General features: G+C 34.7%; 7 protein-coding genes and 1 long non-coding RNA gene across 11 annotated transcripts; 4 read left to right on the top strand and 4 right to left on the bottom strand.

Moving 5' to 3' along the window:
• Positions 1-14,408: 14,408 nt before the first annotated feature.
• LOC125202675 (protein ROOT PRIMORDIUM DEFECTIVE 1-like) lies at positions 14,409-15,859 on the top strand. The gene has a single exon (XM_048101123.1). The coding sequence runs from the start codon at positions 14,975-14,977 to the stop codon at positions 15,500-15,502; it is 528 nt and encodes a 175-aa protein (XP_047957080.1). The 5' UTR covers positions 14,409-14,974; the 3' UTR covers positions 15,503-15,859.
• A 2,970-nt stretch (positions 15,860-18,829) lies between these two features.
• LOC125200883 (uncharacterized WD repeat-containing protein C2A9.03-like) lies at positions 18,830-23,386 on the top strand. The gene is made up of 10 exons (XM_048098697.1): positions 18,830-19,178; positions 19,560-19,722; positions 19,836-20,003; positions 20,131-20,217; positions 20,778-20,912; positions 21,021-21,131; positions 21,458-21,549; positions 21,673-21,778; positions 22,425-22,511; positions 22,665-23,386. Exons 2-10 carry the CDS (start codon positions 19,585-19,587, stop codon positions 23,076-23,078), a joined length of 1,338 nt encoding a protein of 445 aa, XP_047954654.1. The 5' UTR covers positions 18,830-19,178; positions 19,560-19,584; the 3' UTR covers positions 23,079-23,386.
• A 5,201-nt stretch (positions 23,387-28,587) lies between these two features.
• On the top strand, positions 28,588-32,779 carry LOC125222193 (uncharacterized WD repeat-containing protein C2A9.03-like). 3 transcript variants are annotated; one of them, XM_048124696.1, is made up of 11 exons: positions 28,595-28,913; positions 29,003-29,087; positions 29,294-29,456; positions 29,574-29,741; positions 29,881-29,967; positions 30,532-30,666; positions 30,768-30,878; positions 31,194-31,285; positions 31,408-31,513; positions 31,823-31,909; positions 32,053-32,779. In XM_048124696.1, exons 3-11 carry the CDS (start codon positions 29,319-29,321, stop codon positions 32,464-32,466), a joined length of 1,338 nt encoding a protein of 445 aa, XP_047980653.1. In that variant the 5' UTR covers positions 28,595-28,913; positions 29,003-29,087; positions 29,294-29,318; the 3' UTR covers positions 32,467-32,779. The 3 variants fall into 3 exon arrangements, with proteins under 3 accessions (XP_047980661.1, XP_047980653.1, XP_047980646.1); XM_048124704.1 differs by lacking the exon at positions 29,003-29,087 and having other exon boundaries at positions 28,588-28,913; positions 29,583-29,741; XM_048124689.1 differs by lacking the exon at positions 29,003-29,087 and having other exon boundaries at positions 28,597-28,913.
• Positions 32,780-33,071: 292 nt separating this feature from the next.
• On the bottom strand, positions 33,072-34,348 carry LOC125222214. 2 transcript variants are annotated; one of them, XM_048124716.1, is made up of 2 exons: positions 34,196-34,348; positions 33,072-33,926 (listed from the first exon to the last, which is right to left on the bottom strand). In XM_048124716.1, exon 2 carries the CDS (start codon positions 33,896-33,898, stop codon positions 33,137-33,139), a length of 762 nt encoding a protein of 253 aa, XP_047980673.1. In that variant the 5' UTR covers positions 33,899-33,926; positions 34,196-34,348; the 3' UTR covers positions 33,072-33,136. The 2 variants fall into 2 exon arrangements, with proteins under 2 accessions (XP_047980673.1, XP_047980678.1); XM_048124721.1 differs by having other exon boundaries at positions 33,072-33,920; positions 34,196-34,341.
• A 5,724-nt stretch (positions 34,349-40,072) lies between these two features.
• Positions 40,073-41,680, bottom strand: LOC125215449 (aspartyl protease family protein At5g10770-like). Its single transcript, XM_048116872.1, has 2 exons — positions 41,562-41,680; positions 40,073-41,480 (listed from the first exon to the last, which is right to left on the bottom strand). The coding sequence occupies exons 1-2, from the start codon at positions 41,632-41,634 to the stop codon at positions 40,234-40,236; spliced, it is 1,320 nt and encodes a 439-aa protein (XP_047972829.1). The 5' UTR covers positions 41,635-41,680; the 3' UTR covers positions 40,073-40,233.
• A 632-nt stretch (positions 41,681-42,312) lies between these two features.
• Positions 42,313-45,463, bottom strand: LOC125215439 (pre-mRNA-splicing factor CWC25 homolog). Its single transcript, XM_048116862.1, has 4 exons — positions 45,172-45,463; positions 44,921-45,053; positions 44,626-44,793; positions 42,313-43,596 (listed from the first exon to the last, which is right to left on the bottom strand). Exons 1-4 carry the CDS (start codon positions 45,357-45,359, stop codon positions 42,457-42,459), a joined length of 1,629 nt encoding a protein of 542 aa, XP_047972819.1. The 5' UTR covers positions 45,360-45,463; the 3' UTR covers positions 42,313-42,456.
• A 1,466-nt stretch (positions 45,464-46,929) lies between these two features.
• LOC125202118 lies at positions 46,930-48,068 on the bottom strand. The gene is made up of 2 exons (XR_007173043.1): positions 47,256-48,068; positions 46,930-47,161 (listed from the first exon to the last, which is right to left on the bottom strand). It is a non-coding gene; the product is annotated as an uncharacterized LOC125202118 (long non-coding RNA).
• Positions 48,069-66,796: 18,728 nt separating this feature from the next.
• On the top strand, positions 66,797-68,910 carry LOC125187776 (protein FAR1-RELATED SEQUENCE 5-like). The gene is made up of 3 exons (XM_048084413.1): positions 66,797-67,200; positions 67,383-68,410; positions 68,510-68,910. The coding sequence occupies exons 1-3, from the start codon at positions 66,797-66,799 to the stop codon at positions 68,908-68,910; spliced, it is 1,833 nt and encodes a 610-aa protein (XP_047940370.1).
• The last annotated feature ends 2,465 nt before the right edge of the window (positions 68,911-71,375 follow it).

Raw genomic sequence — 71,375 nt, 5'->3', positions numbered from 1 at the left:
GAGCAACCCTTGCTACAACACCACACCCTTTTTTTTCTGCAGTGAAGGGGACAGATGAGCAAGCTGGAGAGGTATTTCATCACTGCCACTGTACATAATAATTAAATTTCATTATTTCAATCTCATCACAATTGAGATTAAATTCCCTAAAACCAACCCAGAGATTTTCTCTGTTGCTAATTAAAAGGCTATATATCAATACACAATAATCAACGACTGGAAATTGATTAGCCTTACAACTACAATGCGATTCACGTCTGAGTGCAGAAGAAATTGTTTTAATCAGCGGAACTCATGCCGTTGCTGAGTGTTCCAAATTCTGCAAAATTAAATCTCAAGTGAAAGCAACACTGAGATAATTTGTTCATCCAATTGAATGATCGCATTCCAGATCCATTGATTGATAGGATAAGTAATTGCAATTATTTCAAAATCTCTCTTTTTCTTTGTGTATCCCCACATTGCTGCGAATCGAATAGTAGTCGTAACTCACTCACAACACTGATAAATAAACTGATACACACAACCGATCGACTAACAGAGAGAGATCCTTGAGAAGTAGACGGCAGATTCCGGCGATCATCGCCAGGCTCTAACCCTCCGCCGTATGTATTGCCAGAGAAGAAATTTCTCGTCTCTTCTGGCGGTAAAAATTAGTTTAAGCGTTCTTTGTGGCTTACATCGTTGACGGTTGACCCATTCTCGTTTATTTTTTCTTTTTTTTAAATTTCTCTCTTAAAAAATTTGAGAACTTTTGAATAACGATAAATTTTCAATATTCACATCAAATTGAAAATAATGAAAAAAAAAATGCATGATTGGAGATTTATATGTAAATTACAAAGAGATCACCTAACATAAGTTGTTGTTCAAACAAATGTCAAATCATGACTTGATTTATCGGTAATTAGCTCGATGATAAGTCCAAGCTCAGACTCATTTTGTCATTAACTTGGCCTAATTATATTTTATAGTTAAATGAAAAGAGTTAGAGAAATATTTAACGAGAAAATGTTTGTCTGAGACCACTATAAAAGAAAATATTTTTTCTTATACGATTAATTGTGGCTCATATAAACTAATACTAATATTTTTCATGAGTAGAATATTAATGATGTATTGGTTGACGTGAGTTATACAAACTGCCCCTACTATCAAGATTGGCGGACGACACAATTTGGCAATTTTCTACTTTTTATCATTTTACATTGTAAACAAATATATAACATACCAAATTATGAGAGAACCACACCATAGTCCAAAATGTTACAGAAGATTTAATAAATGCTATCTTTTCAAATGTTACAGAATATTTTATAAATGTTACCTTTTGTAACTATAGTAATTTGGTGATCTTTATTTATATGTGACACTTCACAGGTTGTACTCCTGTTTGATTACTAGAGGAGTTAGAGGCATGACAGTTTTAAGAGAAAATATTTCGTTTGAGACTATCATAAAGAAAATTCACTTTAAATCCTATTTAATTATTACTCCTATAAGGCATGATAGTTAAATAGTTGACAAATGTAACCAGGACTAAATTAGAATTACTATTAATTATTGAGATTTAATAATTTCGAAGAGAGAGAAAAAGTGGTATACAAGTGCTATACAGGTGCTAGGCTATTCTGGAAGAAAAATTGGATATATATTATCCAATTCAAAATTGACTATGTTGAAAATTGAATAAAATATTTTAAATCAATAGATATTGAGTGAGTACATACTAAATTTAATTTAGTTATACGTATTAAATTTAATTTGAAAATTTTGTTAAATTTATGTTTTAAGGTGGGTCAGCGGACAGAGCCGGTGGTCCAAAAATACAGGAAGACAGAGACGAAATTGCGCAAAATAAAAGTGAAAATTTGCCATGAAGAATTTGAGAAAAATGAGAAAGCTATACAGGAGGCAATTACCCTCGGTAAAAGATGAAAAGCACCTGACTCAGTAACAAATTCTGGGTCCCACCGCCAGCCATTTAATTGTAGTATTTAATTATAGTATTAAATATTGAAATTGATTTATAAATATTCCAACAAAGTAATTATATCTAATATTGAAACTAAATGCATTTAAAGCACTTTTCGAATTTTTATATTTTATTTTTTTCGACCAAATATTTTGATACATATTAAACTTATTTTTCAGTAAAATATAAAATTAATGTTTTCTGCAACGTTTAATATTTTTTATTAACTTTTTATATTAAAGTACATGCCAAAATTGGTCCTGAACATATGCTCATTTTACGATTTTGATCCGAGACATTATGTTTTGAATTTTTGCATCCCAAGCATATCAATCCGGATCACAATTAGTCCAAAATTGACAGTTCTGTCAAATTATAACAGTCAACGTCTATAAATCGATTTTGACCAAATTAAGCATTTTTATCGATTTTTTTTAATTCTTTTAAAAAATAACTAAATTTTTTTGGGAGCTAATTACTTCACCGGCTTCAAGCCTTCCTTGTTCTTCAACACCACCTGCACTGGCGGAGCTAGCATAGAACAAGGGGTACATTGTACCCCCAAATAATTGTTTACGTATAATATTATTGTGATTGATTTCGCAAGAAGCAGTAGTGGTGCAGCTCGGTTGGTGAGTCATTTTCTCTACATGAAGACCTGGGTTCGATTCCTCGATTCCTCTTTGTCTTAACAGTTAACACCTATGTTTACTTTACTCAAATTTTCCATTTTGTATTCTCATTCCGATAGTTACTAAGGGTGTACAAAAGTGACCGGAACTCCTAATGGCGGACGGAGAGAATATATTTTCCTATTTTGTGTATACTTATTTGATGATTCTAGGAAGTTTTTTTTTTATGTTCTTTCTTTTTTACACTATTTTGTGGTGGTTTATAATACAATATATTTTATCTTGTTTATATTTTAATATATGAAACATTATATTTTAATATGTTTATTTATCATAAAATTCGTACCCTAAATCTAAAAAGTCTGGATCCGCCACTGACCACCTGCTCCATAAATCTCAGCAGCGCAATCTCATGGAAACGACTCCTAATGGCTGACGGAGGGAATATATTTTCCTATTTTGTGTATACTTATTTGATGATTCTAGGAAGTTTCTTTTTTATGTTCTTCTTTTTTACACTATTTTGTGGTGGTTTATAATACTATATATTTTATCTTGTTTATATTTTAATATAGGAAGCATTATATTTTAATATGTTTATTTATCATAAAATTCGTATCCTAAATCTAAAAAGTCTGGATCCGCCACCGACCACCTGCTCCATAAATCTCAGCAGCGCAATCTCATGGAAACACCTGACAAACATCACCCACTTCGGCTTCTTAGATATCTCCCAAAATCGCCTTCCCAATGGCAAATTTATAGTAATGGAAGATTTTATATTTATGAAACGTGTGTGAAATGAAAAAGAACATTAAGCAATACTTAATTAAAGATGGAATCAATGGAACAAACTTTCAGGGACAAATGGAGTATTTTTTTATTGAGTTGTCTTTATTTCTTGTTATTATATACTATCATTTTATTTCACTAAGTTAAAAAGGGGAAATATAAAATAGTGATGACGTGAAAAAGAGATGGATTTGAAGGAAATGGAGAATCTTTAAATCTTGAGGAGTAATCTGTTTGAGCAGATGTGAAATTGAAACTTGATTTAATCAGTAATTAGCTTAATGATAAGCTCAAGCTTTTGTAATTCGTAATTAATCAAGAGGTCAAGTAAAGTGGTGCACGGTGTCGGTGGGCGTAACGCTTAATGCCTTATTCCTATTAATTACTATTCCCTCCGTTCCAGATTAAGAGTCACTTTTTGGAATAAAAGTTCGTCTCAATTTAAGAGTCACTTTTAGAATTTTTCATATTTGGTCATACAATTTTATCCCATTCTTCATCAAAATTACATAAAAATGTCATTATCTACATTAAAATAGATCAAAACAAAAATTAAAAGTCAAAAGGGATCCACCTTCAACCAACTCCACCATCTCACTTCGTTTATTACACACTCCACCATCTCACTTCATTTATTACACACTTCAACTCTTTCTTAAAATCCGAGCTATAACAATAAGTGACTCCAAATATGGGACGGAGGGAGTATATAATTTGTTTATGGTATGTCGGTTCATTTGCATATGCCTACTTTTTTCACATTAATTCAATTTCCCAGAATAGCAAGGAATAAATCGCTAAAACGATTCATTTGTTGCCCTTTTTTCATAATTTGTGTCATCCCTTACATGTCGCTTTCCTAAAAAAACTTACAACCTTTAGTAAATATCTTTAAATACTATTGGTAAAAAAATTAATATTAGTATAGTTGTATTAAATTAGAATTACTATTAATTATTGAGATTTAATAATTTAGAAGAGCAAATGGTCCAAGTACATAGGTGCTAGCTATTTTGAAAGAAAAACTAGTATATAAGTGCTATACAGGTGCTAGGCTATTTTGGAAGAAAAACTGAAATATATATTACCCAAATCAAAATTGACTATGTTGAAAATTAAATAAAACATTTTAAATCAAAAAATATTGAGTGAGTACATAATAGATCAATATTTTATATTTTCTAATACTATGATTGTTCAAAACTTCACCTTCAGTCACAATCTCACCCAAACTTATAATGATTGAAGGTGCAGGTTTTCGGTCGGATGTGTTAAATGCTAGTGTGTATCCAACCGATTAGGATAAAATTTCCAACCTAACTGAGTCGTTGGCACGACAACCGGAACCTGGCATCAAATAAATTTCCTCAACCCACTTCTACTGGTTAGTATAGTGGAGGTAAGGGTCGAATCCAACGAGGATGGACACGTTCGGATAACTGTGGTGATGTTCCTGGGTGGTTTGGTTAGCTACCACGCGCTGGGGTTGAGATTCTACCTAGACGGGAAATAAAGATGGTACTCTACTGACTAGTAAGCATGAAAATGACAGACATGTGGTTGTGTTCGAGGAAATAGGGGACAAGGTATCTCAGAGGCATGCGAAAAGTAGACAGTTACTAAATGCGGAAACTTAAACAACAGGGCATATCTGGTGGCTGGGTGGCTTTCTGACAGGTCTGGATGATACAACTGAAAAGTTAAAGACAAAAGCAAAAAGTATCCTAAAAGTAAAAGTGGCCCAAACAAAAGTAGATTGTGATGTTTTCTTTTTCAACAAGTATTAACAGAAAACAACATGAACACAAACGCCATGACTAAACTCAGATTCATAAATTCAAACTCAAGATCCATTAATTAAAATGCTCAACTTAAGATGAACAGCTGAAACTGCAGATTACTTCTACTGACTAACATGCAAGGTGGTAATAACAGCGCAGAACAGGAAACTCATGCACGAAAACTTAAACTGAAACATAACTACAAATTTTGATCAACAACTTCAGATCTAGCCTACTCGAATGAAAACACATTGGGACTACCGTAGCGGAAGACACGGAAACCAAACAGGTCCTAGAACGGATCTATTTAGTTGATTATGCATTCGACTCCAATTTCATGCAATTAACATAGATCTATAGATATAACATCAAATAAACACATAATCATGCATATTCGATGTAGATTCGATTGTTACCTCATAATCCATCATTGGATTGACGTTGCTAGCTGCACCACCCGGAGATCCTTGGTTTATCGACCACGAATCTTCCGTACTATTCCCTCGTCCTTGGTTCTCCATCCGTGTGGGCGGATCTTAGAAAACCAATTAAATAACTTTGAATGGATCTAGGGAAAACCAATACAAACACCAAATTGTCTAGATCTAATCCTATGAATTAGGATAGATCAAGAACAATAATCAAAACCCTAATTCTCCCACAACTATGGCTCGAAAATCGAGACCAAGAGAGAGAAGGAAGGAGGCGCCGATTTCAAGGCTAGGGTTAGGGTTTTGTGTTGTCTTGGATTGTGTGCTAGGGTTTCCCTTTCATTCAATATTTATAGTGGACCTTATTGGGCTAGTAAGGGGATCCATGGAATGACTTAAGTGTTGGGCTCACCCATTAGATAAATTGCTAATTAAATCAAATGACCCATGATTTAATATATTATCAATGGAATATTATTTTATTCCACTAAAGAATAATATTGCACTCCCACTTAAATCACCAAATTACAAATAACTTGGGTCCATTTTATTTTATAATATTTCCCGCGTTTAAGATTATCTTGATCCATCAATTTAATTCTTTTGTCTGCTATGTGACTAGAATTAAATTAATTCTCCAAAGAGTTTTTCTAGTTTGAAACTTTATTTATTATTCGTGGAATAAATTCCAACTGCGCAGATTTCTGAATAATAAATTCCTCTTTCAAACACCTCATTGGGGATCACCCTTTTAGGGATTTAATCATACCACACTGGGCACGCGAATTCTATGAAATAATATTCCAATACCTTCATGTTATTCAATTACTACCACCCAAGATATCATGAACTTGAGTTACGTACAAACTCTCACATATTGATAAGTCAAAGTGGCGTTTGATTGAATAAACAATATTGATATTAATATCATAGACTAGAAAATACTAAACTTTCTTGAAATATATTCTTTCAGTAGATAGCAATAAAGAATACATTTCGGATTAGATCCTTTCAGTGCTTTACCACACCGGTGTTACTAATCTCATCTTAGGTAAGAGAGAATTATCACAAACACCGCAACCGTTCCAATAGGTAGCCAAAGCCTATCTAGGTTGTGAATACGTTTTTCTTCTTACTAGATCTGGCCAAGTCCCCTACTGGAAAACTCATGAGGAGATTCATCGAATTTCCCTACTTGACCTTCTTAGTAAAAAGCCTTAGACTTGTTTATCATATTTCAATAATAAACCATTTATATTATATTATTTATTCTCATAAATAGGTAAACAAGTGGATGTGGCGTTTCTCGTATACATGCACAAGCTGACTGTACAAAGGCATGTACGCTCGAAGCATCTTTTAGTATACAAACCATGATCATCCCAGCTATCCTTCTTTCTCCATCTTGAGCCTTTTCTCTGGCATGCGTGATACGCTCGGATTTTGCACTATTTTAAGGCCATTATTTGGTCCATTTTTGATGTAAAAGTCACTCTACATGTCATTTATTTGCATATTTTGTCTATTTTGGTATTTTGACGTGTTTTGTGAGAAACGTGCATAATTGAGCCGAAAAAGGGAGCCAAAACGCAAAATCTGGAAATCTGGAGTCATACGGCGCCCGGTGGGCAGATCAATGCAGCGGTCTGCCTCGGAAAAATACGTTTGGAAGAGAAGAGCTTCTACTTGCGCCCAGATTTGGAAATCCGAGAAGCCCTAGATTTGCGCCCAGATTTACCATAGTTTGGAAATCTTTTCCTTCTACAACAAGGATTGGCTTTTCCCTATAAATAAGACCTCAAGCTTTATCAAAAGAGAGAGCTTCTACTTGCAAAATACTTAATAGAGATCAAGAGCTTGAGTACTTCACTTGTGCAAGGAGTTGGAGAAGGATTTCAAGAACATCAAGAACGACAAGGATTCAACCTACGGGTTTTATTTGCTTTAGTTTTATGTTCAAATTGTCTTCCCTTCAATCTATGTTTTTAGCTTATTCAATTATGTGTAACTAAACTCATAGGGTTCTAGGGATGTGTTAGTAACGACTTTGGTTATACAAATTTCTTTTTCTATTTAATATTCGTTTTATTTTTACCTTGTTTCTTCCCTAAGTAGTTCCGATGCTACATGATTGAGTGACACAATCTTGTATGATTTAATATACTTGCTTCATAACTGTGACAGAGTTCTAGCGAGTTAGATTCACTTAGTAGACACTACAGTTAGCTTCCCTTAAAACGACATTGTTAATTGAGAGTGAAAACTTTTCAAGGGTTTTAGGAGCTTTTTGGAGTTACGTGTTAGGATTGACAACCCTAATTTTGTAATCAACGTTTGTATCGCATGAGCATAAGCTAGGTGACTCGTCCTTTCAAAGTATAAACTGTGCTAGGGTATTGTAGTTGGAATTTGTATAACCATAACTTTAAATGCACATCCCTGGGATTCCCTTATCTCTATCGCTTATCTCCGTGTTTTATTTGCTTTTAGTTGTTATATGCTTTTTATTGTTTCTAGTTTTCAAAAGTTTTTCAAAAACCTACTGGTTTTTCCATATATTAATTGAGTCTTAGTAGAGGATAGACACTTTGTGTTTGCCTTCCCCGTGTTCGACATCTGGTACTAACCTTTGGCTATACTATATATACTCTGTATACTTGCAGGTTTATTTAGTGCTAATAAAAAGTCCATCAAGTTTTTGGCGCCGCTGCCGGGAAAGACAATTCACTTTTGAGTGATATCTTCAAACGGATAATTTTACTACTTTGGATTTTAATCGCTTTTATTTTATTTTTATTTTTATTTTATTTTTATTTTTATTTTTATTTTGTTATGGATTTTCCTGCAGGGATGGAGGAGGATCCATATGGCTATGAGCATCAGTGGGGATTTAGCGATGAGTACTATAACTCTGACCATGGGGATCATACTACGACCCAAACTGCTCTGAATTCTCATACGATGCACAAGATTACTGTTCTGATAATTCTTCTGAAATATGTGCAGGTATGGAGGATCAATCTCGCTCCAATTGGGAGAATATGCTGGAAATCTGCATCGCAGAAGTTTTCGAACATAGAAAGGTGACGAACTAGCGGTTGGAAAATCTAGAAAGAAATACAAACACCTTGGAAAGAGGGTTGGCCACCCCCTTGTTACTCAAGTCGAGATGTTGGAATTTAATCTTGGGATCCTAGCCACGACCATAGGAAGCAGAGCAGGCACACCCCAGGTACACTTCCTATCCTGCCAGAGGTTAACCCAAAAGGAAAGTGTCACGTCGTGCAGCTGCGTAGCGGAACTACATATCAACCTCCGGAGGCAAGAGACCTAGGCAGGGGAAGAAGGGAGACAGAGAAGTCCCTTGGCAGCACGTCTGCCGAAGAAGTGCGGCAGTCCGCCGCACCCCAACACGAAGGCCCGCCGCCTACACCCCAGCAGATCGAGATAGACTCTGGACTGGCCACTGATGAAAGCCCGGCGGCCGCCACACCCCATCGCGGCGGTCCGTCGGCTGGGCAGCAACAATCAGACAGACCCCCACATAGCAGTGTTACCGTCCCGTATCCTCAACGATTGAAGAGCAAGAAGCTTGACGCTCAGTTTGCCAAATTCATGGAAGCAATGAGCAAAGTCCACATCAGCATTCCACTAGTAGAGGCCCTGCAACAAATGCCCAATTATGCCAACAAATGTCAAATTACGCCAAATTTTTGAAAGATGTGGTGGCAAGAAAAAGGAAGTGGGGGAAGTACGAAACAGTAGGCTTAACAGAGAATTGTAGTGCTATTATCCAAAAGGGATTACCTACTAAACACAAAGATCCAGGGAGTTTTAGTTTATCTTGTATTTTGGAGAATGATGTGAAGGGTAGAGCGTTATGTGATTTAGGATCTAGTATTAACTTGATGTCTTTATCTTTTTACAGGAAACTTGACGTTGATAGCATCCGCCCCACCTCAATCACATTGCAAATGGCAGATCGGAGCACAACAACACCAATGGGGATAATAGAAGATGTTTTGGTAAGGGTTGGAGAATTTATTTTTCCAGCTGATTTTGTTGTGCTTGACATGCAGGAGGACAAGAAGGTTCCCTTAATACTTGGAAGACCGTTTTTAGCTACTGGGGGAGCCATGATAGATGTACAGAAAGGAGAGCTTACATTGAAGTTACACAATGAAAGCATTACATTCAACATCTACGACGCCCTAAAATTTCATGGAAAGGAGGGGGCAGAAGGCTACCAAGAATGCAGTGTCATCCAAGTCGTCACCGATTGTGTGGGAGGAGTGGAAATCACTTATCACCAAACCCAGGATCCTCTTGAAACTTGTCTACAAAATTCCTTTACTCCTAATACTGACTTATCCTCTTGTGATGCTAACGTGTGTGCCATTATTGCAGAATTGGAGGTGCTACCGGAAAGAATCCCTCAAATGGAGAATGCATTCTTTCCATTACGCACTCCTGAAGAAGAGGCAGAGAGGAAGAAAACAGTGGGAAAGCCACGGGACCGTCTAAGGTAGAACTAAAACCTCTCCCCGAACATCTCAGGTACGCATTCCTAGGGCCGGATAACACTTACCCGGTCGTTATGTCCGCTGCTTTGAGTGAGAAAGAGTGTGAGAAGCTCTTGTGTGTGTTGAACAAGTATAGGTCTGCCATAGGATGGTCTATTAGTGATTTGAAAGGAATTAGCCCAACCACATGCATGCATAGAATTTTACTTGAGGAATGACATAAACCTCGTGTGCAAAATCAACGTAGACTTAACCCTATCATGCAAGATGTAGTTAGAAAAGAGGTGATAAAGTTACTAGATGCAGGGATTTACTATGCAATATCTGATAGTGAATGGGTAAGTCCTACGCAAGTAGTAGCTAAAAAAGGGGGATTACGGTAGTGCCCGGCCAGGATGGAGAGATGATAGCCACAGGTTGGAGAGTATGCATTGATAATAGGATGTTAAATGCAACCACTAGGAAGGATCATTTCCCTTTTCCTTTTATTGATCAAATGCTTGATAGACTAGGGGGATATGATTACTACTGTTTTCTTGATGGCTATTTTGGGTATAATCAAATTGCAATTGCTCCCGAAGACCAACATAAGTCTGCTTTTACATGTCCTTATGGTATTTATGCTTATAGGAAGATGTCTTTTGGTTTATGTAATGCTCCTGCTACTTTTCAGAGATGTATGATGGCCATATTTCATGATTTGATTGAAAAAGTGATGGAAGTTTTTATGGATGATTTTTCTATGTTTGGTAAATCTTACGATCATTGTCTTGACAATCTAGCTAAGGTTTTGCAGAGATGCGTAGAAACTAACCTTGTTCTCAATTGGGAAAAATGTCACTTTATGGTGAAAGAAGGTATAGTTTTAGGGCATAAAGTGTCTTCTGCAGGGATAGAAGTCGACAGGGCAAAGATTGCAGCCATTGAGAAACTTCCACCTCCATCCAACGAAAAAGGAGTAAGAAGTTTTCTAGGACATGCAGGTTTCTACCGGAGATTCATCAAGGATTTTTCTAAGATCTCTAAACCTCTTTGTAAATTGCTTGAGAAGGATGTGAAATTTGATTTTACTTCCGATTGCTTGCAGGCTTTTGCGACACAAGTAATATTGCAGTTGGCTCAGCTTTGGGGCAGAAGAGGGGCAAGATTTTTAGAGTCATCTATTATGCTAGTAGAACTTTAGATTCTGCTCAAGCTAATTATACGACTACTGAAAGGGAGATGCTTGCTATTGTTTATTCTTTTGATAAATTTAGGGCCTATCTTGTTGGAACTAAGACTATTGTTTATACTAACCATGCAGCTATTAGGCATTTGTTTGCAAAGAAGGATGCGAAACCAAATTTATCCGATGGATCTTGCTACTCCAAGAGTTTGATGTGGAAATAAAGGACAGAAAGGGGTGCGAGAATGTGGTAGCGGACCACTTGTCAAGGTTGGAGCACCCGGTGGAAGGAGAAGATTTATCTCAAGAAATCAACGAGGACTTCCCAAATGAGCATCTGTTCTTCACTCAAGCCATTTTTCCATGGTACGCCGATATTGTAAATTATTTGGCGGCGAAGGTACATCATCCAGATCTTACTCCTTATCAGAAAAAGAAATTTTATAAAGATGTACGATCTTACTTTTGGGATGAGCCCTACTTGTTCAAAAGATGTGCAGATACTATACTTAGGAGATGTGTCCCTCAAGAAGATTGGGTGGCTATAGTTGAAAAGTGTCATTCGTCTCCAACTGAAGGCCACTTTGGTGTGCAAAGAACCGCGATAAAAGTCTTGCAGAGTGGATTCTATTGGCCTACCATTTTTCGCGACTCCCCTAGCTTTGTTCTCCAATGCAATGAATGCCAACGGACGGGTGAAATTTCTAAGAAGAAGGAGATGCCTATGAATACGGTGGTATGGTGTTATTTTAAGGGGTGGTGGCACCCTAACATGCCCCTATATATATATATATATATAATACATTATGGTTTTCATCTGAATACACCCCTATGTGTGTGTGTGTGTATATATATATATATATATATATATATATATAATGTATGAGTGTTAGAGATACCAGATAGTGACATTACTTATTCGGTGGGTTTTTACCGATCGAGTAAGGGGTGTTACACTCCCTAATATTATGACTGTTCACAACTTCACATTCCGTCACATTCTCACCCAAACTTACTCCCTTGGTCCACTAAAAAATAGACAAAGTTATAAATAACATGAGTTTTAATGTAAAATTGGTAAAATAAGAGAGAGGTATGAAAAAGTAATAGAGAGCAAGGGAAAAGGTAGTTGAATGAGTGTTAGACTGTTAGTGGATTGCATTGTCTATATTATAAATGATGTGTAAGGTTATTATTGTTGAAAACTTTCCATTTATAGACTTTGTCTAATTTTGGTGGACACCAAAAATAGTAAAACTAGTTTATTTTTAGTGGACGGAAGGACTAATGATCAATCATGTTACTCCCTCCGTCCTAGGATAGAGGTGTTTTCATTTTAAATAGTAGATCATTTTGGTTAGAATAAACCAAAAAGAAAAGTGGATCATTTTCAGTAGGACAGAGGGAATACGACCAAATGATCCAAGAAAGAATATAATTTTTGGGCTTATTTTGGAGAAAAATTATTTTAAATGTGGAACCCAACTATTAGGGGTGGGATCCTCTGCAGCCCCTGCTGCCTCTCACAATCCAATTAAATAATATGAGAGTGTTATATTGCTAACTCAATACTTAATTGTTAACTACAACTAAATAATATTTATTAGATATTCAAATTAAGGGCCTAGATCATTAGCCCCGGAATGTCAATACGATTAAAAAAAACGTCAAGGGTATTAAGGTCAATTTATAACAAATTAGTTGTAACTAACTTTTGAAAAATATCTCACAACTTTAAAACGCACAATCCAATTAAATAATATGAGAGTGTTATATTGTTAACTCAATACTTAATTGCTAACTACAACTAAATAATATTTATTAGATATTCAAATTAAGGGCCTAGATCATTAGCCCCAAAATGTCAATACGATTAAAAAAACCGTCAAGGGTATAAAGGTCAATTTATAACAAATTAGTTGTAACTAACTTTTGAAAAATATCTCATAACTTTAAAACGCATATAACTTTCTCGATTTAAATTATTTTTTCGCACAACAAATATCAAATTAAATAATTTCATAAGGATTCTAACGAGATCTCACTTGCATATGTTCCGATGTCAAAATTTGAAAAAAAAAAAATTCAATTTTTTCGTACAGCAACAAATGTCAACATGAATACATGATATATAAAATATGTCAATATAATACATGTAGAATGTCAATATATGCAATGTGTTAACATTCTCAAAGCATTGTGTTGATATTTTCGAAACACTATATTGATATTTTTATCCAAAACCCTAATTTGATAGTTTTTTTTTGTTTTTTATATTTAATTAATAAAAACGAAAATTATACGTGGCAAATTGTAGGCCACAAATTTTCTAAAATCATATAGTCTTAAATTAGCTGTAGTTAGCAAATAAATAATGAGTTAGCAATTGATTACTTTCTTTAAATAATACTACCTCCGTCCCGCTTTAGCAGTCCCATTGACTTTTCTGCACTCGTTTTGTAAAAATGATAATAAATAGTTAAAGTGGAGAAATAATAAAGTAAAAAAGAGAATAATGTAGATAAGACTCTTCTCTATATTATTCTCTTTTTTACTTTATTATTTCTCCACTTTAATTATTTATTATCATTTTTACAAAATGAGTGCAAAAAAGTCAATGGGATTGCTAAAGCGGGACGGAGGGAGTATATATTTATTTAGTTTGTTTTATTTTAATTTATTTAATTATTTTATTTGTTTGTCCACCCCAACTATTATCCCTAGTTCAATTCCCAAGTGCAATTAATAAAATAATAGGTCAAGGAAATAGAGTAAATAAAAGAAAAAGAAAAGAAATGAAAATTTGTAACTTAGTTTTTCTCTTTTCCGTTGGTTTTAGAGGGAAAAGTCCTCTCCCTCACCATTCTCGGCCCCTCTCAGCCGCGACTGTGTTCGCCGCCGCCGCCGGGCTGACTACGCCCTCACATTTGTTCCCTTTCTTCCCTCTTTTATCCGACGCCGTATCATTCGTTATAACATTTTTATTCAGCTCTCCGCTCAGCAGTGTAAGAAATGGTTAATGGAGTTGGAGCTTTAATCCCTAAAATGCGACCCATAATTTCGCAGAAAATGACGGCGTCCCGATGGATGTCGCAGTCGACCTCCATCCCCAAAAAACAAGTGCGAGTTCGTGACCACGCCTACGATGACTACATGGAGATCGAGAAAAAAGTCCGCAAAGTCCTCAAATTCCAAGGAGTTTGGGTTGCCGGATGATTTTGAATCGTCGGTTATTCTGAATCACCACCAATTTTTCCGGTTGTTTGATGCTGATGAGACGAGGAATAAGTACATTGAGATGGTGGAGAGGGATTGCACTGAAGGTGTTTGTGAAATTGATCGAGTGAGGGAAAGAGAGTATCGAGAGAGGGGGGTGGACGCCGAGGAAATCCGGATCTCGTTCGTCGTGAATTTCCCCCCGGGGTTCAAAATCGGGAAGTATTACAAGCAATGGCGGATCCAGGATTCATAAACGGGTGGGGCGAAATATACATTAGTAGGTTGGTTTAGGGCAAAAATGACAATTTTTTTCGATTTTCGGGGCGACGTCAGGGCAGACGGAGGGGGCGACGCCGGGACATGGTAGTTTTACGTCCGGATAAAAGGAAATTAGGCGCACGGAGGGGGTGACCGCCCCCTCCTGCCCCTAGATCCGCCAGTGATTACAAGATCGCGATGTGGAAATGGCAGCGGCTGCCATATTGGTCGCCTTACGAGGATGTGTCGGGGTATGATATGCGGTCGCTGGAGGCGCAGCGGAGGATGGAGAAGAGGGCGGTGGCGATGATCCACGAGCTGCTGACGTTGACGGGGGAGAAGAAGATGACGTTGGAGAGGATAGCCCGTTTTAGGATGATGATGGACTTGCCGAAGAAGCTGAAGGAGTTTGTGCTGCAGCACCAGGGGATATTCTACCTGTCGACGAGAGGGAATCACGTGAAGCTGCACACGGTGTTTCTGAAGGATGCATATCGGAAAGGGGAGCTGGTGGAGCCGAATGAGCTGTATCTTGCGAGGAGGAAGCTGGCTGAGCTGGTGCTTGTCAGTCCGAGGAAAGCTCGGATGGGACCTGAGTTGGCTAGCTACCGGAGGGACGGACTGGATGATCATACGAGGGATGTCGGGAGAGAGTTGGATGATTACTCGGATGAGGATGAGAGCTGTAGTGGAAGTGATATGGATGAGTCTTGCAAATCAGAGTGACAACATCTTAACGGCTTTAGTCCTCAGATCATGGGCCGATTTAGAGGAAACTTTGAATTCAAAATCATAGGGCGGTTGGAGGGAAACAACAGCGGCTTTAGTCATCAGAGCATGGGGCGATTTAGCCTCTCTGATCTGATCTTGGGGGGTGGGCTTGATTAGGGCTGAGGAAAAATACCGAAATACCGACCTTATTTTACCGAGAAAATACTGAAAATATCGAATTTTCGGTATACCGTGACTTTCGGCACGGTATGATATCTTACCGAAAGATTCCGGTAAGGTAACCGTACGAATTTTCAAATACCGCGGTATACCGTTGCATACCGAAATTTGGTATATACCGTAAATTAAGGTATATACCACAAAAATATAAACACAATTATATATATAATATATTTTATATATTTTTAAATTATAAAATCTATTGTGAAATATAAATATAATTATGAATAAATTATATTTAATTTATTTTTAAAATTATAAAATATAAATAATATTCTAAATACTCTAATTTTCTATTTTAATTGACGTTGAAAGTCAGGTATACCGAACTTCGGTACGGTATACTGAAAATGAGGTACGGTATCGGTTGAAAATTCGTCATACCGAAAACTTTGGTAAGGTAATGGTATGACTTTTTCGCATACCATATTTACGGTAAGATATACGGTATGGTGGTTTCGGTAAGGTATACCTTACCTACCCACCCCTAGACTTGATCGGGAGGACGAGCTCGAGAGTGGGCCCGGAAGCGACAACTTTGAAGGCGCATCGGGTGACAATGGCAATGCTAATCATAATAAAGCATCCAACATGTAAAAATGGAATTGGCACACTGCATTCCAAATTCAAGAACTTGAAGCTTAGATTAGCCGCTTTTTTACCTATATTTTAGTTGTATTAATTGTTTGTTTGAATTATATTGCAAGTAGATGATACAAAGTTTTAGAAATTTCCATATGTTTTAGCACTATAACTGGGATTAATGATCTGCTAAAGTTAGCCCTTTTTGGTTCCGAAGCTTGGAAGGAAATGGAGAATCTTTTAATCTTGATAAGATGTCTTGCATTGGTGTAAAGCAAGAGCTACTTGTTACTATCACTACAATTTGAATGTGAGATCAATATTAATTTGGATAGTAACACCTAACAATTTCTTTGAACATATGTGAAATTGAAACTTGATTTAATCAATAATTAGCATAGCCTGCATAAGGATGACACGCATCAATCGAGAAAAGCTGAGAAAAGCTTAATGATAAGCATAAGCTTTTGTAATCTCTCGAAATGAGATTGTGCATAATTAATCAAGAGGTCAAAGTGCACGGTGTCGGTGGGCGTAATGCCCTATTACATTAATTAAGTAATTTGTTATGGTACGTCGGTCCGTTTGCATATGCCTACTTTCTTCACATTAATCCAATTTCCCAGTGTAGCAATGAATAAATCGCAAATTGCCATTTTTGTTGCTCTATTTTTCAGAATTTGTGTCATGACTGTTATATGTCTCTTTCTGAAAAAACTTACAAACCTTTAGTAATATCTTTAAATACGATTAGTGAAAAATTTAATATTAGTATAAAGGATTGCGCTAGTGCGCTAACTAATTTACAGTAATAACTAATAACTTTCAATTCTGTGTATTAAAAATATCACCACAAAGACATAATTATATCAATACAACATGTAAAATTTAAATATCAACACAAAGACATAAGTTTATCAGCACAAAAAGATTGATAAATTTATGTCTCTATGTTGATATTTTTAACATATAATATTGATATTAGTTATTAGTTATTACTGTAAATTAGTTAGTATTTGATCACACACATTAGTATAAATGTATAAATCATTTTAACTTAATATAAATGTATATTTAAATTATTTAAAAATCAAATTGAATTTTAATTTTATAAATGTTAGTACCACCTAATAAGCTCATCAATGTACTTGGACTTTAAAAGTGACAAATTGGATGCCATGTATGATGTATCTTGATATCGGTCTCAACCTAAAGTGGACATGAAATAAAATTCAATTAAACCGTAAAAAATAAGATCAATATTAATATATCATTAATCAACGTAAATTAAAATTTAATCAAACCATGAAAAAAATAAGATATTTACATTCATACCCTTATAGGATGATTGTTTCACCTAGACCATTTAAATGATAATCAACGTCTAATGTAAATCTCAATATTAAAAATTATGGATTATCTAGTGTTGAGTGTGTTTGTCAAAATAGGATATTTTCACGCAAAAAGGAGAACTTATTATAAACAGATTGATTGGTATGTCATTTTCGCATAACACAATTTGCATTACGGTAGTGTGATATAGCACCGGTCCACCTCTAAGAAAGAAACATCTTATCAATTGAATTGCACTTCAATGCTCTAAGTAGTTCGAACAATGGTTCTCCATTTATCTCGTAATGACTCAAACCTATTAATCGGCATTAAACATCTTACCAATTGAGTTGCGCTTCGGTCGAATGGTCTTAGGCATCTTTAACTATTCATGCTATGGATATGGTTGGATCTGGGAAAAAGTTGGGGTCGGATCCCGCACACGTTGGAGGTGGTGGAGGCGCATCCTGGACCGTTCTCGGGAGCGGCGCGCGCAGCTGCGGCCCCCGTCCGGTGTTGTTGGCACTGGGGACGTGCCCGGTTGCGGCCCGTCCAGCGTTGCGAGCGCACAGGTCGGAACCCAACACAATTTTATTAATAAAAAATTGATATTTTTTTGTTTTATTTTCATATTTATGCTCCACCACGTTTTCATTCTTTCTATTTGAAAAATAATTGTTCAACTTTTTCAATTTTTAGTGATTGCGGTTTTTGAATTTTTAGGACTTGTAGTCATTAGGGTTTGTAATTTTTAAAATTTCTAAGGTTTGTAAGTATTAATTTCCGAATGAACATTTAATTGTTTTCGAAATATAGGTGTTTAACGTTTTCAACTTGAAGAGTAAAATAGTTTGAAGTTGTAAATAGTGCAATTGAATGTTTGCATCCCGAATGAGGCATCAAAGTTATAGGAGTTGTGGCCTGCTGTAAAAAAAAAAAAGGAAAAGAATGATGATGTAGAGGGTAACTTAAGACCTAGCATTGAAACGGGATTGAGGATGCCCTTGAATATATAATCCCACATGTGAGCCCAAAAATATTGCTACAAAACCTTTCTTATCTCGTGGTGGGCCTAATACATTGAATTCCATCGCAATAGAGTTTCAATTCTCCATTACAGTAATTCGCAAGCCTAAATCCACTACTAGTAGGAGTATTTTGTTTCTTCTCAAAATTACCCTCCCAATTCTCATTTTAACGAAAAGTTCTTCATTCATTCTCCATTATCAACCTTCATTTTAAATGCCTTCTTCGTTTTTCTCTTTTACCGCTATCAAACTAAGAAATTTACCGCCCCATCGACTCGTATATCATAATTAAGTGCTTTTGGAAAATTGAGCCAGCTCCAGATCGCATGCGCTTTTTGATCGAAGCCGCAGAGATCTCTCTGTAATCCTATCCATCGGAGTCCCCGCGGCTCTGATTGTTGCGGAATTTTCTTCAAGGATTCGATCTTTCTCCCGTGGAAAATTCGGAAATTGGACGAGTTGGAAAGCGAGGATTAAACAATCCGTTTTAATTTCGCCTTTTTTTTTATGTGAGTATACTGTGTTTTTTCTGCGTTGTGGTGTTGATTTGTAGATTATAGGTTTAATTTGTCTATATTTTGACTTTCTTTGCTGTTTAGGGTTCGGTAGTGAATGCTCACTTTGAATTGGCTTCTTGTAACCCTTCAATTTTCAAATTGGTTTCAATTTCCTACTTTATTTCAAGTATACTTTAAATTTCAATTCGAAAAATGTTTTCTTTTTTTGCTTTCGGCCTTTGAAGTTATTGGTCAAGATTTTAATGTTTGAATTAAGGCTTTCTTTTGGGGTGGTTATGTAAACGTTTAGTTTCGTAGGTATTTTACAGTTTCTGCGGTGGTTGGAGATTGTTCATGCAATCTAATTATATTACTGAGTTACTTTGCTTGTAGTTACCTGGTAACTGAAGTTGGATAAATGTCATATCAAGTGGAAGAAATGGATTATGCGCCTGCTGACTATGAGATGGGAGAAGTAGAAGAAGATATGTATTTTGCTGGTCGAATAATGGGAGGGGACACAGAATCTGAGGATGAGGATGAACATGATAATTTGGTTAGTTCAACAGCACCTTCAAATTTTATGATTGTTGATATCACTATAATCTTTTCAATTGTTATTGCCTGTCGGTTTTATTATTGGCGATATGAACTTGAATGGTGGATTAGGACAATAAGATCACTGATACATCGGCTGCTGAGGCACGGAGAGGGAAGGATATCCAAGGAATTCCGTGGGAGAGGCTAAGCATAACTAGGGAGAAGTATAGACAGACTAGACTAGAACAGTACAAGAATTATGAGAATGTACTCCACTCCGGTGAGGAATCAGAAAAGGTAATAATTAGTCTTATTTGCTATATGGTAGCTGAACAGAGTTAGATTGCTTTTGTGCTTCTGGAAAATGTATAAACTATTGTTTTATTGATTGTAAAAGTGGTACTAACTTTTGTGGGTTTGTTAGGAATGCAAAGTAACTAGGAAAGGTGGAGCATATTATGAATTCTGGCAGAACACGAGATCAGTAAAATCAACCATTCTTCATTTTCAGGTAATTGGTTGTGTTCCTGTTTGCTGTTTGCTGTTATTTCTAATGACCATAAGTGCTTGGTACCAGCTAAATAATTGGATTGAACATTATGTCTTTGATCTTCTTTTCTTTTGCTTACTCCATTTTTTATGTTTGCTCTCTGTTCGGGATGAGAGTAAAATTGAAGGATTACAATGTACTTATCGGCTAAACGGAGGAAGTATATTTTTAAGTGTACAAATACTCCATGGCGAGTTTTCTCATGTTAGATGTGTTTGGATGTTCGTCCTGATTTGTTACAGAACATTGACAAAGTTAAAATGTTAAAGTGTAATGCTAAATAGATGGCCACTGTCACTGGCACAATACTATGATTCTCCACTTTTCTTGTAAATCCAGTGTCACAATGAAATTCAACTAGATGCATAAGAACATGCCATGCATAATCATGAATATTTTAAAAATGTCTGGTGAGCTTCGTTGCTTTTCTTTTTGCAGATACCATATATTGAGCATCATTATTGCTTATATTTATGTTGAATACATGTTTTCTGAGTTTCTGCATGTAACTGTTATTGCAGTTGAGGAACCTTGTTTGGTCAACATCAAAGCATGATGTTTACCTCATGTCGCATTACTCAATTATTCATTGGTCTTCATTAAGTTCCAAAAAGACTGAAGTTCTTAATGTCTCTGGGCATGTGGCTCCGTCAGAGGTACACCTCTTCCTAAATGATCATTTGTTTAGTAATTAAAATTTTGGGCTTCACGCTTCCTTTGTATATACTCCATAATTTTGCTAACTTGTGTATCTCTTTTTATAGAAACACCCTGGAAGCCTACTAGAAGGATTTACTCAAACTCAAGTAAGTACTCTGGCTGTCCGTGACAATTTGTTGATTGCTGGGGGATTCCAGGGTGAGCTCATTTGCAAGGTAATTCTCTCCCATGAAAGCTTTATTATTTTGCGGCTTTGCCTTCTGCTCGGATTGAATGTTCATATTATGCAATTTACTACTAATAGTTGAGGTATTGGCTTTTATAATATAATCTTAATTGTTGTTTTTTTCTCAAAACCTTAATTCCTGTGGATATATTTTGAGGCGCTGCTCAATCTGTGCTTATTAAGTACTCCTCTTCCACTGGTTTACAGATCATATGCATGCTGAGATGCTATTATACTGACGATGCATACTATGTTTATGTTTTGAATCTTTCTTTTGTCTCTTTATTGTTGAACGGATGTTCCTTTGTGATGCAGTATCTGGATAGACCTGGTGTTAGCTTTTGCACAAGGACAACTTATGATGATAATGCTATCACAAATGCAATCGAGATCTATGATGGTCCAAGGTTAGCTTTATTCTCAACTTATATTATGCCCTTGATAGCCTCTGGACCAGGAATTTATATATTCTATGATGTTTTACATTCACCAATCATATTTTGCAACTAATTCGTTTGAAATGCTTTCAGTGGTGCTGTTCATTTCACAGCATCAAATAATGATTGTGGAGTGCGGGATTTCGATTTGGAAAAATTTCAGCTTGTTAGACATTTCTCTTACCCGTTTCCTGTAAATGTAAGTTCAGTTTGTTATAGCTTATAAATGTGCTGTAATAGGATAAAAGTTCCACACATTGACATTTTATTTTCAAATTGTTAGAACTTGTGATATCTTTTGTGGACAATATGAAAAAAATTGACTAGCTACTTCACAAAAACTTGCCAAAGTTAGAAAAATACATTTATATCGTCTAGGGAATCTGTTTGCTTATATTGCTAAAATATATTGTATTTTGTCTGCTCTCACATTAAATAAATCAAACTCCTGAAAGTTTGAATCATTAACTTTTGAAGACTGGTTAACGTACCGTAAAGTTACTTCTCCACAGTTAACTTCTGTGATATATTGTTCTTGTGTTGAGTTCACATTAGCTGTGGTGTGTTAGATGTATGGCAATAGTTTCATAGGCTGTAGAAGATTATTCCTCTTATGAAGTTGCTATCTTGGACATATGTTCAAGAGGTTTTAGCATGTAGAAGATTGTGGAAGAAGTACTTTGATTAACAAAATGTTATAATTATGAGATTTATGTGTTAAACATTGTATTGTATGTGTGCGTGTACTTGCTCTTTTATTTAGTCTGCCTCCCATGTGTTTGTTCATGTGAGATGTTGCTGTGGTGTATATATGCATAAGGATGACCCGATGTTTTTCTTTACAGCACACTTCTCTAAGTCCGGATAACAAGATTATTGCTATTGTTGGCGACAATCCTGTTGGGATGCTCGTTGATTCGCAAACTGGGAAGGTAGCATATTTTAGTTCTTGTATCAATTGCTTTTAGCCACTAAGAACATAGGCAATCACAATGCAGAATGTCTTGGTTGTTTTTTTGCTGTGGATGAGGTCGTGCTTTGATTTAATGATATTATATTTTGGTGCTATACCTTTTTTTTTGTAGACCATCGGGTCTCTTCATGGGCATTTGGACTTCTCCTTTGCCTCTGCTTGGCATCCAAATGGCTACATGTTTGCTACTGGGAACCAGGACAAAACATGCCGAGTCTGGGATGCTCGAAACCTATCAAAGTCAGTCGCTGTACTGAAAGGAAATCTGGGGGCCATTCGATCCATCCGCTTCACATCAGATGGCCAGTTCATGGCCATGGCCGAACCAGCTGACTTTGTTCACGTGTATGATGTGCAAAATGGTTTTGAGAAAGAGCAAGAGATAGACTTTTTTGGTGAGATATCTGGAGTTTCTTTCAGCCCGGATACTGAATCCCTATTCATTGGGGTATGGGATCGCACCTACGGTAGCCTTCTTCAATACAACCGGTGTAGAAACCATTCATATCTCGACTCCTTAATGTGAAAATCTTGAATTCCTTCGTCGATTGTTGAGGAGAAACAATGTAGCATCTCTCTGGCCACCTGGAAGAGGTCTGGTCTGAAGATGGTTCAGTGTGTGCTGTATCCTGGACCAACTGTTGTGTCATCAAATAACACCAACCGGTGACGGAGCAGTATATATAAGGTGCCTTGAATGCTTTATGATGCTGCCTCAAGTTGAATCAAGGCTAGTCCTGTCGGGAAATGTCATTTGGTGATGTGTATATGAAAAATTCAATTTGTACCATTTAACTTTTTTTTGGAGTAAAGAATGCTGACTGTCTGCGAGTAGTGTTCATTTTTTTTTTATCTGTTACCTTACACATGAATGTGAAGCCTCAATATACGGCCATTCCTTCGGAAAAAGCTTCAGTCGTTGGCCTTTGTTGGCCGGATGGTTGGTGCATCTGCCCTAATTGAATTCATTATCACACATGTTCATCTCATTTAAGGTATGTTAATCACAATTATGATGTGATTAGGGTGGATGCATCGAGATCCTGATACATTTCTTGTATTGGTTGGAGTATGGGACCAGAACAACGCAAAGTTGGAATATAATAAGTGTGAATGTGAAATTCTGATAATTTGAATTGGTTCAAATCTCAAGTGTCAAAATTTGAATCTAAGACTCTGCAAGTTGATTGTGCTGTACATGTTTGATTTCATTATCAAATGAATGATCAACCAATATTTGTTTGAGAATTGTGTCTTCTTCCACCTGCAGCTGCTGCATACAATCTTCGAAAGCAGCAAGCAGCTCGGGACTGAACACCGCCACGTCTTGTTTTGCGTCATCTTGTGGCATGGCAATGGTAGGACTAGGAGCATTGTAGCTCCCAAATTTAGGTGTAACATAACTCCCAGGAGAGTAAATCTGGCTTGCTTGACCTCTCCGGGACTTCTCCCGATGACACATCCAGCGATTTAAGCCCTCTTGCGACCATTCCGTTTCCACCCGGTTTCTGCCTCAGCAAAATCCACATCACACCTCTCATCCTGCAACTCAACATCATCCCACGGAGAGCCATCTTCAGCTTGAATTCTCTCGAGCAACGCATTGTACTCCTCCACCGTGTGGAAGGTCAGGCTCCTCTTCCCGTCTTTGAAATCCGGCATGTCCTCTCGCAGCGTATGGCAGCTTTTGGAGTGTGTGAATAGGCAGGGCTCTGTATTCATGCCACCTAATGGACCTGCCTTGAATATGTCAACTTTAACACTCCTTTTGATAAATCGTTATTTCTAGAGCTCGCATTGGCTGGGATCTGTGAGCTGATAAAGTTAGCCTAGCTTGAATAAGGTCTGAGTACACTCTATATTAGTTGTCTTTTTACAGTTTTCAAATGAAATAAATGTAGATGAAGGATAGAAATATCGGTTTTATGGAACTATAGGTGAATACATTGATATTAATATGGATATATATTGATAAAACTTTTGAGTGTTTTTTTAACTAATGTTTTTGGTTCTTGATTTTATGTTTTGTTTAAAAGCTACTACTATCTTCCTGATTTTTCTGAATATATATATCTCATTTTCGACTACAAGCCAATTGATATGCACATCAAATTGATAATCATGAAAAAGGCTTAATTTGAGGTTGATATGTAAATGACGGAGTTATTTTAGTGTACAGTCTACAATTTGACTGCGAGGTCAATATTAACTTTATAGTAATAAAAGTTAATGGAGTATTTGCTTGAGCAAATGTGGAATTGAAACTCAATTTAATCAATAATTAGCGTGATGATAAGCTCAAGCTCCTTCCTTTTGTCCTTAACTTAGCTCGATTATATATATATTTTATAGTAATTTATAGTAGGACCTGCCCGGTCCGGTTGGACCGTGCACAAGGGCTACCCAGTGCGGGTGGACCTGTTGTCTTCAAGTCACTCCCCTGTTCCCACCCGTCAGGTGGATTTGGCTTATGAGCCACCCGGTCCAGGTGACCCTTCTGTCTCCCATCCAGCCGCAACATCACCATTACCCAGGCCCGGGTGAGCATCCCGGAGTCCCGCCACACCTCGTTCGCGCCCCTTCCTCATCCATTAGATTATGCACTAGCATGGTCAACCCGCCGAGCTCCTTCGCGGTTATTGAGCGCGTCGTCGGCTTTCCAAGTGCCTTCAACGGGTTTGGGTTTGCTTGTGACGTCACGGTTTCGGCTCCTATGATCGTATCATATATCCATATATTTTAGATTCTTGTTATCATGTGTATTTTCAATTTCATACATTTTATTTCTTTTCCAATATTTTGTATGAATGGAAATTGTGTGCATGCCTATTCTCGAAATGAATGAAACTTTTTTCTTAGTTTGAAAATTAGATCATTTCAATTGACCATGTTTGATAAAGTACGAGTCTTTATAGAGTCGACCTAATAAGAATTCGATGATTTTGACTATTTTTTCTTAGTTTGAAAATTAGATCATTTCGATTGACTGTGTTAGATATAGTATGAGTCTTTATAGAGTCCACCTAATAAGAATTCGATGATTTTGAGTTGAGTTAGGATTCCGTTAAGAAAAAATAATTATTAAGTTATTTTTATTAATAAAAAAATATTTAGAAAAAATATTACTATATTTTAATTTTAATATTTTGATTTAAATCATGATAAAATTTTAATCATATTATAATCGATTTTAATTATATAATATCATATTTTATCATGTAATATTATGTTTATATCCTGTGATATTATGTCCTGGTCTTTGTCGTGTCATGTTAAGCTAAATCACGATAGCACGAACACCCACAAAAATATTAGGTTGAGACTTGATAAGAATCCGATGATTTCAAATTGGGTTAGAGTTTAACTTTATTGGATTAGATCTATTAGAGTTTGTATACTAGAAATCACGTTTCGAGTGATTGAATACTGTAAAACTCTTATTTTATTTTCCAATAAATAAAACAGATTATTTTTTTGTCATAATGTTGTTATGTTTTATATTTAATGGATGTTAATGCATGTTTAAATGTATAAGTTAACTTAACAAAGTCTAAGTCTTTGCTTTAGTAGACCGGTTGTGGGCGTCGTCCACTTTAAGGTAATACGGTCAATTCTAAACAAAGAAAAAGATGAATTTCACAACCTAGTTGGAATTTGACTATCCAACGAGAAAGGTTGCAATGTCAGTCCGCATATTTCTAAGCCTTACTGAAATAAGATGACATTGGTGTGGTATAACACTGAACGGATCTAACAGCAAGACTTGCCTTATGCTATCTACTAAAAGGCGAGGTCTTGATAAATATTTATTTCTTAATCAATGTAGGTTAGCATTGAGCATACGGTATTGATTATGCACTACTTTGACTTATCAAATGGTGCGGGTTTTTCGTAACCCAATTATCCCGATATATTGGGTAGTGGTGATCAATATCTAGCGGTGCTAGGATTGCTATTATATTGAATCGTGCGCGAGCTGAGTCTCGTTTGATAATGTCCTCAAGAGGAGCGCGAAACAAGGTTTTATTATTCGAAACCTAGCTAGTTGGAGTGTGATTACTCTATGAATAATAAATAAGTGTTTCATGCTAAGTCCACTCTTGGAATTAATAAGAAGTTAATTAATTAAGTCAATAGCAGGAGACATTAATTAATTAATGGACATTTTAATCTTAAGCGCAGGAAATGAAAGTTAAACGGAAACCCGGATTACTTGTAATTTCGGATTTGGATGAGGAGAGTTCAATATTACTTACTGTAGTGGCTGCTCGTAATATTCCAATTATAACTTATATTAAATTGTGGGTTCAATTTAATTAGTAAAAAGTAAATTGGATGAGCTCATATCCAAAACCTTCCATAGATCCCTGTCTGGGCCCAAAAGGAACTTAATATAAATAGGAGAATAAAGGAGACATAAACAACACAATTTTAATTATTGTATTTTTCGAAAATTTTCGGCCCTCTAGCTGAAGGAATTTTCGAATTCCTCTCCTATTCCAAAAAGGATTTCTTCTGTCTTCTTTATTTAAGTCCTAGTATTCTAGTAAGATCAGCCCACACTGATATTGGATACAATTCGGGAACCAGAGAGAAGATTTGTGGTCTAGTACTCAAAGCATCACGTGGAGAAGAAACTAGCCATCTTCAATTCTTTGGAAAATTAATTAGGTATTTTTTTGCTCCGTAGAAAAGCATGTTTTAGGTTTCATTATTCTTAAAGCATGATTAATTCAAGTTATGAGCATGATACATGTGATAATTACGCGAATAGGTTTTGTCTAAATAATCTGCTAAATAGATCTGATTATTATGTGATTGTTATTTATGCGCCTGCTTCCGCTGCCAGTTCCAACAAGATCGATATCATGTTGATCAGATAACCACTCAATCCACGCAATTTGGCAACCCTAGTTAATTGAGTTTTGTAAGTTATCTATCAATCAAAAATTGTGAAATAGGAGTGGTGCACCGTGCACGGTGTCTGGTGAGCGTAACGCCTAATCCATTAATTTGTTATGGTATGTTGGTTCGTTTGCATGTGCCTAGTTTCTTCACATTAATCCAATTTCCCAGAATAGCCAAAGCAATAAATCGCAAAAATAACAATATTTGTTGGTCTTTTTCATAATTTGTGACATGACTTATATAGTTATATGTCTGTTTCCAAAAAAAAATAAAAATATACTCAACCTATATTAATATTTTTTACGATTAATGTATTTTTATTCTGGAAATGTCATACTTTTTAAAAAAGAAAATGATTACATCGGTTTACTTTAATACAAATGTATATTTTAAATTATTAGAAATCAAATTGATATTCTATAAAATATTAGTAGTACTAGCTCCTCTATGAGCTTCTACCTTCGAAGTGACAAATTAGATGGATGTATTTTGATATCTATCTTTATTTAACTATCCAGAATCCACCATTAGTCTAATTAGGAATTGGATCCCTAATGTGTATAGTAGATGTTGTGCTTCAAAATACAAGCAATTAAATAAATGAAATGGAAAAATAAATGAAATAAAAGAAGAATATATCTGTGTTTGATTCTCTAACTACTGCGTTTTGAAGCACAACATGTTGTATACAACAGGAATCCTAATACGTCTAATTATCTATTGGTTCGAGAACCACAGGGCTTCTTATCACATTCTTAGAGTTCAAACAATGACTTTATAATGACTCAAACTCTCGATTTTATTAATTGAAATGAAATATTTTACCATTGAAATGCGCTTCTAACGAATATGCTCCAAGTCCTAGTAATCTTAATTAGTAAAAAAATAATCCTAAATCATAGGATAAAAACAATCCTTCAATGGTATAATCCCACGTGTCAGCCAAAAAAAAATTGAAGGAAAACCTCTCTTATCTTGTGGTGGGCCAAATTCATTGATTTCCATCGCAAAACAGCTGCAAATATCCATTGCAGTAAATCGTAAGCCTAAATCCACTAGTATTTTGTTTCTTCTCAAATTTACCCTCTCAATATTCCATTTTTACGAAAAAGATCTTCATTCATTCTCCATTATCGATTTATCATACCTTCATTTTAACTGCCTTTTTCTTTTTCTCTTTTACCGCAACCAAACTAAGAAATTAACCGCCTCAACAAGGAGTCGTATATCATAATTGAAGTGCTTTTGGAAAATTGAGCCAGCTCCAGATCGCATGCGCTTTTTGATCGAAGCCGCAGAGATCTCTCTGTAATCCTCTCCATCGGAGTCCCCGCGGCTCTGATTGTTGCGCAATTATCTTCGAGGATTCGATCTTTCTGCTGTGGAAAAATCGGAAATTGGACGAGTTGGAGGCGAGGATTAAACGTTTCATTTTAATTCCGCTCTTTTTTATGTGAGTACAGTTTAATTTTCTGCGATGTGATGTTGATTTGTAGATTATAGGTTTATTTTGCCTATGTTTTGACTTTCTTTGCTGCTTAGGGTTCGGTACTGAATGCTCACTTTGAATTGGCTTCTTGTAACCCTTCAATTTTGTAATTGGTTTCAATTTCCTACTTTATATCAGGTATACTAGAATTTTCAATTCGAAAAATGTTTTCTTTTTTTGGTTTCGGCCTTTGAAGTTATTGGTCAAGATTTTAATGTTTGAATTAAGGCTTTCTTTTGGGGTGGTTATGTAAACGTTTAGTTTCGTTGGTATTTTACAGTTTCTGCGGTGGTTGGAGATTGTTCATGCAATCTAATTATATTATTGAGTTACTTTCCTTGTAGTTACCTGGTAACTGAAGTTGGATAAATGTCATATCAAGTGGAAGAAATGGATTATGCGCCTGCTGACTATGAGATGGGAGAAGTAGAAGAAGATATGTATTTTGCTGGTCGAATAATGGGAGGGGACACAGAATCTGAGGATGAGGATGAACATGATAATTTGGTTAGTCCCACAGCACCTTCAAATTTTATGATTGTTGATATCACTATAATCTTTTCAATTGTTATTGCCTGTCGGTTTTATTATTGGCGATATGTGATAACTTGAATGTTGGATTAGGACAATAAGATCACTGATACATCGGCTGCTGAGGCACGGAGAGGGAAGGATATCCAAGGAATTCCATGGGAGAGGCTAAGCATAACTAGGGAGAAGTATAGACAGACTAGGCTAGAACAGTACAAGAATTATGAGAATGTACTCCACTCCGGTGAGGAATCAGAAAAGGTAATAATTAGTCTTATTTGCTATATGGTAGCTGAACAGAGTTAGATTGCTTTTGTGCTTCTAGAAAATGTATAAACTATTGTTTTATTGATTCTAATAGTGGTATAAATTTTGTGGTTCTCTCTTCTGGGTATGTTAGGAATGCAAAGTAACTAGGAAAGGTGGAGCGTATTATGAATTCTGGCAGAATACCAGATCAGTAAAATCAACCATTCTTCATTTTCAGGTGATTGGTTCTGTTCCTCTTTGATGTTTGCTGTTTGCTGATCTTTCTAATGACCGTAAGTGCTTGGTACCAGCTAAATAATCGGATTGAACATTGTTTTTTTGATCTTCTTTTCTTTTTCTAACTCGCTTCTTTATATGTGCTCTCTGTTTGGGATGAGAGTAATTGAAGTATACAATGTTCTTATCGGCTAAATTAAGTAGGTTTTATTGTGAAATGTGAAGTATACAAATGTGCAATGATGTAATGATCTTCTGCTTCCATGCTGAGTTTTCTCTCGTTGGTTGTGTTTGGCTGTGCGTCCTGATTTGTTACAGCACATCAAACAGTCAAATTGTGAAATGTAATTTTAAATAGATGCCCACTGCCACTAGCAGTTTCACAATGAGGTTCAGTTAGATGCATAGAACATGCTAATGCCATGCATTGTCATGAATATTTTTAAAATGTGTATTGAGCATCAGTGTTTTTCTTTTTAGAGATACTATCATATATTGAGCATCATGGTTGATATTTATGTTGCATGCATGTTTTCTGAGTTTCTCCCTGTAAATGTTATTGCAGTTGAGGAACCTTGTTTGGTCAACATCAAAGCATGATGTTTACCTCATGTCGCATTACTCAATTATTCACTGGTCTTCATTAAGTTCCAAAAAGACTGAAGTTCTTAATGTCTCTGGGCATGTGGCTCCGTCAGAGGTACATCTCTTCCTAAATGATGATTTGTTGAGTAATTAAAGTATTGGGCTTAATGCTTCCTTTGTAGTTAATTTTTCTGACTTGTGTATCTCTCTTTATAGAAACACCCTGGAAGCCTACTAGAAGGATTTACTCAAACTCAAGTTAGTACTCTGGCTGTCCGTGACAATTTGTTGATTGCTGGGGGATTCCAGGGTGAGCTTATTTGCAAGGTAATTCTCTCCCATGAAAGATTTATTATTTTGCCTTTTGTTTGGATTCAGTTTACATATTATGCAATTCACTACTAAGAGTTGTGTTATTGGCTGTTGTAATATAACCTTGTTTATTCTGCTTTCTCAAACCTTAGTTCCTGTCGAGATATTTTGAGGCGATGCTCAATCTGTGCTTATTAAGTACTATCTTCCACTTGTTTACAGATCATATGAATGCTCAGATGCTTTTATACTGACGATGCATATTTTATTTAAGTTTGGAATCTTTCTTTTGTCTCTTGATTGTTGAACGGATGTTCCTTTCTGATGCAGTATCTAGATAGACCTGGTGTTAGCTTTTGCACAAGGACAACTTATGATGATAATGCAATCACCAATGCAATTGAGATCTATGATGGTCCGAGGTTAGCTTCATTCTCAATTTATAATACCCTCGATAGCCTCTGGACCAAGGATTCATATATTCTACAATGTTTTACATTCAACAATCCATAATCTGGAACTAATTGGTTTGAATTGCTTTCAGTGGTGCTGTTCATTTCACAGCATCAAATAATGATTGTGGAGTGCGGGATTTTGATTTGGAAAAATATCAGCTTGTTAGACATTTCTCCTATCCGTTTCCTGTAAATGTAAGTTCACTTTGTTGTAACTGTGATATAGTTGGATATAAGTTCCACACATTAACATTTTAAAATTGTTAGAACTTGTGAAGTTGCTATCTTGGACATATTTGAGAGGTTTTAGCACGAAGAAGATTGTGGACAATATACTTTGATTAACAAAATGTTATAACAATGGGATTTATGTGTGAAACGTTGTATTGTATCTGTGTGTGTACATGCTCTTTTATTTTGAGTCTGCCTCCCATGTGTTTGTGCATGTGACGTGTTGCGGTGGTAGATATAAGCACAAGGATGACTTGATGATTTTCTTTACAGCACACTTCTCTAAGTCCGGATAACAAGATTATTGCTATTGTTGGCGACAATCCTGTTGGGATGCTCGTTGATTCACAAACTGGGAAGGTAGCATATTTTGTTTCTTGCATCAATTTCTTTTGGCCACTAAGAACAAAGGCAATCGTACTTCATAATGTCTGCTGAGAGGTGAGGTTGTGCTTTGATTTAATAATATTATATTTTGGTGCTATGCCTTTTTTTCTTTGCAGACCATTGGGTCTCTTCACGGGCATTTGGACTTCTCCTTTGCCTCTGCTTGGCATCCAAATGGCTACACTTTTGCTACAGGGAACCAGGACAAGACATGCCGAGTCTGGGATGCTCGAAACCTATCTAAATCAGTTGCTGTACTGAAAGGAAATCTTGGTGCCATCCGATCAATCCGTTTCACATCTGATGGCCAGTTCATGGCCATGGCCGAACCAGCTGACTTTGTTCATGTGTATGATGTACAAAATGGTTTTGAGAAAGAGCAAGAGATAGACTTTTTTGGTGAGATATCTGGAGTTTCTTTCAGCCCTGATACTGAATCCCTGTTCATTGGGGTATGGGATCGCACTTACGGTAGCCTTCTTCAATACAACCGCTGTAGAAACCATTCATACCTCGACTCCTTAATGTGAGAATCTTGAATTCCTTTGGCGATTGTTGAGGAGAAACAATGGTAGCATCTCTCTGGCCACCTGGAAGAGGTCTGGTCTGAAGATGAATCAGTGTGTGCTGTATCTTGGACCAACTGTTGTGTCATCAAATAACACCATCCGGTGACGGGGCAGGTTACATAAGGTGCCTTGAATGCATTGTGATGCTGCCTCAAGTTGAATCAAGGCTAGGCTTGTCTGAAAATGTCATTTGGTGATGTGTATATGAAATATTCAATTTGTACCATTTAACTTTTTTGTTTTGGAGTAAAAGAATGCTGACTGTCTGCGATTAGACTTCATTGTTTTTATCTGTTACTACCTTGTATGAAAGTGAAGCCTTAATAAACGGCCATTCTTTCGGGAAAATGGCTGAGGCGGATGTGGATGTGGATGCATCGCTAAACAGTCAATTGGCCTTTGTTGGCCAGATGATCGGTGTGTCTGCCCTAATTGAATTCGTTATCACGCGTGTTCATCTCATTTAGGGTATATTAATCACAATTATGATGTAATTAGGTTGGATGCATCGAGATCGAGTTCCGTTTCACTTGACATTAGGTTGAGAGCAATGCAAAGTTGGAATATGATATGAATGTGAAGAATTCTGATAATTTGAATATGTCAACTCTTGAAGTCTCAAAATTTGAATCTAGGACTCTACAAGTGGATTGTGTTGTACATGTTTGATTTCATTCTCAAATGAATGATCAACCAATATTTGTTTGAGAATGGTGTCTTCTTCCACCTGCAGCTGCTGCATACAATCTTCGAAAGCAGCAAGCAGCTCGGGACTGAACACAGCCGCATCTTGTTTCGTGTCGTCTCGTGGCATGGCATTGGCAGGAGCATTGTAGCTCCCAAATTTGGGTGTAACATAACTCCCAGGAGAGTAAATCTGGGGTTGCTCAACCATTTTCCGTCTCAGCCTCGAAACGGCTGGGACTTCTCCCGACGACACATCCAGCGATTTAAGCCCTCTCGCCACCGCCTTCCTTTTCCACCCTGTTTCTGCCTCAGCAAAATCGACATCACACCTCTCATCCTCATCCTCGGCCAATCCCTGCAACTCAACATCATCCCACGGGGAGCTATCTTGAGCTCGAATGCGCTCAAGCAACGCGTCGTACTCCTCCACTGTGTGGAAGCTCAGGCTCCTCTTCCCGTCTCTGAAGTCCGGCACGTCCTCTCGCAGCGTGTGGCAGCTTTTGGAGCGTGTGAATAGATCTGCATTGGTAGGGGGAGGATGATCTGCAACATCAATTGATGGTGGAGTGAAAGTGGTGGTGTTGGTGTTGGCGATGTGTGATGCTAGTAATTCATCCCAAGCTGCGGATCTGCTTTGGAAGCCATGCCTCAGCTCTTCTCTAATACTCATCGATCGCGTAATCGCCTTCGAAGTTATGCATCCCATTTCTTCAACCACTCAACGATTTCTGCTTCTACAACATCAAAATTAAAGGAACTAAGCTTCAACGAACTAAATTAGGGCGTTGATAGTAACTGCGCATTGTTTGAATTCAAATTTCATGACTGATTATCTTCAGCTACTGATAATACGTCCAAACACTTATTTTAGCAACTTTTCTCGAGCAATCGACAATAATTTTATTTGTTAACGATGAACAACGACGGATAGATGATCGTGTGATTAAAAAAAACAAAAACGAATGATGAAGCGATGAGAGAGAGGATCGATTAGAACATGTACCTTTTAGCCTGCAGGTAGAGACGCTGAGAATTTTTAGCGATCTGAGCTCAGAAAATGGTGTGATATTTGTGAAGGAGAAGTGAGAACACAAGCAGCGAGGTGAAGGCGGAAGTGTATATTCTATAATTGTATTGATTATTGACTAAGCCTATGTTTTTAGACTTTACTTTTCCAATATTTATTGTTCCTTTGTTTCTCCATTTATTTATATATTTTAAATTTTGAGTAATGGTGTGCCACAAATCCATAACTTGCAACTTTACTCAATATTATCTATAATTTGGATCATGTTTCGGAAAGAAATTACCAGTCTGAATGTATTGTCACATGGTGTGTTCAGCTAATTGCAATTATAAAAAAATTACCAATTCTCATTTTTTCTATCTCCTTTTGCAACTGTGATTAGCTGAGCATCAGTTGCCGATTAGAGTTTCAAATAAATGAAAAGATATCAGTTATGATATACTCCCTTCGTTCTACTTTAGGAGTCTCGGTTCACCATTTTTAGGTGTACCACTTTAGGCGTCCTGGTTGGTACTCTCTCCGTTCCACTTTAGGAGTCTCGGTTTACCATTTTTAGGTGTACCACTTTAGGCGTCCCGGTTGGAATATCCTATAAATGGTAATAGGTCTGACATTCTACTAACCTTTTTCTACGCACATTTTATTATAAATCTAATATAAAAAAATAGGATCCACTTTCTAATAACTTTTTTCACAACTTTTGTTTACATTTCTTAAAATTTATTTTGTACTCAAATGAGAGATGGAGTATATAAATAAAGAAACTTTTTATGTTACATGCAAAAGGGGCGGAGGAGTACTTGCAATATCAGTGGCAGAGAATGAGGAAAGCGGTGGTTACAATGCTCCACTTAATCCATCGTTATACTAAAAATTAATTATAAATTATACTAATAAAACTTGTTTTAAACATTATTGGATTTAAAACTTGGCGTAGAAAATAGTTTGGATGCGTGTATGTGTTCACAAGTATTTGTCGACACTTTGAGATTCAATAATTCAATGGGATGTGATTTGAATAATTATAAAGTCATGATTGAGGGTTAGGTTTTAAATTTGTGGGCCATCTTATTGATTTTGATTTCAAACCTAATCCCGTTGCGGGCGCCACGTTGGTGATACACTAATCACAAAACTTATCTCTACAGTTAACAATTTGATTACTTTAATTAATTAAAATTTAACCAAATTCTTATGAACTAAAAAGTAGCTGTCAACTATTAAATCTAAGAGCATCAACTAAGCTTTATTTTGGACGCTTCTATTTCATGCATCAATGTCAATTAAGATATGAATAGATTCATTAAATAAAAAGCAGTTACTTGTCATGTTTATAGAAAAAAGAGTTTAGCAAAACAAATTAATATTTATGGTAAATGCTTGTTCTTTGGAGAACTTTATTCTCAATCGTTCTTTACTTTGTCTTTAATTATTTATTTATTCTCTTCTATTTTGTCCTCTTATTTATTTATTTTATTTTCACTATTTAACTAACTAAATTATTTCTTTAATTTCTATACTCAAAGGAAGCGATGGAGACAAAGAAAATCACTTGTTGGTATCAGCAGGCCTCATAAACCATAAAATAGGCCTTCTTTACTGATTTATGTCTCAACCAATTCAAATACTACTACACATATTTGGGCCCAACATATGACTGTCACTCAATAACTAATTCATTTAATTTATTTGTATGAAAAATGAAATCTATTGTTGCAAATCTTTAACCAATATACTGTTTTTTTGTTTTCACACTAATTTTTCAAAGAAAAAACCAAGGATTGTGTCAACGTCACTACGTAATGTATGAATGTGTTAATTGTGAAACAAATAGTCATCTCAATTATTCCCTTGGTCACTACAATTTGCGAGCCCACCTCTATTTTGGGAGCACTTGCTCTTTTGTAAATTCATAACTATTTGAAATCCAATCCATATGTTTCATCAACATTCACCAAGTCAAATCTATACATATATAAAAGGCGAGTTTTGACCTTTTTTAAAATATTTATATGTTTTGTCCATATTATGAAATATTTATAAGTTATGGACCAATTTGAACATTTTAAGTGACTCTCATGAATATTTATTAGATATTTTAATGAGCATTTGACTAATTCTTAAAGCACTACAATGACTCATTGGTGGTTACAAATATTTAAATAGAATAAGGAGCATTTAACAAATTTTGTAACCTATATTGTCTTGATTTTATAATTTATAATGTTTTTATTCCATGATCTCTCATGTACTAATTTTATACCTATAAAAGGCATAGAGTTGTGGATGAAATATACACTAACAAAACATTCTTCATTCTCTCTCAAACTCTCAACATTTTATTGCACATTTTAGGAACATTGTTTTGCTTGATTTTGGAGCCCCATCAAGTTTATAGGAGCCTAGCAGGTTTGAGATGTTATATACGCTAGGAGGAAATCGTTTCATCTTTGGGGAAAATACGTCGACCCGAGAGCACTAACCGTGATGTTATTTTGTCTTGTGGAAAGAGGGTTTTTTTTGACTAATTTTCATTGTAATTTCCATTTCATTTATTGTTGTTTTTTTTCTTTGATTACAATAGTTAGAGTACCGCGTGTATATGGTTCCAGAATTTTATCCCAATATTTTTTACAGTTCTTAGAGAGGGAAGAATTGTAGCATCCTTAACTCAAACATACATAGTATTTATCTTCATCTTTACACAATTTATTATTTTTAGTAGAGAAATATGAAGGATTGTTCTAAACATATATTTCAAAAATGTCAACACTTAGTATAGTCTCTTTATCATTGTCCAAATAATTATATGTCTTAATTCCATTTTAAATATGTTTAATTTAATGTCTTTAGATGTAAAATGAGTTGAGTATATGTTTATTGGATTTTTATTATATAGTAGTATATTTTTCCATTTTAAATCTTATATAATTATATTTATTCTTATTTTAATTAATCGATTAACAATTTAAAATTGTATGACAAAAAAATATGTCGTCGTGCATCGCACGTGGATTAACACTGGTTAATATAACCCACCGCTATATTAATTTTATTAATCACCTATATTACTATTCCCAAATATTCTAAGCTTGAAATTAGATCAAAGTTTGACCGGACCGGACCGGCCGGTTCGACCGCGAACCGGTAGGCAGCCGTCCGGTTTGCTCCTAGAAATCGTTTGTAGGTTGACCCGGACAGAATCGGTAAAACCGGCCGGCCAAACCGGTTAAACCGCTAACCGGAAACCGAAACCGGTTTACTATATTTAAATGTTTATTATAATACTCCTTCCGTCCCGCTTTAGCAGTCCTATTGACTTTTCTGCCCTCTTTTTGTAAAAATGATGAAAAATAGTTAAAGTGGAGAAATGGTAAAATAAGAGAAACAATAATGTAGATAAGACTCTTCTCTATATTATTCTTTCTCTTAATTTACCATTTCTCCTCTTTAACTATTTTTTATCATTTTTACAAAAAGATGGCAGAAAAGTCAATGGGACTGCTAAAGCGGGACGGAGGGAGTATTATTTTGCACCCTTCCTTCAACCATGAGAGCAGATCTAATAATTTAGGAACACAATAGCTGAAAAAAGGAAGGGTTTGAGAAGTAAAATGAGATAGAGAGGGAATGAGAAGTAAACCGAGACAGAGAAATGAAGGGATTGAGAAAGTGAGAAACTGCATTGAGGCGAGAAGTAAAACAAGATAGAGAGGGAATGAGAAGTAAAACAAGAAAGAGAAAGGGGGGGATTGAGAGAGAAAGAAACTGGACCGGTATTGAGGTGAGGTGAGTTGCGGCGTGAGTATATGGGAAGACAATTTTAATTTTATTAAATTTTGTTAAATTGGACATTGTGGTGCTTGCATTAAGAAAAATATTTTACTTATTTTATTATATATTATAATTACTTATATATTATACTTTTAAGTTATAATTAATAATGATGTAAATAATTATTGAATATTATGATTGTATTTATTATTTTAATTTGTTGTTAAGTTTCCGTATTTTGTTTAAGAAAATTTGGTTATTAACAATGAATTTATATGTAAATGTGTAAATTTAATGACATTTTAAGTTATAATGTTATAATATGTATTATATATAACTAATTATTTACAAGGTTTAATATACTTTTTACATATTATGAATTATATTTTATCATTTATTATATTTTTGAGCATTATATATTTAATTTAATATATTTATAGTAGTATAACGGTTCGACCAGTAGTTAAATCGGTGCGACCGGTTGAACCATGAACCAGTAGCTTCGCCGGTTCGCTCACCGGTCCGATTTTTAAAACATTGGATCAAACCATATGTAGACTTCAAATTTATAACACTGCTAGATGATATATCAATGAAATATTTACTAACGTGCAGTCCGTTAAATTTGATGGAAAATCAATTTATTTTGCAATTATAATTACTTTATATTATCTAATGGAGAAGTTTTAATATTATGAGTGAGAAGTAATCAATTGCTAACTAATTACCAATCCCAAATTGAGACCAATTTTCAACCATTAGATTAGAAGATCTTATGGTTAATATAATGTCAAGTGTGATATATTTTAAATTTAAATAATTATTAATTAAATTAAAAGGATATTAATGTCAAATTCTATATATAGTAATTATAACCAACTACTTTCTCTCTCCTCAAAATCATCTCAAATCTTTAAATTTACGTAACTTTCTCAATTTAAATTATTTTTTCGCAAAAAATATATCAAATTAAAGATAATTTAATAAGGATTCCAACGAGATCTCAATTGCATATGTTCCGACGACGTTCGGATGATGAAATTTGATATTTTTTATTTTAGTTTTAAGTAAATGTTGATACCCAGGATTTTTATCAACAAATACATCAAAAAATCTGAATAAAACCATGTAAAAATCTCAATAAATATGTGTTGATATTTTCTTGTACTAATGTTGATATTCTTATATCATATTGTTGATATTTGTAATACACAATGTTGATATAAAAAAACACCCACGAAAATTATCATATGATAACATAATGACGATATTACCCTTTTGTTGATATTTTGTCTACTATTTATTGAGATTTGTGAGCTTTAATCTCATCCACTCATTTTAAAATCCAAGGGTGGAGATTTAGTCTTGATTTTGGATTAGGGTGCTATAATCATTAGAATAAGACCCTGCTATGAGTTACTATAATTTTAATTGATCAATTTACAACTGTTAGATGCTACAGTTTAAATAGTGATTACTCACTATAATTTTAATTGATCAATTTACAACTGTCAGATGCTACAGTTTAAATAGTGATATTAATCTCAACCAGGTTACCAAATACATATTAATTTTAATTTGATTGGTAGGAAAAAAAATTATATAAGTTTGAATTGATAATGAGTATTTATAAAAATTCGATGTGATATTTTTAGAAATATAGTTATATGATTATATTTGTCATTGTCAGTTGTCACTATACAGCACAGTCCCAGTCGAAATCTATTATCACTAGTAAATTTACCATAGTATATTACGAAATACTGTATATATTGAGAAAACTACAATATGGAGATAAGAACGCATTTGAAAACTATTGGCAACTGTAAATGGATGCATGTTCAAATTCGATCACCATCCATCACACACATGCCTTTCATTTCTTAATGGTTTCTATCTTCAATAATTAGTATTTCCAACCAATAAATTAATAACGATAATGATAATTAAATAACAATAATGATAATGACAATGACAAATGATTACTGTTTACTATGGTCTATGGTTGCCGTATATACTAATTTTGTCATAACAATTATCTAAATTTTGATCTTATTTAGATAATTCTGCCAATGCTTCTATAATAAATCATTCAAAGTTTATAAATTTGATACAAAGGAAGATATGATGCGGTTTATAAATATTAGTACTACATACAAATTGAAGTAGAATAACTATACACAATGATTGATATCAACATTTTATACAACAGAATTCTTAAACAACAAATATGCATCAAATTAGCGACAGCCACCAGCAGCAAATCCAAGTCTTGAATTAGCTACATCATACACAACTTGTGTAGTCTGCTGCTGCTGGTTGCCGATGATGCCGATGCTGTCTCGTATATCCGAGTTCCCGGCCAGCGACAAGCACGTCGTCCCCTTCTCCACCTCCAACAGAAGATTGCGCGGCGCCAGCTTCAGCGCCGCCCCTCCCTGGAACCTCATCTCAACCGCAGGCACAACTGAGGCTATCGCGCCCGCTGTCCCAGCAAAGCACGCGTCCAAAATGGAATACGCCTCAACCAACTTAAACCTCGGAGATATGACCCTCACCAACGCCGCCCTCAGGGCCGTGTACACCGGCCCTGCCAGCCGCGATATGGTGGTGCCAGAGTCGATGATGGTCGGGATACTATAGTCAGACGCTGGCACGGCTAACGCCCTCCCAGAGACCGTTATGGCCGTGAGCTTTACAAAGTACAGGGAAGGATCCCGGGAGTCGGATAGCAGAGGAGTGAAGCTCGGTGGAGAGGAAGTCGAATGAGATCCAATGGAGAGATAGCCTCCCGAGCCAGAGGCGGTTGGGAGGCAGTACGAGAAGGCCTTCCCGTACTTCGTTGAGAGCTGGGACAGCATGGACAGAGAGCTCTTCGCGAAGCCAATCAGACCGGCTGACTTCCCGAATAGGCCATCGTTGTTTTGACCACAACCGTAGACGAAACCAGGGAGCTTCTCAGAGCCAAAGGTGAGAGTGTCTTTGCTCAAGAAGCCCTGAGAGAAGGACTGATCACCATATGTTGCTGTGTACACACATTTATCCGATTTCGTACACATGGGGCTATTGAGTGTGGCAGACTTCAACGAAGAGCACTCGGTTGCTTCGCACGATAGAGTTTTATACGTGTTTGAAGCCGAAGGGTTGAAGAAAGGACCAGCTTGTGGATGGCAATAGGCCAAACAGGGCTGGCACTGAATCCACGAGAGGGAGCTTCCCGTGTCCACAACGACCGGATAGTAAGTAGCCGGGCTCCCTACCCCAATTTTGGTGTAGTAATTCCCTACACCGAGTGAAAGACCTGGATTCAAGGGGGCGCTAACGAAAGTGCCCTCTACCAATCCACCGGGAAAAACAGCTGCTGCTGTAAAGTTCTTTTCGAGTCGTGAATTGAGAAACTTGACGCGGGCGTTGTCCTGAGCAAGGACGTCCGAGAAGGAGAGTGAGGCGGGGACATGATCAAGAGGCAGCTTCAGCTGGCCAAGTTCTGCAAGAATCAATATGTTAGTAAAGTAGACAACATATGTTTATGCAATAATGCTTATAAAAAAGGAAACAACAAACATGCCTTGATTGAGTCTAATGGCAGAAGTTCCAATGACCAAGTGAAGAAGAAGAAAAGAAGACAAGAACAGCTCCATGTCTGCAATTTGTTTTCACCCTCAAAGCTGGGGGATTTATAGCAATGAGATTAAGATTGTTAAACAATCAGTTGAGAGGTCGAGGTTGGAAGGGACGTGTTACACTGACTTGTGAGGTCCTCTCAACCAAGATGAGGAAACATGTGGTTGAGACATCTATTGTGTCTTAGTTTTAGGGGCCCATTTCCTTTGCTTTTTGAAAGGCTGCTGATTGAGGAATCAAGAATCCGACACCTGTAATAACAAGACGTGCCCATGGTTCAAGAACCGCCGGTTCTGGTTCAGAACCATCAATTCCGGTTCGGGAAAATGTGGAACCATAACCGGCCCGTGAAGCATTTTTGGCAGTTCCTGTCCGAATCAGGAACTGGACTGCCAAAACTGATAGCACGGTTCGGGTTGAACTGCCGGATGCCAGTTCTAATTCTGAACCGACAGTTAACCGACAATCCGGTTAAAACGCCCACGTCTAGTAATAACTAAATCCATCTCCCTTGCCATTCATCACGTAACTTAAGAAAAAGAAACAAGATGGTAGTTTATATGTCACGTACCTCTTGAGAAATTTTGGCTTTAACATTAATTGATTCATTCATATATATATATATTAAAGCACGAGAGAAAATTACAATCTTTTACTATTATAAATTAACTTGCGCCTGTGAATACGACTGCATGTGGAGAATTTGTAGCTCAAATAAATTTAATGAAACTGAAAACATTTAAGCGAAAACCACACAGAACTACAAACAACCAGGTACAGGAATTCTGTATTTATGGTTACATATTTTACCAGAAAAAATCTGGATCTCTGTCAAAAAATTAGGCTCTCCGGAAAGCATTGCTCTCACTGTCGGATCGCCGCTGTGAATAATATGCACGGCGGCGCACACTCTCCTCGATCGTTGAGCTTCCTCCTTTCTCAGCTCCATAAACACTTTTCTGAGTAGCATCCAGGAAGTTTCTACCAGAAGTGACATGATCAAGAATAGCTTCCTTTGCTTCAGCATCCTCTGCTTTCTTTATACGCGTCCATCTTTGTTCCTCGTGCCGTTGAGCATCCATTTCCATCTCCTTCAATTTAGCAGCTCTCTCTTCTTCTGATAGTTTACCAGCTTTTCGGGGCCTGTTGTTTGACTCAGGCCTTGGTGGCTTAACAGAGGTGCTTGAATAAGAATAACTGTTCTTCTCATGACAAGGTTCATGCTGCTGTTCTGAAGAACGCTCCTTATTGGATTCATGATGACTCCTACTACTTCTATGTTGATCATCATCAACTCTGTCGATATTGCGATTAGGACTGCCAATTGGCCTCCGATCTTTGTGCTCATCGTTTGGCCTCCTATCTCTGTGCTGATCGTTTGGCCTCCTATCTCTGTGCTCATCTTTTGGCCTCCTATCTCTGTGCTCATCGTTTGGCCTCCTATCTCTGTGCTCATCTTTTGGCCTCCTATCATTGTGCTCATCGTTTGGCCTCCTATCTTTGTGCTCATCGTTTGGCCTCCGATCTTTGTACTCATCGTTTGGCCTCCGATCTTTGTACTCATCGTGGTATTTCTTTCTTTTACTATCTCTTTCACTCAATTCATCATCAGAAATATGGACTCTCTTACTCGAATGCTTTTCCGATCTGGATCCTTTGTGGCGACTCTCTCTGTGTTTCTCCACTGTCAAAGAGGCATCCTGAGAGCCACTTGGCCTCCGATCTTTGGACTCATCATAATATTTCTTTATTCTACCATCTCCTTCACTCAATTCATCATCAGATGTATGGATTCTCTTACTTGAATGCTTTTCAGATCTGGAGCCCTTATGGCGACTCTCCTTGTGCTTTTCCACTGTCAAAAGGTCATCCTCAGAGTCATTATCCGACGACAAATTCGTGTTGTGTTTGGGCTTCTTTTTGTGATGTTTTTTCTTGTGTTTCTTTCCATCCTTGTCTTTGTTCTTCTGTGCTTCTACCTGAAATTGACAATTGGCTATAATAAGTCACGGTTATGCTCAAATCAAGGGTACATGACAGCAGAACATTCAATATCCACCCACACCACACACACCTACATGGAAATTATTAAACCATTGCAAGTATAACTGCATAACAGATTAGGGTGTCTAAAACACATCCTAAATGCAAGTTGAAGCTTTCCCAGGAAGAACGATATTTTTGGATAGAAGGGGATTTGTTGTGGAACTATTTGGTTATGATTTCCCTATTGCTAGGACCTAGATGAATATACAACATTATATGACCAGGTGTTACTTTTAGCACATCCTACAACATGCATAAATTTCTGCCTTACATGATGACAATTTCAAGGACTTCAAGGTTTGATTTCAATCTGAAATGAAGAAAATGTCAAGGATGGTAATTAAAATCCTTGGCTACTGGAAGAACACAAATATACTCGAAAGCTCACAGTCATAACACCAACACGAAGGATTGCATATTTCATATTTCATATGATCACACGGTTATAGTATCATCGGTGGGATCAACAAAGGTTTGAAACTAGCAGATTATCAGTGTAATACCATCTTCTGAAATTCACATTACTCCTGCACCATACTGGCATGACATAAATGAAATTGATGCTAGTAGACCCTTCACCAAATATTTAACAAGTCCTAATGAGACATCCTACAGAGCTTGGACATGAGAGCAAAGGAACAAAACTAGAAAAAAATGAGGTGATGGGAATACAAAACTATCTCTAACAGACCCTCGAATGCATGAAATAATTAAGATATCATCTTGGCTGGCTATGGCAGGCAATGGAGTTTAAAATTACATCAGTTGCTAAATATCCAAGAATACCACTATTAGCTCTGCAATTAAACTCGGTCACATTCCATGAAAAGAAAAATCACTCTTGCTAACAATGGCAATAATCTTCAACAAAATGGAGAATTTTCCAATCTGCTTCTAGTTTTCTACTTATTTTTTTAGCCAACACAACGAACTAAGGATCCAACAGGCTACAGAAGACTTACTGATTTGCGGATCATGTCCATCTGGATGGGGTTCTTCTTGATGCGGGCTAGAGATTCCTGTTCACTCCGACGGATCGAAAGCAGGGGATCGAAAGTAAGCTTCCTCCACGAATCATTGGCTGACTGTGGCTTATCCTCAAACAAAGCTCCCAGTGAAGCTGGCTGCGGCTGCAATAACAATCACCATCCAATGTAAACTATAAGCACCCTAAATCCAATTTTTTCAAACATACTTACTAGATAAAGAAAGGGGGAAAACTCAATTTCAATTGATCAATTCAAACACAAACAGTACCTCCTTCGCAGAAGTAGAAGACGATGCAGCAGGCCCCGGCTCTGCCTTGGGCAACGATTCCAGAGCCTTGAATCCAGAACCCTTGCCCACAGCTAATCCAGAATCGTACAGAAACTCCAAACGCTCCTGGCCCCTGCCAAAATTCAACGCAATAGTGTCAATTTGAAATTTCTTGAAAAAGGAAACCCTAAGCCCTAATTGTAAAATCCCCCTAAAAAAAGAGAAATCAATTGAGGGGAAGGAGAAATTACGAAATAAGGCCGGCTTGTTCCTGGAGCTGGCGGAACTCGGCGCGGTCGCGCTCCTCGTGGATCTGCTTGCGGAGTTCCTCGAGCTTTCTCTGCTCGGCTTCGTGCTTTTGCTCTGCTTTCCAGACATTCTCGATGTTGCGGAGGCTGCCCGTGTGCCATCCCTTCTTGTTGAGAAACTTGAGCGCCATCGTTATTCGATGTTTATGTCGATCGTAGAGCAGAGTTGGGCGGCGGAATGGTGAATTCCTCGATCTGAAGAGGGCGCAATGGTCAGCTCAGTCGGCTATCTTATAAATTGGGAATCGCTTGAATTCCTTTTATTAATACTCCACATTCACAAATTTTAAAAATAAAAATTAAAAGCGAACATACATAGCGAATTTGTTGTACAGTAAAAATTTGGGGTAATATCTTATTCCCTCCTTCTTACAAAAAATACGCACTCTTTCCTTTTTAGTCCGTTCCATAATAATATGCATTTTCTAATTTTAAAACTCTTTTTCTCTCTAATAAACTCATTTTTTATTAATAATACTTTATTTACTTTTTCTCTCTATTTCTCTCTTACTTTACCAATTTTGCATTAAAACCTGTGTCGTACCCAAAGTGCATATTCTTTGGGAATGAAGGGAGTATTATATACTTTACCAGTTAATGAAAAATAGTCTTATATACTTTACCAGTTAATGAAAAATAGTCTTACTTTGCCATTTGGAATGCCCACAAAAAATAGTCTCGGTTCTACATATAAAATCTCTCTCATATTTTACTCACTTTCTCCTCTCTGATATACTTTACTTAGAACATCCACAGCGATGCTTCTGCAAGAGCAGTCGTCATGCTCACCGCTGCACTCTTGCCTAGGGGTGGGTAGGTACGGTATACCTTACCGAAACCACCATACCGTGAATACGGTATGTGAAAAAGTCATACCTTTACCTTACCAAAGTTTTCGATATACCTTATTTTCGGTATGACGAATTTTCATATCGATATCGTACCTCATTTTCGGTATACCGTACCGAAGTTCGGTATACCTTACTTTTGCGGTATACCTGACTTTCAACATCAATTAAAATAGAAAATTAGAGTTTTTAGAATATTATTTTGTATTCTATAATTTTAAAAATAAATTAAATATAATTTATTCCTAATTATGTTTATATTTCACAATAGATATTTATAATTTAAAAATATATAAAATATATTTTAGCGGAGTGTTATATTGCTAACTCATAACTTAATTGCTAACTACAACTAAATAATAGCCATTAGATATTCAAACTAAGGGCTTAGATCATTAATCCCTAAATGTCAATACGATCAACGAAAAACGTCAATAAGGCCATAGGATTATTTTCAAAAAATATCAATATGGGTATTAATGTCAATTAACTACGTGTTTAGTTATAACTAACTTTTAAAAGAAATTCCAAAACTTTAAATTCATATAACATATATCAAATTAAAAATAACTTCATAAGGATTCCAGCGATATGCTACATGCATATTGTAATACCCGCATCTTAATTTGTCTTTTAACTTATGGAATTTTCAATAAAATTAAGGCGCATCTCAAACTTGAGTTTTTTTTTTTTTTATTATTGGTGTTTGACTTAGTTGGATATGCCTACCCAAAAATTTGGCATTTTGAACTATAAATGAAAGGGAGCAACAAGTGAATTAAAAACGAACCCATGTTTATTGCATTGATAAACGAAATAAACGAAATGCGGTACATAAGCAATAAAAAGTCCGTCGCGAATGAAAATTTATGTACGCACCTCTGAACTTACTATTTATCTTACATAATTGAAACATGAAACTAGAAGAAAGAATGTAAAATACAAAGGAAAAGTTCTTTGGGCCTCTTTCTCCCGAGCCCAAGTCGCACCCCCCACCGTGGTCCGTATCCGATCAGCCCGTCGGGCCCAGGGCAGCGAGCCCACGTTTCGGGACAGCTAAGTGGCAGCCAAGTTGTTTCTTTCCCCTGCAAGATAAAACAAGTGTTAATTGCTAAGAAACAAGAGAAATTAAGGGACTACCACTAGAGGAAAGAAACAACATCAGGACCAAAGACTCACCAAAGATAGCAAGTCAACCTCTCAAATCTCCACTTCTCATAGTGGCACCTGCATTGTGCCTATGCAGCTGCCACAACAAACAAATGCCATTTATCACCAAGTACTAGGTACTCAAATAGAGCCAAATTTCAAATTATATCTTGCTGCAGAATCATAATAAAGAGGATATGCTGCCAGATGAGAACAAAGTAGTATAACAGCCCCATTAAAGCCCCCACAAGTACACCAACTATGCCTATAAAGACCCCTGCATATGCATCAAATTTGCCCTCCCACACACTTCGAAAATTCAGCAAAACTTAAGTGAGAGTTGAGAGCAAGTAACAACAAGAGAGTTCATCCTCCCTTCTTCACAACCTCTCAACAGGTAACACCTTCTCTCCATCCCAAGTTTAAATATCTTTTTGCTTATATCATCATATAGAAGCACCAAAATTTAGAAAATCTCAAATAACATGCTAAGTCCTAAATGAGATCAGTAGGCTCAGCAGCTCCCCTCTGCATCATATTAGAACCTTATGCTTAGGACAAGAAAGCTTAGAGCTTTACCACAAAAATGAAATAACAGAAACAATAGGCTATGTCTTTTTACCTAAACTCAGTAGCCATATCATATCAACTTAAACCCCTAAGTTTTCCTTAATCTTGTACACTTATGAACACCAATCAAAGAAAATCCTCACATGCTCATAAGCTTTAACCAAGCTACTGCAGTTTCCTTGAAGAACAACTACAATCTGCCTAACTCTAAAATTATGAAACAAGAGCAGACTCTGCTCTAAGGAAATCACCTAAATAGCTAGGTTAGGGAGACTTAGCTTAGAAAGGAGCCGTCCGGAGATGACCGCTTGACGAGCCCCGACCACGACAGCAAACTGTCACGACGGTGGCTGTCACGGCACTGCATTCAGAGGCCGGAGGGGCTGACCGACGGCGGAAAGAAGACCAGCTGCTGTCACACGCCGGCGAGCTCGGTGTTGTGGCTGACATGCCGTCACACGCCGGCGAGAAGCGCCAAAGACGGCTGGATGTGAGAGCCAAGCACGGAGAGAGAGGCGATGCCTCCTCCTCCCTTCCGACGGCGCAATACCGCGGCGACTGGGCGCAGAGTCGGCGGCGGTGACGAAAGGAAGCACGCCGGCGCTGGACCGGTGGAGCTCGCGAGCCTCACGGTGTATCAGCAGTTCCCGGTAATGTCGGAAAAGATAGAAAAAGGAGAAAGGAGGAACAAGCTGCCGGCGGCGCAAGGGAGGCGTCGACCGGAGCAATGACCGGCCGACGCCGAGTAGAGAGAACGGACGGCGGATTCCCAATTAGGGATTTGATTCCCTCAATTTGGGATTTTTGAGAATGAATTTTGAGAAAGTGCCGATGGAAAGGGGAAGGAGTATATTTGTGGTTGAGTTTAATTAAGTGTTGGGCCTTTTCTTTTTTTAGTTGGGCCTCTTCAATTAAATAAAGGTATGGGCTAAAGAATTAAATTAGAAGCTTGGGCATGAAAGTATTTAAAGAAAGTATTGGACTAATTTATTCACTTTTTTTAGTTGGACTAGGTGATAAATTAAATGGACTAGTTTTCTAATTAATCATGAGCTCCCCTAAGTAACTCTATCAAATAATTAATACTAAGTGATGGTTCGCGAATTAAATCCCGAGAGGATAAATTATTTTCGAACGAGATACATGAAAAATAATCCTCCCAAAGATAGACTAATAATTTCTTAAACCTCCACAATAAATTAAATCTACTGATTTAATTAATATTCAAGAATTCTAGAACTTTTTCTAGAAAAACAAGAAAAAGAATAAAAGAGCACGCACTTAGGATGCATTCACGTTTAAGCTTAATTGATTTCTCAAAGTCTAATTAAGTACTACCTCTGTCTCTGAAAATTTGATACATATTATCGGTCCGTCCTTCAAAAATTTGATACACTTCACTTTTACCATTTTTGTTAGTGGACCCCATATTCCACTAACTCATTCTTACTCACATTTTATTGTAAAACTAATACTTAGTAGGACCCACAAACCACCAACTTTTTCAACTCACTTTCCATTACATTTCTTGAAACCCGTGTCGGGTCAAAGTGTAGCAAATTTTAGGGGACGGAGGTAGTATTATTTTATTTCCTAAAGGGACGTCTTCGCACGTCGTCTAAGGCCAAGTTAAAGAAATTACGGAAAAAGGATTTAGCTTTTGAGGTGGGAATTCTTTCAAAACGTGATTTTAGTATGAAAATGTGAATCTTTACTCAAGTATGTTTGTCATGCCATGTTTTGTTTTATGATTACCTATCTGCTTGGCTCTGCCAATTTAGTTAAATCGAATTCGGGTCCCAGTAGGGCCACAAACCCTACTCGGACTAGTGTACACATAAGGGGACCGTGAGCTAACATAAGAGTTGGCCGGTCCAGTGACCGTCGTGGAATGTGGCCACATTCCCGGTTCACACAATGTTCAGATATGGTATATCCATGTTATGTGATTGCGCAATCAAAATCTTTACTAAAGGAAAAGTATTTAGTGACTCGGGTCTTTTAAATAAAACCCCGTGATCACTCAACTGTGGCTTGACAAATAAAATAGAATTGTTTTTGGCAATGTGCCCACTGAGTATATCAAATACTCAGCCCTGCATGTTATTTTCAAATGTGCAGGTTGAACGTTGACGAGCAGGCGAAGGTGTTGGGAACGATTCCTAAATAAGTAGATAGGTAGCCCAGGGTAGTATGTCTCCATACATACTACCTTGTCTTGGACTTTTCCGCTGCATTAGGATTTTGTACTAGGAATTTATGAACCTAGACCGCACTCTGACTTTATTCTGAATCGTGATTCACTTTCGCCTATGAGACTATTGCTCTAAGTTCGACTTATCATTTATGTTATCTCATTTTATTATATCTAAAGTGTTATTTAGTCACGTACAGATGCAATCACTACCACTAGGAAGAATGTGGTCGTGACACATATGTTCCGACGTCAAAATTTGAAAAAAAATTCAAATTTTTTTAATTTTTTCGTACAAGCAGAAATGTCAACATACTATATAAAATATGTCGATATAATACATGTAGAATGTCAATATAAGCAATGGGTTAACATTCTTAAAGCATTGTGTTCACATTCTCAAAGCAGTGTGTTGATATTTTTGAAACACTATATTGACATTTTCATCCAAAATCCTAATTTGGAGTTTTTTTTTTATCTTTTTTGATTTTATTAATAAAAACGAAAATTACACGTGGCAAATTGTAGACCACACGTTTTCTAAAATCCTATGGCCTTATATTAGTTGTAGTTAGCAATTAAATGATGAGTTAACAATTGATCACTCCCCTATATTTTAGGGATTTTATCTATAGTTGTGTTTATATTTTTGTGGTATATACCTTAGTTTACGGTATACCGAATTTCGGTACGCAACGGTATACCGCGGTATTTGAAAATTCATACCGTTACCTTACCGGAATCTTTCGGTAAGGTATCATACCGTACCGAAAGTCACGGTATACAAAAAATTCGGTATTTTCAGTATATTTTCGGTACGATAAGACCGGTATTTCAGTATTTTTCCCTAGCCTTACTCTTGTCGTCGGCACAGACGTGCTTGATAGCAAGAGCACCGCCATGCCGACGACAAGAGCACGAGCAACCGACGTGACATGCTTTGGTTGGCCGTTGGTTTATCATTTTAAAAAAAAAAATTTAAAAATTTGAAAAATTCAGATTTAATAAAAAAAATATTTTTCCACTTCCCAATAAAATATATCCGTTTTTTCTACACATTTAATTTATTTTTTCATTATTTTTATCCTAAAGTTCACACTTTCATCTATAAATCCCCTCATTTCAACACAAAAAATCACAATACACCAAACAACTCTCTCAATCTCAATTTTTAGGATTTTAATTATATAATTTTAATTTTTTAGGATTTTAATTATGTAATTTTTAATTTTTTTAGTAATTTATAATAGTATTTCGGGTATTTTGAATGCATTTTAATATGTGGAAATGTTTTTAGTAATTGAAGTATTTAAATTGAATAATAGAATGGTGGGACCCTTGAGCATGCTCTTGCGGAAGAGCATGGATGTGAGTGTTGTGCTCTTGCGGAAGAGCAGAGAATTAAAAATGAATAAAGGTGAGTTCGGGCCCACATCCGTGCTCTTGGCAAGAGCATGGATGTGGATGCTCTTATTTTTCTTCATATCTTTCTTACTTTATTTATTGACTGAACTATGCAAATGGTCCATGAACTATATGCGTTTCGCATGCAAACAATACCTTAACTTTAAAAATATCATGAGTAATCAAAATGCACAATTTTGCACAAAAATGCACCAAAATGCACAAGGCATGAAAGATAATTTTAGAATTTCATATCCAGGAATTGGACATGTTCTCCATCTCTCTCTAATATTGGATATAATAATTTTTCGTTATAGTTTGAGTACCTAAAATGATATTTTCACTTCAATTTTTCAATCACTCTATGTCAAATCATTTTTCTCTTAAATTATTATGAAATAAAAAAATAAAATAAAAGAACTATGAAATTCTTAAATATATTAATTATAAAAATAAAAATTATAAATTAATATCAAAATAATTTGTAGCTAAATGTAATTTTTATTGTGATTTGATTTTCATATTATATAGTATTAAAAATTAAAATTTGTAATTAGACTTAAAATTTTTATTTTTAAAACTTTTAATTAATCTGAATTTTTTAATTTTTATATTAAAACAATAATTGAATCAGAATCAAAATTAAATTTAGCTACAAGTCATGTAATAATTAAACTTATAATTTTAATTTTATATTTAATATATTTAATAATTTCATAATATTTTTTATTTTGATTTACTTTCTAAGAGTTTTGGAGAAAGAGGATAACGTAAAGTGATTGAAAAAGTGAAGTGAAAATATCATTTTAGGTACTCAAACTACAAGAAATATATTATTTCAGGTACTCAAGAGAGAGGTAGAAAAAATATCCTATCTAGTACCAAGATATGAAAGTAAAAAAAATGTCATCCATGTCTTGCGGGCATTTTTAGTGCAAAATTGTGATGAATTAGAAAAAGTATCGTGCATGTGATTATACCTTAGTTCAAGGACTTCCCTTGACATTTTTAGAATTCAAGGACCGTTTTACGTGCGAAACGCTTAGTTCAAGGACCATTTGCGTAGTTCACTCTTTATTTATTTTTTCTCCTTCTTGCTTATTTTATCAAATTTCTTATTAAAGTACATGTCGTCTATAAATGAGACCATTTTGTGTGGACGGAGGAAGCGGGAGATACCAACCATTTCAAAATGGAAATCAAGTTCATCTTTTTGAGTGGAGAGTGGTTAAATGAATATTGAAAATACATATTTTACTGTCATTAATGTGTTTTGTAGCACTCCAAGTCCAACTTACATATCAGAATCGATTCTGGACAATTTATGTGACAATTTATTTCACACGCCCAACTACTCTAAAGTAACCTCATCTTAACAATATTTGGTGCTATATAATTCTCAACTTAGTGACTGTTGTTTCATCACCAAAAAAATGATTGAGATGAGCACTTCAGGCAGTGAAATTATGCAACAGGTATTTGCATATCCACTCTCTAATATTGAGCTCATATTTCCCCAATTCTAGTTATACATTATTTTATAAAATAGATTTTTTTTTGCTTCAATGTATTGTTTGTTCGAAAATAAGATGCAAATCTTTTTACCTTTGCAAAATTGAATTAATTGATATTTTTGAATGTGCAGGAAGAGGAGGGCAAGTTCCAAAATTCGGTGGATTCCTTTTTGGAAAAAATATTTTTTAAGAGATGTGTGCGCCATGAATGATATGCAGAAGAATGAACTGAATAGATATTGCATAAATTGCGATGCACCAATTTGCGGGTATTGCATCAGAAATGGGGAGCTATACAACCACAGTATTCTCACTATTTACATGCTTATTTACCAAAATGTTGTCCCTCTAAGTGAGATGAAAGAATATATTGACAGTGACAATATTCAGGTATAACTTTATTAATTTTTTGAACAATATTTTGGATTAATAAAATTATTGATAATTATATATGTATATATTTGAAGCCCTACAAATGCAACAAGAAATGAGTTGTGTCATTGACTCCGCTGTCGCACAACGGGTCGGGTGCACTAAATGAGGGCGATGGCGCTTGCTGCCTTTGCAAAAGGAAGCTCACTAACCTGGATTGCTTTCGTTTTTGCTCGATTGCGTGCTAGGTCTTTTTCTAATTTAATTCTCATAATTAAAAAGATATTATATTTTGTATGATTATTTATTTTGATGTTGTGTGTAGGTTCAAACTGATGTAGGAGAAGGTAGGGTTGAGCTCTATGTGAAGCCAGAGGTTGTGCAAAAGCCCAATCGTAAGCGCGGGAGGAAGGGAGTGCCGCACCGAGCACCTTTCTAAAGTGATCAGCTACTTGCAAGTGCGGGAGGAAAGGAGTGCCTCAACGTGCAACTTTCTAAAATAATAAAATTACTCTTGCAATTTCGATTTTTTGCAATAAACTCTTTCATTTACTTTCGTTTTCCTGTTTTGTGTTTCGTGACTTTATGCAGTTCAATATCTTGTACCCATTTTCATATGGGGAAACAATTTATTATGAATTATTGTCATGTAATAAAACATGTAGATAATATCGACAAGAACAAGGTTTGGAATTGATGATTTGAGATTGTGTGTTGAGAAATTAAACACAGATGATAAAATTATTTGTCGTGTTATTATTTGTTTCTAGAGTTTAATCGGATCTGTTAGTTTTGGTATTTAGGTGTATGCGACAAAGACAACCTTTTGATGAAGAAAGTTATGAAATCCAATAATCCATATTGAAGTGTGTGTGCGTATTTATTTGACAAAGAAATCAATTTTAGGATGTTCTTTCAAATTGAATAAGATCAAACCATTTATCTATTTTTCTGCAATAGATAAATATATATTAATTGTTCCGTGAGTCTCGGGTTCATGAGCGAGTATTCTTTTATCTACCTTAATGATCCATTTTAAATAATTAACAGGCTTAGTATAATCCATATAGCTCTCAAAATTGATTGTTGATTTTAGGAAGATCTAGACTATTCTTATTCACTAAAATAATTCTTACTTTTTTTTAATGAAAATATCTAAATAAATAACCTTCTTACTTATAAAAATCTTTTTATGTGATCATGTTTCTATAAAAAGATTCCTTTATCATTCACACTCTTCTTGTTAGACAAATAAAACAATATTGAATGTGTAAGATAGATTGACAATTTGATATCAGTTTATAAGTTAAAATACAATTTGAAATCTTTGTCACTTTTATTCTTCATGCTAATCTTACTCTCTACTTTTCTTTCAATCAACTTTCGAAGCATTTCTTCCCTAAAAAAGAAAATTATATGTTTTAATATACTGTTCTTTCCTAAGTTAATTAATATAGATACTATGTAGTTTACTTTATTCTCTCTTATCCCATCTGTTTTATTCTTTCTTACATTTTAGTCTTTTAATTTATCTCATCCCTCTCAATTTAAGTCACTAAAAGTTTTCTCTTAATTAATTCATATACCAATTGACTATCCGACTTAACTTATATGACAAAGTCTTTTACTTTATCTCATCCCTACTTTATTATCTCTCAATTTAAGCCACTAAAAGTTTTCTCTTAATTCTTATGCCAATTGAATATCCGACTTAACTTATATGACAAAGTCTTTTACTTTATCTCATCCATACTTTATTATCTCTCAATTTGAGTCACTAAAAGTTTTCTCTTAATTCTTATGTCAATTGACTATCCGACTTAACTTATATGACAAAAGGTTTATCTCATCCCTCCTTTTGTTATATCTCAATTCAAGTCACTAAAGTTTTCTTTTAATTCTTATGTCAATTGACTATCCAACTTAACTTATATGCCAAAAGGTGTATGATGCAGTATCACTTTTTCATGGGCTTGAGTTCTAAATATATTTTTAATCAAGTTATTTTTGTTTAGATTTTTGGTTTTCTGAATTTTTTCTGAGATTTAAGATTCATAATTTTCTTCTATTACGCAAATTGTGAAAATATTTGTACTGAGAATTTAATAATAAACTCCACATAAAAAAATAATTGAAATAATAGTCAATTTATTATATTATCCTTATAGCTCACAGATTGAATATCTAGTCAATTATTATCGTCATGTAATAATATAGTGCGGAAAATACCGACAAGAACAAGATCTAGATTCGGAATTGAGATTCGAGATTGTATGTTGAAATATTAAACACAAACGATAAAAATATTTATTTCATAATTTTTTTCTAGCGTTTGATCGGATATGCAGGTGAGTCCTTTTGGTATTTAGGTGTATGCGACAAACGAATAATTCCTTGTACACCTTTTTTGAAAGAGAAATGCATGAAATTCATATTGAAGTGCGCCTATTTATTTGACAAAAGTAAAATTAATTTTATCACACTCTCAAATTGAATGCGATATTAACCGTTCATATATTTTTCTGCATTAAGTAAATGTATATTAATTGTTCCGTAAGTCTCGGGTCCATAAACGAGTATTCATTTATCTACATTAATTAATAAATCATTTTTAATTAATTAAAATATAATATTTTAATATAATGGTTGATTTTAGAAAGGTCTAAACTGTTCAAATGTTAGATTAAGTTGTTCTTGAACTACACTAAAATACTAAATTTTCATTTTAATGAAAATTAAGTACATAACCTTCTTACATGTTTAAATCTTTTATCCCTTCATGCTTTCAATAAAAAATTTATCCCTTTTTTATCATTTTAATGAAAATAAGTAAATAACCTTCTCACTTGCTTAAATCTTTTATCCCTCCATGCTTACAATAAAAAAAGATCCCTTTTATCATTTATTTTAGTACATGCATATAACAAATCTTGTAGACTTTGACAAATAAAACAAAATTGGATGTGTTTTATCATTTATTTTAGTACATGCATACAACAAATCTTGTAGACTTTGACAAATAAAACAAAATTGGATGTGTATGATGATTGACATCAGCTAATAAGTCAAATACCAGTGTGGTAGATATCTTTATCTCGTTTTTCTTTGTTAGTTTCACTCTTTTTAACTCTATGACTCTTTTAATCAACTTTTGAAGTATTTCTCTCCATAGAATTTAAAACACACTACAAGAAAAAAAGTTACAAAAAATACTATTGTTGTTCTATCCGTATTTATTTTTAAAATGTCCCACATTAAATGATTCATTTCCATTTAAAAAAAAATTAATTACCATTTATATTATCTCATTACTTCATTTATTTTTTTAATTCTTTTATCTTTTATATACTTTATTCTTTCTTATCTTTAGTACTACTTTATTATCTCTCAATTTGACTTATTAAATTAAATTCTTGTGCCAAATAAAATGACTCAATTAAATTGGAATATAAATTGTATGGTACTTCTTCATTTATCCACGAAAAATAGTCTCATTTTGTAATTTTTAGATGTCCATAAAAAATAGTCCTATTTTTAGAAATGGAAAGTTTTTCCACTTTTTCTCATCTCTCCATACTTTATTTACTTTTTCTCCATATCTCTCGTACATTGTCTATTTTTTTTCATTCTCTCTTACTTTAACAATTTCTCATTAAAACTCGTGCCGTTTATAAATGAGACTATTTTTTTTGGAAGGAGAGAGTAGCACATTTTTGCTAAGTTTGATTTTTCCCGAAATTAAATTTAGCATGACACATTGGATTATGTAGTTTTACAAAGCGGTCAAAAAACGACATGTAAGTCTTTTAATAAGTGTAAACAACATTACTTTGTGCGTTGCTTGAGTTTTTAAAACGTCACCCGAATTTAATCGAAATTTCATGTCATGGAAAATTCATACAGTGGATAAGTTTACGATTTTGCGACCAAATTTTAATTTTTGTGAGAAATATCAAATTTTGACCAAAGTTTGTGATTTTAGCTACTATTAGTAAAAAAATAATTCTATATTTTCTAACTTTTATGTCGTTTTTATGGAATGTTTTTCTTTGGCTTTGATGATTCTGAAATGCTTAATCAAAGGGTCAATTACCTCTTACTCCCTCCGTCCCACTTTAGGAGTCCCGATTTATCATTTTTAGGTGTCTCACTTTAGGAGTCTCGGTTGGAATATCCCATAAATGGTAATAGGCCCCACATTCCGCTACTTTTTTCCAATCACATTTGATTAAAAAACTAATACTCCCTCCGTCCGCCATTAGGAGTCCAATTTCATGGTGGCACGAGTTTTAAGAAATGTTAAGAAAAGTGGGTGGAAATCCGACCACCTTTCTTTCTTGGCCGATCTCGACTTGCAGCAAATCCGCCTCAGGTGCTCTCGCCTCGTGCCAAGGGTGAACCGCTTGGTGGCGGCGCTGATTTCCTTTATGTTTTGCTGTCGCTGAAACCATTTCGTGTGGCCATATGGAGGAAGCGGGAGATACAAGTGGTGAAATGAATTTTGAATATACATATTGTCTTGTCATTAATGTGTTTGTAGCACTCCAACTTACAGATTGTAACAATTTATTTCACACGCCCAACTACAATAAAGTAACAATATTTGGTACTATATAATTCGCAACTTGTGACTGTTGTTTCATCCCAAAAAAATGACTGAGACGAGCACTTCTTCCGGCAGTGAAATTATGCAACAGGTATTCGCATATTCACTCTCTACTATTGAGCTCATATTTCCCCAAATTCTAGTTATACAATATTTTCTAAAATACATTTTTTTGGCTTCGATGTATTGTTTGTTCAAAAATAAGATGCAAATCTTGTTTATGAAAGTTTTCCATAGCTTCTTGATTAGTTGTTCACTATACTCTCTACTATTGAGCTCATATTTCCCCAAATTCTAGTTATACAATATTTTCTAAAATACATTTTTAGACTTCGATGTATTGTTTGTTCAAAAATAAGATGCAAATCTTGTTTATGAAAGGGTTCCATGGCTTCTTGATTAGTTGTTCACTATAATTTTCATATATATGACATGACAACAACATTACATTTTACATATGTAATTATTTGATAATTTTGAATGTGCAGGAAGAGGCGGGCAAGTTCCAAAATTGGGTGGATTCCTTTTTGGAAAAAATATTTTTTGAGAGATGTATGCGCCATGACGATATTCAGAAGAATGAACTGAATAGATATTGCATAAATTGCGATGCACCAATTTGCAGGTATTGCATCAGAAGTGGGGAGCACTACTACCACAATATTCTCACTATTTACCGGCTTGTTTACCAAAATGTTGTCCCTCTAAGTGAGATGAAAGAATACATTGACTGTGACAAAATTCAGGTATAATTTTATTAATTTTTTCAATAATATTTTGGATCAATAAAATTATTGATAATTATATATGTATATATTTGAAGCCCTACAAATGCAACAAGAAATGGGTTGTGTCATTGACTCCTCTGCCGCACAATGGGTCGGGTTCACTAATTGAGGGCGATGGTGCTTGCTGCCTTTGCAAAAGGAAGCTTACTAACCCGGATCGCTTTCGTTTTTGCTCGATTGCGTGCAAGGTCTTTTTCTAATTTAATTTTCATAATTAAAAAGATATTGTATTATGTATGATTATTTACTTTGATGTTGTGTGTAGGTTCAAGCTGATGTAGGAGAAGGTAGGGTTGAGCTCTATGTGAAGCCAGAGGTTGTGCAGAAGCCCAATCGTAAGCGCGGGAGGAAGGGAGTGCCGCACCGAGCACCTTTCTTATAAAGTGATCAGCTACTCGCAAGTGCGGGAGGAAAGGAGTGCCTCAATATGCAACTTTCTAAAATAATAAAATTACTCTTGCAATTCCGATGTTTTTGTAATAAACTCTATCATTTACTTCAGTTCTCCTGTTTTGTGTTTTGTGACTTTATTCAGTTCAATATCTTGTACCCATTTTCATATTGGGAAACAATTTATTATGAATTATTGTCATGTAATAAAACATGCGGAGAATATTGACAATAACTAGTTTCGGACTTGATGATTTGAGATTGTGTGTTGAGAAATTAAACACAAACGATAAGATTATTTGTCGCATTATTATTCGTTTCTAGAGTTTGATCGGATTTGTGGTGAGGTCGTTAGTTTTGGTATTTAGTTGTATGCGACAAAGACAACCTTTTGATGAAGAAAGTTATGAAATCCATATTGAAGTGTGTATGCTTATTTATTTAACAAAGAAATCAATTTTAAGACGTTCTTTCAAATTGAATGAGATCAAACTATTTATTTATTTTTCCGCAATAGATAAATATATATTAATTGTTCTGTGAGTCTTAGCACTGACGGAGCCAATTAAAGGCAAGAGGGGACAGTGGTTACCCCAAAATTCTCTAATTATTAGTACTATTTGGGAGTATTTAGTATCAAAATTGTCACAATGGTCTAGTGGTATTGCACTCCTTTCTCATTGATTAGATAATGTGTTCGATTCTATTTGGACACCAAATTAAATTTCTTATTTTGTTAAAACAAATTGGTATGTGTTCTATTCTATTAAATTTCTTATTTTGTTAAAACAAATTAGTGTCTGGAACTGTAACCATTGGAAATATTTTCACTAATATTTTATACTTCTATGTATTATATGAAAATGAGAATTTTTCTATTAAATATTAGTAAGATTTAGAGAAATAAAATAGAATGTTAAACTAATCTAAATGATGACCAATATTGTTTGCGTTTTCACCGAAACTTTTCCAAAATAATGTAAAAGATGATTTCTGAGTAACCGTATTACTTCATGTAAAAATTTATCGCACCCCCAAATCAAAAGTTCTGGATTCGCCAATGAGTCTTAGGTTCATGAGCGAGTAATGTTTTATCTATATTACTGATCCATTTTAAATAATTAAAACTCTTAGTATAATCCATATATCTTTCAAAATTAATTGTTGATTTTAGGAAGATCTAGACTATTCTTATTCACTAAAATAATTCTTACTTTTTATTTTTAATGAAAATATGTGAATAAATAACCTTCTTACTTATAAATATCTTTTTATGCGTTCATGTTTCAATAAAAAGATCCCTTTATCATTCACACTCTTCTCATTAATTCTTCAATTTTATTCATTTATTCGGGCGTTCACACAACAAATTAAACAATAAGGCTAGACAATTAAAACAAAATTGGATGTGTAAGATGATTGACAATTTGAATTTTGACATCAGTTTATAAGTTAAAATACAATTTGAAATGTCACTTTTATTCTTCATGCTAATCTTACTCTCTATTTTTCTTTCAATCAACTTTCGAAGCATTTCTTTCCTAAGTTAATTAATATAGATATTCTATAGTTTGCTTTATTCTCTCTTTGTTTTATTCTTTCTTATCTTTTAGTCTTTTACTTTATCTCATCCCTACTTTATTATCTCTCAATCTAAGTCAATAAAAGATTTCTCTTAATTCTTATGCCAATTGACTATCCGACTTAACTTATATGACAAAGTATTTTACTTTATCTCATCCCTACTTTATTATCTCTGTTAAGTCGCTAAAAGTTTTTTCTTAATTACTTCTTATGCCAATTGACTATCCGACTTAACTTATATGACAAAGTCTTTTACTTTATCCCTACCGTACTTTGTTATCTCCCAATTTAAGTCACTAAAAGTTTTCTCTTAATTATTATGCCAATTGATTATCCAACTTAATTTATATGACAAAGTCTTTTACTTTATCTCATCCGTACTTTATTATCATCCAATTTAAGTCACTAAAAGTTTTCTCTTAATTAGTATGCCAATTGACTATCCTACTTACCTTATATGATAAAAGGTTTACCTCATCCCTACTTTATTATATCTCAATTTAAGTCATTAAAAGTTTTCTTTTAATTCTTATGCCAATTGACTATCCGACTTAACTCATATGACAAAAGGTGTATGATGCAGTATCACTTTTTCATGGGCTTAAGTTCTAAATAATTTTTCAATAAAATTATTTTTGTTTAGATTTTTGGTTTTATGAATTTTGTCTGAGATTTAAGATTCATAATCTTCTTCTATTACGCAAATTGTGAAAATATTTATACAAAGAATTTAATAATAAACTCTCCATCAAAAAATAATTGAAATACTAATAGTCAATTTATTATATTATCCTTATAGCTCCCAGATTGAATATCTAGTCAATTATTATCATCATGCAATAATATAGTGCGGAAAATACCGACAAGAACAAGATCTCGATTTGGAATTGAGATTCAAGATTGTATGTTGAAATATTAAACACAAACGATAAAAATATTTATTTCGTTGTTTTTTATCTAGCGTTTGATCGGATATGTGGGTGAGTCGTTTTGGTATTTATGTGTATGTGATAAACGAATAATTCCTTGTACTTTGACAGAGAAAGGCATGACATTCATATTGAAGTGCGTATATTAATTTGACAAAAATAAATTAATTTTTTCACACTCTCAAATTAAATGCGATCTTAATCGTTCATTTATTTTTCTGCATTAAGTAAATGTATATTAATTGTTCCGTGAGTCTCGGGTCCATAAACTAGTATTCATTTATGATTTATCTACATTAATTAATAATTCATTTTTAATTAATTAAAATACAATATTTTAAAATATGATTAATTATAGAAAGGTCTAAACTGTTCAAATGTTAGATTAAGTTATTCTTGAACTAAACCAAAATACTAACTTTACATTTTAATAAAAATTAAGTTATAGGTACATAACCTTCTTACATGTTTAAATCTTTATCCCTTCATGCTTTCAATAAAAAATAGATCCCTTTTTATCATTTTAATGAAAATAAGTAAATAACCTTTTCACTTGCGTAAATCTTTTATCCCTTTTTTATGCTTTCAATAAAAAAAAATCCCTTTTATCATTTATTTTAGTACCTGCATACAACAAATCTTGTAGACTTTGACAAATAAAACAAAATTGGATGTGTATGATGATTGACATCAGCTAATAAGTTAAAATACCAGTGGTAGATATCTTTATCTCGTTTTTATTTGTTAGTTTCACTCTTTTCTTCTATTTGACTCTTTTAGTCAACTTTTGAAGTATTTCCCTCCATAGAATTTTAAATACTCTACAAGAAAAAGAGTTTAAAAAATAAAATACTATTGTTGTTCTATCCGTATTTCTTTTTAAAATGTCCCATGTTGAATGATTCATTTCCATTTAAAAAAGTTAATTACCTTTTATATTATCTCATTACTTTATTTATATTTTTAATTCTCTTTTATCTTTTATATAGTTTATTTTTTTTATACTTTATTCTTTCTTATCTTTATTACTTTATTCTCTCAATTTAACTTACTAAGTTAAATTCTTGTGCCAAACAAAATGAGTCAGTTTAATCAGAACATAGATTGTATTGTACTTCTTCATTTGTCCACGAAAAATAGTCTTATTTTGCAATTTTTAGATGTCCACAAAAAATAGTCCTATTTCTAGAAATGGAAAGTTTTTCCCTCATAATTTTTCCACTTTTTCTCATCTCTCTCATACTTTATTTACTTTTTCTCCACATCTCTCTTACATTACCTATTTTTTCGCATTCTCTCTTACTTTACCAATTTCTAATTAAAACCCCAACCGTTTACAAATGAGACTATTTTTTGTGGAAGGAGAGAGTAGCATATTTTTGTTAAGTTTGATTTTTCCCGAAATTAAATTTAGCATGACACATCGGATTATGTAGTTTTACAAAGCGGTCAAAAAACGATATGGATGTCTTTTAATAAGTGTAAACAACGTTATTTTGTGTGTTGCTTGGGTTTTTAAAACTTCACCCGAATTTCATCGAAATTTCATATACTGCATAAGTTTACGATTTTGCGACTAAATTTTAATTTTGTGGGAAATATCAAATTTTGACCAAAGTTTGTGATTTTAGCTACTAATAGTAAAAAATAATTTTATATTTTCTCACTTTTATGTTGTTTTTATGGAATGTATTTCTTTGGCTTTGATCATTCTGAAATGCTTAATCAAATTGTCAATTACCTATTCAATTCAGTGGTCAAGGCATACCAAATGGAAAGATTATGTGGTATGGTATGTCCTCCCAATTACTTCCTCCGTCCCAGATTTGTAGTAACATTTTGTCATAAAAGTCCGTCCCACATTTGGAGTAACATTTAGAATTTACTATACTTGCACATAAAATTTTACCTCATTATTCATTAAAATTACACTCAAATGCCATTATCTACATTAAAATAAATCAAAACAAAAATAACAAACCAAAAAGTCAAAAAGGGACCCATCATCTCACTTCATTTATTACACACTTCATCATCTCACTTCATTTATTACACACTCCATCATCTCACTCCACCAACTCACTTCATTAATTACACACTCCACCAATTCCTTAAAATCCATGTCATAACTAAATGTTACTACAAATGTGGGACGGAGAGAGTATTTTTTAACAAATAGACATATACATTAGCCCCACCTCCAACTAGAAGCAAACGTGGCCTTGGAAAATATGGATATTTTACATATTACATATATAATAAATATGGGTAATGATAAAATGCAAACTCATAGATTGTACAAACTCTAAACTATGACCTGGACCATTAAATAATATCAACAGATGACAAAATAGTAGCAACAGAAAATGTCAACACCATTTCAACACAACATCAACCCTTGACACTGTGTCTGTGTTGACATTTTCCGTTGCTACTATTTTGTCATATGTTAACATTTTCTAACAGTCCAGATCCTAGTTTGAAGTTTGTACTATATTTAGAGTTTGCATTTGATTACGTTCCTAATAAATATAGCCATAAACATAACACGGATCTATTTTTCTATGAACTTAAATTTTTCACATCAATTAAAAAAGTTATTGTTGCTGCTTTTGTGAAAATATTTTTTCAAAAATTTTAATCAACAACATATATGATAGAATTTGCTTTTATTTTTTATCGTTAGCATTTTTATAGCTAGTATTTCACACAATAAAATATAAAGATAGTTAATAGTATAATAATGAAAATGTTTAAAAAGTTCAAAAGGCTTATTAGTATGCAATTAAAAGGAGATTATATTGGTTAAAAGATATCAACTATAAAACCAATAGGAAATAATTTTATAAAACTAAATGTGTAGAATTTATAATTAATTAATCATAAAAGAACAATTATAAAACAAAGAAAAAAAAAACTTAAACACACATGACATACCAATTTTTATTAAAAATACAATTCTTGCTAATGATATATAACATATAATTCCTTTTTAAAAGTTTCAGGTTTGCACATAATAACTACTCTGCAAATTTATCTTGTTGCGAGACTGAAATAAACTTATATATGAACATATTGTATAGTACTAATAATTAAAAACATAATCCACTTAACTAAATAAAAATAAATTTTGTTCATCGATTCTGCTAAATTGTACTACCTCCGTCCAAAAAAAATAGAGCACATTTACCATTTTTGGCCTTCCACAAAAAATAGAGGACATTCATTTATGGAAAGTTTTCAACAAATAATAACCTTACACATCATTCCACTAACACTACTTCTCACTTACTTTTTTCCCTTCTCTCTTACTTTACCAATTCTACATTAAAACATGTGTCATACACCAATTGCTCTATTTTTTGTGGACGGATGATGTATTATGAAGTAATATGTTTTAATTTATATGTGTGTATAGGATCATGATCGATTGAGATTATTTAGGCTAATTGAGAAATGAGATGCAATACCAGCCACTCATTTTTATTAAATGAGTGGTCCAGATTTTGCCACACAATAAATATTATTAGATTAATTTAATATAAAAGGGTAAAACTGTCTTTTCGCGTTTTAATTTAGGGTTCTTCAGATTTTCCAGTGAGATTGGCGATTCTGGTGAGATTTTAACGATTCAATCATATCACTAATTGAATCTATTTTAACGATTTATAATTCAATTGATTCGCAAAATTAGACTCAGACGATTTCAACGATTTCAACGATATCTGATTTGCGATTCAATTTTCGAAAAACAGACGACCAGTTCGACGGATTTCTGTGTTGATTTTGAAGTTTTTCGGTCGATTTTACCGACATTATTTTGGAATAAATGGGCATCCTTGTCCCCAAGAATGAGGAAGAGTTGCTTACTTGGTAGAGTCTGCTAGACTGATTCTAAAGAGTCCGGGGTTTACCAAAGAAAAGATAGAGAGAGTCCGGGGAGCTTGGCTAGACTGATTCGTTATCATAAGGGGATTTTTACAGATTCGATAGAGTCTGGGGCGATTCCTCGGCTCCTAGAGGGTTGAGAGAGAGAGAAAGGTTAAGTGGGTCATCTTCAATGGAACGGAGGGAGTACTTGGTAAATATTTTGTGTTGTTGTTATGCTCTTTGTTGACATTCTGTTTCATTAACATTATTTTGTTGTGTTATGTTGGTGATTTATGCTCTGTTGACATTATTTATGTTACTTGTTAAATATTTTGTTGACATCGTGTGTTTAAATTGGTGTATTCTAATTAAACTGGACATTTTGATCATGGTAATTTGAAGCATGTTCTGATATTTTGGCTTACATAACTTATAACAATTGTCTAAGAATTTTATAAGAGTGCAGCCACCTCTTTAGATATAACTATAGGGGTAATTTTCTTCTTTAAGTGAAGCTACTTGAGAAATCAGCTCAATAATTCTTGACCGAGGAAATAAACGTTAGTCTAAGTGGATCAATGTTTGGTTGGATTATCTTGAATGTAAAAGTCCATATGATATAACCATAATGAGAGTCCTTAACTTGACATAAAAAAATCGGTTAGTTATTGGCTAAGCAAAAGACCATAAAGCCTGAGAAGGTTGAGAAACATGGTTGAGTTTGGAATCTATGGATACTTTAGGTGCAGATTGTTAAACCCTTTTTTCTTAATCAGTTATGAGCTTTAATCAGTTATGAGCTTTCAAGGGAGATGTATGGGTTATGAGCTCTTTGTTGACATTCTGTTTCATTAACATTATTTTGTTGTGTTATGTTGGTGATTTATACTCTGTTGACATGACTTGAAAATCTGTTGACATGATTTATGTTACCTGTTAAATATTCTGTGTTGTACGATCTGTTATTCCAATTTGCAAGCCTGAGTTGAGGCCTTATGAAGGTCAAAAATTTTCTTCCCTTGAGGAAGGAATTTCCTTTTATGAAAAGTATGCTCAGGAGGCTTGTTTTGATTGTCGAAGATTTGGAAATAGGTCTAGTGGTGGTGTTGTTATTTTTCAGTATGTTGTTTGCAATAGACAAAGATTTCATACAGTAGATTCGTTGGATGTTGATGTAAGTATATCTGAGGATGGTAATGTGTCGATGATGATGAAGTATCTTCAAAGAAGAGACGTAGACGTGGCACCAAAAGGTGTGGATGTGTAGCGAGGATTAGTTTTAAGTTTTTTTCTGATTTTGGTGTTAAGTATTACCTTGTGCATCAATTCGTTAAGGAACACAATCATGCTATGGTTGACAAAGATCATAAGCGATTTATGAAAGGTAATCGCAGTTTGAATGATGTTCATCACAAGTTTGTTGAAGATTGCACCAAAGCTAACATTGGTCCTACCTCAACTTTCAACTTATTAAATGGGTTTTTCGGTGGTTATAATGTTGTTGGGTGTACGTTTAATGATGTTAGGAATTGTTCTCGTGATATTAAAGAGAAACTGAAAGAAGTGGATGTTCAAATGATCCCAAATCAGATGCAAGAGAAGAAGATAATTTGTGAAGGCTTTTTTCACAAGTATCAATTATCACTTGATGATAATAAGTTAGTGAGCTTATTTTGGTCTGATGCTGAGTCTTGGAAACATTATCATATGCTTGGAGATGTTGTAGCATTTGATACTACATATTCGACAAACAAGTAGTTTATTTATTGTACTTAGTAATTGACAGACATAGTAGTTGACATGGTAGTTGACATAGGATATACATTTGTACTTTGCATCATATCTTATTTAATAGTTGACATAGCATATACCTATAGTTGACATTGGTTATCATAAAAACGTGTTGATGTTTTGTGTTGATCTATTTGTTCAATAGGTATCGTATGGTGTTTGGTCCATTTACCGGGAAAGACAATCACGGGTGTCCTATTGCGTTTGGAGCTGGTTTCGTATCCGGTGAGAATTGTGAGGCATTTTCATGGCTTTTCATTGTATTTGTTGAATGCATGGGTGTTGCTCCAAGAATCATAATCACTGACCAAGATTGGGGAATGAGGCTTGCCATTGAGAAGGTATTATCTGGTACAAGGCATCGTTTGTGCATGTGGCATATTATGAGCAAGTTGTTTGAGAAGATACCTAAATCTATTTCTGATAGAGAAAAGTTTAGTAAGGAGTTTAAGTCTTGTGTTTGGTCAGAGTTGTTAGATCCGGATGAGTTTGATATATTATGGACTAGTATTGTTGAAAAATATGGTGTAGAAGATCATAAATGGTTTAAGGATATGTTTGCTATTAAACATATGTGGATCCCAACCTTCTTTAGAGATGTTCCTATGAGTTCTTTAATGAGAACAACATCTTTTTCAGAATCTGAAAACAGTTTTTTTAAGAGGTACTCGAAACCGTTGTTTAATTTTGCTGACTTCACTCTTCAGTATAATAATGTCATTGATGCTCAAAGGAATCAAACTGAAAGGCTTGACTATTACGATTATGTAATCACTCCAAAATATGTCACTGATTTAGCATTTGAGAAGCAATTGACATCTGTATACACAGATAGGATGTTTAGAATGGTACAAGAATTGATTGCTGAGGCTGATAAGAGTTGTCGGATGATTAACATGTCCACATTGGAGAACATCGAGGTCTTCAAAGTTTCTAGTGCTAGAAAGAAGACCTTTACAGTTACACATGAGATAGAGATTGAGATTGAGTCATATGAATGTGAGTGTAAACTATTTTTAAGGTGTGGTTATCTATGCAGCCACCTTTTCTTCATCCTTAGAAACAAAGATGTCAACAATATTCCAGAGAAATATGTTGGTAACCGTTGGTTTAAAAGTGAATTACTAAAGGCAGTTCATGGTCTCACGAGTGATGAAAGTGTGTCTGACAGAGGTATGCAAATTGTTTTCTATAGATATTTAAGTTTTAGCATGTGTTGTATAAGCTGTTGACATATCTTATATAGGCTGTTGACATTTTATATGTGTGCAGGTTCTAACAAAGATGACAAACTACAGATTGCTAACAGGTGTCATGGACGTTACTTTGGTCTATATCAGCGTGCTTTTAGGAATAAAGATCATTTGATTGCTTTGGATAATTTGCGTGCGGGTATTGGTCCTCAAATCTTTAAAGATGACTGTGCTGGATCATCGTCTGTTGATAAAAATGATTCAATCATGAACATATACGGTATTGTTGTACCTGAAGAAATAACTGCACATGCTCCAGATGTGGTTAGTACAAAAGGAGGTGCAAGTGACAAGAAAAGCAGGATTAAGTCAAGCATAGAGAAAGCAATTGAAAAAGCAAATAAACCTCATAGGCGTTGTGGAAAGTGTCACAAAGTTACCGATCATAATGTTAGAAGCTGTGGCAGAAAGCAGACATGATTGTTTTTTTTTTAATAGTCAGAGTTGTTTTTTAGTTGTTGACATAGACTACAAATTATTGACATTTTCTTGTTAGTTATTTATATCTGATTTTACTCTCTATTGACATCTATATTATGATTCTATTTTTTTTAATTTTAAGATTTGTTTTCTGAGCTGTACTCCTTCATGTTTTGAAGGTGCACATGTCAACAACTTAAAAATCATGTCAACTATATATACGGGCCATGTCAACAAGTAATATAATTATATCAACTATGGTGCACATCGTGTCAACAGCACATACCAGTCATGTCAACTACGGTACATATCGTGACAACTACACGTACAAGTATGTTACAAGCCATGTCAACTACACGTACTAGTCATGTCAACAACTAATATAATTATGTCAACTATGGTGCACATCGTGTCAACAACATATACTAGTCATGTCAACTATGTTTCAAGCCATGTCAACTATACATAGAAAACATATTAATAACAATTTTAAGTCATGTCAACTACACGTACTAGCTATGTCAACAACTAATATAATTATGTTAATTTTAAGTTTTTTTATAATTATAATATTTGTTTTCCAAGTTGTTGACACTTTATACAAACTGTTGACATTATATTATATACTAGGTTAACTACGTCAGTTGCAATCATGTAAATCATGTCAGTTACATTATATTACACTTTATACACTATATTACATACTATGTTAACTACGCATAGAATCATCTCAACAAAAATTATACGTCATTTCAACAACAATTATAAGTCATGTCAACAATAATAATAAGTCATGTGAATCATAATAAAATTAACAGAAAATATATATTCTAATAAGTTCAAAAAGTTAGAAACCACAATTGTAGTTGTTTTGAAATCCATTCCAAAACAAGAAAATTAACAACATCAAATGTTAAATACATCCCAAATTTTGTTTCACTTCTTCTTTCTATAAGCAAACCACTTTTTGTATTTGTTGTTTAAACTAATCAATTTGTGCTTGTTTTCTTTCATCCATGCATCAACCACTTTTAAAATTGGCACTCTATGGTTGTTGTAACTTGATGCAATCAAGTTGTAGCAATATCTTCCATGCAATATCTGGAGCATCTTTATGCTGCTTGCAGTCAAGAGAATATTCCATTCACTACATTTTTTACCAACATAAGTTTCCATGTGTCTCATTAAATAGACACCACAGTCCTTTATGTTGGAGCTTGTGGCCCACTTCAAGGAAAGAACATTGATGGAAGACTTGTTAATATTTTCGGATATCTCTAACAAGTTCTTCATTTTGTAGTATGCCTCAAAAATATCTTTATGCAAATATATTAATAAATAAATTAAAGTACACATAAAAAATATTTTAACATGGTGCAGAAATTATATCAACCAATGCAGAGACTGTTTCAATAACATAGAAAAAAACATACCAGTAAACCAATTTCATGTCCATACTCCTCTAATGCATCCATGCCCTTAACTTTTCTGTTGTCTATGATCTCAATCTTACTTTGTTTCAGCCAAAATACTACCAGGTAGTAATGTTGGTGTTCACAGATTGGAAAGAAGACCTATATGACATGGAAGATAAAATTTCATTCAAAGAACAAATCCTAATATTTTCTCAAAAATTTCATTGTTAGATCTAATTACCAAATCAATGTTTCTCCAATCAAATTCTGGTCTTTTTTTGAATTTCATTCTCTATTTCATCAATATATTTGTTCATTGCCATCATATTATTCCAACTTTCTGGTCGATTTGTAACATTGAAATTCTGCATTTAACATGCTTGGTTAAGGAGACGTGTGATTCAAACATTTTACATAAATTTTTAGATTACTTACGGATGGAGATGTTGTCATGAAAAAGCGTGTAGATGTTGTAGTTGGGTTTTCTTTTTTCAGTGTTGTTCAAATGTGAAGCCCATGTGTCAATAACACCAGATTTGATTTCTTCATGGGGCTTCAGTGAGTTGAACAATTCCTTGGTTGCCCAAGTAAAATCATCATCATACACTCATGCATTCCTGAAATGAAGTTATAAAAATGACACGTGAACAACAATCATAAATCTTGTCAACTGTTTAGAAAACTAATTTTTTTTAGATCATGAATATAATTAAATTATACACACTCATTTGTGCTTCCTGTTTCTACTATGTAGTAGAGATTTCTTTCATGAACTTCCAGGTATGGCAGTGAATCAATAGGGCTTACTTCTGCAGTGTACAGATCTGTTTTGTTTCTAGCTTCTGGAAGTGCAATCTCAGATAATGAAGCAATATTCTATTTTCAGTGGACATAAAATTCATGTCAACAACAAATTCTAGCCATTTCAACAATTAATATAATTATGTCAACTATGCTACTTATCGTGTCAACTGCACATATAAGTCACGTCAACTATGGTTCATATCGTGTCAAATACACATAAAAGTAATGTCAACTACGGTACATAAT

Source organism: Salvia hispanica, chromosome 1, assembly GCF_023119035.1.
Source record: "Salvia hispanica cultivar TCC Black 2014 chromosome 1, UniMelb_Shisp_WGS_1.0, whole genome shotgun sequence".
Lineage (NCBI taxonomy): Eukaryota > Viridiplantae > Streptophyta > Magnoliopsida > Lamiales > Lamiaceae > Salvia > Salvia hispanica.
Note: the sequence above shows the minus strand (reverse complement) of the source record. Positions and strands in the feature narration are given on the sequence as shown.

Excerpts from the sequence above, each read along its gene's own strand:
- LOC125202675 (XM_048101123.1), top strand. The coding sequence starts at position 14,975 with ATGTGGAAATGGCAGCGGCTGCCATATTGGTCGCCTTACGAGGATGTG.
- LOC125200883 (XM_048098697.1), top strand. The coding sequence starts at position 19,585 with ATGTCATATCAAGTGGAAGAAATGGATTATGCGCCTGCTGACTATGAG. Across the intron at positions 20,218-20,777 it reads CAACCATTCTTCATTTTCAG|TTGAGGAACCTTGTTTGGTC; the intron begins GTAATTGGTTGT and ends CTGTTATTGCAG. Across the intron at positions 21,550-21,672 it reads GAGATCTATGATGGTCCAAG|TGGTGCTGTTCATTTCACAG; the intron begins GTTAGCTTTATT and ends AAATGCTTTCAG.
- LOC125222193 (XM_048124696.1), top strand. The coding sequence starts at position 29,319 with ATGTCATATCAAGTGGAAGAAATGGATTATGCGCCTGCTGACTATGAG. Across the intron at positions 29,742-29,880 it reads CCGGTGAGGAATCAGAAAAG|GAATGCAAAGTAACTAGGAA; the intron begins GTAATAATTAGT and ends TGGGTATGTTAG. Across the intron at positions 29,968-30,531 it reads CAACCATTCTTCATTTTCAG|TTGAGGAACCTTGTTTGGTC; the intron begins GTGATTGGTTCT and ends ATGTTATTGCAG.
- LOC125222214 (XM_048124716.1), bottom strand. The coding sequence starts at position 33,898 with ATGGGATGCATAACTTCGAAGGCGATTACGCGATCGATGAGTATTAGA.
- LOC125215449 (XM_048116872.1), bottom strand. The coding sequence starts at position 41,634 with ATGGAGCTGTTCTTGTCTTCTTTTCTTCTTCTTCACTTGGTCATTGGA. Across the intron at positions 41,481-41,561 it reads TGCCATTAGACTCAATCAAG|AACTTGGCCAGCTGAAGCTG; the intron begins GCATGTTTGTTG and ends TGATTCTTGCAG.
- LOC125215439 (XM_048116862.1), bottom strand. The coding sequence starts at position 45,359 with ATGGCGCTCAAGTTTCTCAACAAGAAGGGATGGCACACGGGCAGCCTC. Across the intron at positions 45,054-45,171 it reads GAACAAGCCGGCCTTATTTC|GGGCCAGGAGCGTTTGGAGT; the intron begins GTAATTTCTCCT and ends GAATTTTGGCAG. Across the intron at positions 44,794-44,920 it reads CTTCTACTTCTGCGAAGGAG|CCGCAGCCAGCTTCACTGGG; the intron begins GTACTGTTTGTG and ends TTGTTATTGCAG.
- LOC125187776 (XM_048084413.1), top strand. The coding sequence starts at position 66,797 with ATGGTTGACAAAGATCATAAGCGATTTATGAAAGGTAATCGCAGTTTG. Across the intron at positions 67,201-67,382 it reads ACTACATATTCGACAAACAA|GTATCGTATGGTGTTTGGTC; the intron begins GTAGTTTATTTA and ends TTTGTTCAATAG. Across the intron at positions 68,411-68,509 it reads TGAAAGTGTGTCTGACAGAG|GTTCTAACAAAGATGACAAA; the intron begins GTATGCAAATTG and ends ATATGTGTGCAG.